General features: G+C 48.2%; 7 protein-coding genes across 8 annotated transcripts; 3 read left to right on the forward strand and 4 right to left on the reverse strand.

Moving 5' to 3' along the window:
* Positions 1-300: 300 nt before the first annotated feature.
* On the forward strand, positions 301-1,392 carry BGLAP (bone gamma-carboxyglutamate protein). Its single transcript, XM_016221513.2, has 4 exons — positions 301-452; positions 679-717; positions 904-973; positions 1,097-1,392. Exons 1-4 carry the CDS (start codon positions 389-391, stop codon positions 1,224-1,226), a joined length of 303 nt encoding a protein of 100 aa, XP_016076999.1. The 5' UTR covers positions 301-388; the 3' UTR covers positions 1,227-1,392.
* A 628-nt stretch (positions 1,393-2,020) lies between these two features.
* Positions 2,021-4,747, reverse strand: PAQR6 (progestin and adipoQ receptor family member 6). The gene is made up of 7 exons (XM_087828235.1): positions 4,662-4,747; positions 4,164-4,292; positions 3,857-4,062; positions 3,604-3,730; positions 3,156-3,252; positions 2,780-2,930; positions 2,021-2,415 (listed from the first exon to the last, which is right to left on the reverse strand). Exons 1-7 carry the CDS (start codon positions 4,745-4,747, stop codon positions 2,141-2,143), a joined length of 1,071 nt encoding a protein of 356 aa, XP_087684361.1. The 3' UTR covers positions 2,021-2,140.
* A 2,054-nt stretch (positions 4,748-6,801) lies between these two features.
* SMG5 (SMG5 nonsense mediated mRNA decay factor) lies at positions 6,802-32,616 on the reverse strand. Of its 2 annotated transcripts, XM_087827976.1 has the most exons (23): positions 32,432-32,616; positions 28,365-28,463; positions 27,718-27,841; positions 27,189-27,345; positions 26,540-26,626; positions 25,393-25,482; positions 23,729-23,818; positions 22,958-23,036; positions 21,615-21,740; positions 21,440-21,508; positions 20,777-20,985; positions 20,011-20,148; positions 19,263-19,856; positions 17,506-17,681; positions 16,333-16,408; positions 15,450-15,625; positions 14,314-14,472; positions 10,836-10,895; positions 10,305-10,464; positions 9,789-9,879; positions 8,896-8,970; positions 8,357-8,495; positions 6,802-8,181 (listed from the first exon to the last, which is right to left on the reverse strand). In XM_087827976.1, exons 1-23 carry the CDS (start codon positions 32,503-32,505, stop codon positions 8,098-8,100), a joined length of 3,132 nt encoding a protein of 1,043 aa, XP_087684102.1. In that variant the 5' UTR covers positions 32,506-32,616; the 3' UTR covers positions 6,802-8,097. The 2 variants fall into 2 exon arrangements, with proteins under 2 accessions (XP_087684102.1, XP_016077055.1); XM_016221569.2 differs by lacking the exon at positions 26,540-26,626.
* A 2,185-nt stretch (positions 32,617-34,801) lies between these two features.
* TMEM79 (transmembrane protein 79) lies at positions 34,802-40,447 on the forward strand. Its single transcript, XM_016221633.2, has 3 exons — positions 34,802-35,741; positions 36,023-36,236; positions 39,517-40,447. Exons 1-3 carry the CDS (start codon positions 34,991-34,993, stop codon positions 39,722-39,724), a joined length of 1,173 nt encoding a protein of 390 aa, XP_016077119.2. The 5' UTR covers positions 34,802-34,990; the 3' UTR covers positions 39,725-40,447.
* A 578-nt stretch (positions 40,448-41,025) lies between these two features.
* GLMP (glycosylated lysosomal membrane protein) lies at positions 41,026-43,721 on the reverse strand. The gene is made up of 6 exons (XM_016221632.2): positions 43,581-43,721; positions 42,879-43,136; positions 42,482-42,682; positions 42,139-42,357; positions 41,390-41,646; positions 41,026-41,284 (listed from the first exon to the last, which is right to left on the reverse strand). The coding sequence occupies exons 1-6, from the start codon at positions 43,695-43,697 to the stop codon at positions 41,119-41,121; spliced, it is 1,218 nt and encodes a 405-aa protein (XP_016077118.2). The 5' UTR covers positions 43,698-43,721; the 3' UTR covers positions 41,026-41,118.
* Positions 43,722-47,764: 4,043 nt separating this feature from the next.
* CCT3 (chaperonin containing TCP1 subunit 3) lies at positions 47,765-62,011 on the reverse strand. The gene is made up of 14 exons (XM_016221598.2): positions 61,906-62,011; positions 59,466-59,527; positions 58,707-58,757; positions 58,553-58,615; positions 57,480-57,576; positions 54,902-55,019; positions 54,222-54,408; positions 53,369-53,518; positions 52,039-52,171; positions 51,745-51,826; positions 50,306-50,486; positions 49,264-49,509; positions 48,854-48,985; positions 47,765-48,090 (listed from the first exon to the last, which is right to left on the reverse strand). The coding sequence occupies exons 1-14, from the start codon at positions 61,934-61,936 to the stop codon at positions 47,986-47,988; spliced, it is 1,638 nt and encodes a 545-aa protein (XP_016077084.2). The 5' UTR covers positions 61,937-62,011; the 3' UTR covers positions 47,765-47,985.
* TSACC (TSSK6 activating cochaperone) lies at positions 61,935-67,088 on the forward strand. Its single transcript, XM_087828175.1, is given in 3 exon segments — positions 61,935-61,978; positions 65,672-65,814; positions 66,871-67,088. Coding segments are annotated over 3 exon segments (405 nt in total).
* Positions 67,089-68,106: the final 1,018 nt, after the last annotated feature.

Below are 68,106 nucleotides of genomic sequence, written 5' to 3' on the forward strand. Positions count from 1 at the left end.
TCTGGCCTGTTCAGTTGGTGCTCAAACAGGATGAGGTTGGGTCTCCAAGAGAGTAGAGGCTGGGGGACCCGGGGTGGCCCCCTTAGGGAAGAGTTGGGGGCATCCAGAGGCTGGCAGTCTCAGATTACTACCCACCCTCCTCCTTCACTCCCAGGGGCCTGCCCAGGCTCCAACCACAATATCCTTTGGGGTTTGGCCTATAGATCTGGAGCGGATGACTCCCAAATAGCCCTGGCAGAGTCCCCTGTGACCCGACCGCACCAGGACCAGGCGCCCCCACCCTGGCCTCCAGGGCACAGCCCGGAGACTATAAATGGTGCTTGGAGGCTGGTGGAAACAGGCCAGCTGAGTCCCAGCAACAGACCCAACGCAGCGTCTGAGACACACCATGAGGCCCCTCGTGCTCCTCACCCTACTGGCCCTGGCTGCACTCTGCCTCGCTGGCCAGACAGGTGAGTGTCCCCAACTCTGCCCCAGCCAATGAGGAGGGGAGCACTCACTTCTCATCCCTCCACTGGCAGTTCCTTTGGCTGGATAATCACCCCCCTGCAGGCTCAATCCATTTGCCCCCAGGTCTGTCCTTGTGGAAGGAGAAGTGAAGAGCATGCTGCCAGAGAGGCAGGGGAGGAGGGGGGCCTACGGGTTAGCAGAAGTAAACCAGGCTCCTTTCCTTTGCAGATGCAAAGCCCAGTGGTGCAGAGTCTAACAGAGGTGCAGGTAGGAGACAGGCCTGATGGGGGCTTTCTGCCATATCACCCAGCTGCCCAGCACTCCCTCACCCTGGTCCCCTCAGTCCCATTCCCCCCTCCTGCTGGCTCCTGTCTGGCTATCAGGAAGGCCAGCCTACTCCCCACCTTATCCTCCCAAACTCAGCAACCTGACCTCTGCCCCTCTGCTCCACAGCCTTCATGTCCAAGCAAGAGGGCAGTGAGGTGGTGAAGAGACTCCGGCGCTACCTGGGTCCCGGGCTGGGGTGAGATAAAAGGTGCTGGGAGGCCAGGGAGGGCCACTGGTGAGGACTCCAGAGTCCCATGTGCAGTAGGAGGGGAGGGGAGCAGTTTGCATGGAGGCTGATGCCACTGTGTTGGGCTCTCAGAGCCCCAGCCCCCTACCCAGATCCCCTGGAGCCCAAGAGGGAAGTGTGTGAGCTCAACCCGGATTGCGACGAGCTGGCTGACCACATTGGCTTCCAGGAGGCCTACTCACGCTTCTACGGCACAGTCTAGAGCTTGCAGCCCTGCTAGCCTGCTGGCGGCTCCCTGCTCTGGCTCCTTTCTAGGACCCCCTGCGCTGACCTCCCTGCCCTACAAGTGTGGGGTCACTATCTGCCCAGCTGCTCCAGAATAAACTCCAAAAAAGGAATTGGTGGGTTCTGACTCTTTGTCAGGGGGGTACTGGGAGGATGGGGAGAGGCAAAGAGATTTTACCTTCAGTACCAAAAAGTGCTTCCCAAAGTCTGTTGATTTTTTTATTTGTACCACTTCATTCCAGAAGCATTAGAGGTGGCTTTCTAAAGTCCAACTAGGGCTCCCTCTCTAGCCCAGCACCCTCCCCCCCACCCCAACCCACTGCACCATCCATAACACACTCAAGTAGACCCAGACCCTAAAGACCTGGACATCTTGAGTACATGACTGTGACCAGGACAGGCTCCTCACTATAGGCAAAAAGCTGCCAGCAGACGGTACTGCCTGGTTTGGGGGTTGGTGGAGCAAGAGTGGGCCTCCCAGCCTGGTTAACAAGCATTCAGGGCAGGCCTAGGTTAGTCATGTTAGTTCTTCCTTGGGCTGAGCATAGACTTCCAGGAGCACCAGAAATGGGACCAGATGAAAGGGCCCCAACACCTACCCTTCCCAGCCTCTGCCTGGGGGGGTGCGCTCCAGCCTGGACACACACACCTCCCTTCTCAGACCCTCAACACTTCCCCAGTCCCATCAAGAGCATCCTCACTGACCCTCCTGCTCTCTGCCAGCCCCACCAGCTCCTCTCCTGTCCTCTACCTTTTCTCCTCTGCACTCTCAGTCACTTCTGGTTTCAGGCTCGGATGTGCCCCCCACCTTTTCAGGTCTGGGTCTGGGCTCCTCCCCAGCACCAAGGCCTGGCGTTTGCCTCCTTCCAGGGCAGGCTCAGAGATGGGGCCTCACTGTTGTTTGGTGTTAGTACCCTCCTCCAGCAGGCCACTCTGCAGCAGGGGGCATGTACTGGGGGCCCGAAATAGGGAGGCTGTGAAGGCAGCAATGATGAGCAGGTTCCCGGCCACTGCCAAGCCTAGTGTGGCCACTATGCCCACCAGGCCCAGAGGCAGGTCCTGTGTGGCCAGCCAGGCTTTGCGAGATTCCATATCGGCTAGCACCGCCTCCAGCTGGAAGTGGGTGCCCAGCACTGCACAGATGTGGAATAGCTGGTGGCTGTGGCCTGTGGGGAGGGTGGGCAGGTCAGGGCACATACCCCATTCCCAGGCTGCCCCAACTCACCCTCTGACCCATGGCAAGTCACCCCATCCTCTAGGCCTGCTACTGTCCTAAAATTAGGAATAAGAAAATCTGATTCTAAGAATTATTGGAAGGAGTGAATGAGCTGATATGCATAAAACAATGCTTTAGCATACATGCTACCAGTTTTGCTGTTATCTGAGAAGTGGGGGGTGGGCCAAGACTCTGAAGACCCTCCACTGACCCTGTCTTCTGGTTGTAATACGCCATTTACTCAGTTCAATCTCTGTGCTCTGGGAAGCTGTCTTCCCTTGCCCTTTCCTGGGCCAGGCCGGGCCTGCTCTCACCGATGTAGTCAAATCGTCCTGGTGCCAGCCGCTCAGGCAGGTGAGAGGCGAAGAGAAAACCAGTGAGCAGTGCGCACAAGAGGTGGTAGCCATGGTTGGTGCTCAGTGCCTCCTGCCCACAGCTGTGGCCCCTACCCCAGCACAGTCCCAGCTGGGAAAGGAAAAGCAGGGCTGAGCGGGAGGGGCTTGGGAAGTGGGCCCAGGTGTGTCTGGAATCTAATGGGTGGGGGGAGGGGACACAGCCAGGCTGGGTGCTGGGCCTGGGGGGTGGGCAGCAGGGCCAAGGTGAGGGATTGAGGGGGCAGGGCTTGAAGTGGCACTATGAGGGTCAGGACAGGAAAATAGGGGCCAGGCCAGGGGCCCCAGGCACCCTTACCCGATAGAAGAGTGGGAGGTTGTCAAACAGGAAGGGGTAGGCAAAGGCGCCTGTACGGAGGATCTTACTGAGTCCAGGGCTTTCCAGCTCAGGGAACCTGGGAGGCAGGAGGGAAAGGCTGATCACCATCCTGGTGCTAGGGTGGGGGTCAGAAGAAGGCAGGAGGCCTCTGACCAAGATAGACTGTCATTGTAGCTTAGTGACACATGACCCCTCTGTAAATGACCACGATCTGTGAAATGGGGATAAAGACGTTTTAGGTGGCTGGGAGAATTAAAGGAAACAGTGCAGGTTTGGTGCTAGCGCACAGGCTCTGGCACACAGTAAGTCTCAATAAATGGTCCGGGTGCTCTTAATGTTGTTCAAGAGCGATCCCAGGTGTCAGTGTGACTGCGAGCGCCCTGTCCTGTCCCTCTGCCTTCCCCTTCAACACTGGCCAAGAACCCACCGGGAGTAGCAGGAGAGGCCGGTGCACAGGAAAGAATTGAGGGCGGCGGCGGGCACAAAGAGCTGGTGCAGGCGGCTGTGCAGCCAGGAGGCCGGCATGGAGTAGGCGCCGTACGAGAAGGCGCAGCCTGGGGGGCGCAGGGCAGGAGCTGGGGCCGGACGCAGCGCGCCATCCGCCCCCCCTGCCCCTGTGGGCCCCGCCCCGCCCCGCCTCTCCCCCCGCCCCCCCCGCCTCCGCCCCCCGCCGGGCTCACCCAAGCTGTAGAGGCTGAGCGCGCCGTAGTCCAGGAAGTAGCAGATGTGCCGCGCGCGGGGCGACATGGAACTGAAGGTGTGTGCACAGCACGACGCGAAGGGGTAGAGGCAGGTGAGCAGCAGGAAGACGAGCAGCGGCCAGTGGTAGGGCTCCGCCCGGAAGCCCGGGCCCCCGGCGAGCGCCAGCAGGCGCCAGAGGAAATACCTGCGGCGGCACGTGCTCAGGCGGCCGCCGAGCCCCGCCGTCCCGCCCGCCGCCCGCCCGGGGACCCCTCAGAGCGCGAGGCCGGGGACAGCCCGCCTCACCAGGTGGGCAGGAAGTGAGTCCAGATGTTGACAGTCTCGTTGGTCATCTGGAAGGAGCTGAGGACACAGTCCAGGGCCGAGCTGGTGGGGCGGCGGTAGCCAGACATGATGCCGTCTTCCCAGAACACCTGGGGGGGGGGGGCACTATGCTGGATCCTCTCCGTGGGAGAGCTGGGGAAGCAGGACTGAAGAGAATGGGCTGGAGGTCACAGTGGCCCAAAAGCCAAACTAAATCCGACTTCCCTCTTATCACATGTTCCAATACCAGAAAGCAGATGAGAAACAGGAGAGCCAGGGAAAGGGGACAAGATAGGATGGGGGAGTTGGTGGCAGACAGGGCGCCCTGGGGAAGCGGACTCTGAAGGAGCATTCTGGGCCTGTGGTCACAGCCTGTTCCTTAGAGAGCAGAGGAAGAGTCTCGCACTGGAATGGGAGCCTGAGAGTTAGCTTGCAGGAGGAACTTCCTTCATTGCTCAAAGAGAACCTCAGCCCCAGTCCCTAGGGAGTAGGAGTTGGCCAGTGTAGCCCCTCACCCGGGGGACCTGGTGGACTCGGAGGAGTTGGGGTAGCTTGAGACTGAGCATTGCCTGGCACCTCCACGTTGACCTAGAGACAGAGGGTGGGGGGGAGGAAATCAGGTATCTGCTCCCATCCACAGACTCCTTATCACCTGGGTCCAGGCTGGGCCTGGTCACTGAGTCCCAGGGTAGGCTGTGCTCACGTGCGTGTGGATGGTAGCTGGCCTCCCAGCTGCTCCTTCAGGCCAGGGGAGGCTGGCCCAGCTTCCCTGACCCCTCCCCATCCTGGCCTCGGGCATTCACTACCCAACTGGGGGTCTGGTCAGCCTTAACCCAGCACAGAGTGGAGAGGCCTCTCCCCAGCTGGAGTGCTGCCTCCAGCCCTCCAGCTCTCTCAGGAGAAGCCTAACTCATGGAGGTCAGCCCGGAGAGACCCCAAGCCACCCACCACCACCGAAAGCCCTTGGCCCACAGTGTGTAGGCTGAGCATGAGGGTTCTTGGAGAGGCCAGATGCCAGGGCAGGGAATTAGGGAGATGCCTGGCTCTTCTCTGAGGACACTTGTGCCCCTGAGAACAGTTGGGGTCCCTGTCCCTCCTGAGCCCCATGCCCCTCAGCCCCAGACCTGTGCGCTGCCTCCGGGTGGCCGTGGCTCTGCTGCCCCGCCCGCCTCAGACCGCCTCTCCCAGGCACATTCCTTGGCACAAGTGGTGGGGCTGGGCCAGCTAGGCGGGTGGAACCGCCCCAGGAGGAGGGGGAATAGGACACTCCCCCATCTCCCAGGACCAAAACTTTCCAGCAACTCAACAGCCTAGCCCCGCCCCTCTTCCTTCCGCCAGCTTCACTGGTGCACAGTGGGCCTCACACCACCAGTCTGTTCCCCAACAGTTTGGGGGCTCTCTTCCCCTGAGCTGCCTGGGCACAAGATAAACCTGGTCCCTAGTCCCTGCACTCCAGCTGAGCTTTAAGATAGAGGCCGCAAAGGTATCCCTTGCCCAGGAGCAGGATGGGGGTGGTCTGACCCATCCAGAGTGCTGCCCAGTGCCCGGGGGAGGGGTGGGAAAGCAAGATGCTGGCTGGGCTCTAGCTTCCCTCAGGGTTTAGAGGTCTATGTAGACAGAGTCTGTGCTGTAGCCTTGGAGATGAGGGAGGGGGCTGGAGCAGGCCCCAATTCCCCAGAATGGGTGACAGTCCCAGGTGAGCTTCCTTACCCAGAGATTGGCGCTCCTAAGCAGGTGGGTCAGCAAACCTGGGGTGCTCCTGCCAGCCAGGCCAACGGGAGGGAGAGGAGAGTGGCAGGCCAGCAGGCCAGGCCTGGTCAGGGAGTGGGAGACAAAGGGGAGCCAGGGAACAATCCCAGCCTTGTCCAGCCTCCAGGGAGCAGCGCAGGGTGGCCCAACCCCATTAGCAGGCAGCTCACTGGGCCTTCTGCACACAGCCAGCCCCTCCAGCCTGACTCAAACCCACTGAGATCACACTGGCCAGAATAGGCTGGAGGCCTAGCCAGGATGCGGCCAGTGTGATGCAGGCGCCCTCAGACCTGGCTGCGCCACCGTTCCAGTTCTCCTAGGAGTTGAGGGTGGGCTCTGCCATAGGCTGGGCAGAGAATTCCAAATCCTGGCCTTGGGCATCAGAAACCACCTCACTGTGCTTCACTGCCTCTGAGCACCTGGTGCTGGGCGGAGTCCAGAGTAAATGCCTTTAGCAAATGTTGGTTCAACTACGAGGGATTCGCCAGGCTTCCTCCCCAGACACACTTGAGGTGCCAGCCCTTGCAGATGGACAGGGATGAGTTTGGTTTCAAGGCTCATCCCCCTTTCCCCTTGAGGAAGAGTTTCTCTGATTCATAGGACCCAGCTGGAGACAGCAAACCAGCCCCAGGCAGTGCTGTGTCCTTCTAAATACTGTTTTCACCCATCACCCTTACAAAGGCACCAGCTCAGTTCACAGGATCAATGAACTTGACAATGTCACAAAACTATGTCAGGAGCTTTTGCTGGAATTGCCAACTTCTTGCTTCAATGGGTCCACCTTGAAGAAACCTTTCCAAAATGCCACTTTTAGCATGCCATCTCCAACACCCCAATAAACCTGTACAGAAACGCACCAGGAGACAGGGAGTGGGCTTCAGGGGTCTTTATTAAGTGATGCTTTAGTCTCAGTCTGTCAGGGATTGGGAGTGGGGGTGACCCTATTCCCCCCAGGTTGTCCCAAACTTGCTATCTTGGAGGAAGGAGGCAGGAAACCTGCTCTCCTCTGAGAACAGCCTGGGAAGCTGGGCTAGCTCTGGGGTGAGGGACAGCTGAGCTGAGATCCCCCACCCTCCACACCCAGGGGGAGGGGCCAAGGCAATCCTGGCCAAACTCACCCACCCACAGCCCAGCTCTTGCTGCTCCATTCATTGTCCTGAGCTATTCATGATCTCTGCTCCCACAGTCACCTCCACATTCCAAAAGCTAGCCCCATACTCAGCCCCACCAGGCCTTCAGCCCTGGGGAAGGGCGAAGTAGGAAGCCCATCAGGATTAGGGCCCCTGACCGGGCAGCTTCAGGCAGCCTCTCCTTTCTCTAGTCAAGGGGGTGGTGGCCTCAGACTGCACCCCCCTCCTCTTACTGGCATCCCACTCTGTCACAGCACAGCAACCAAGAGCACAAAGCATGGTGACTGTGGGGCTGGTGGGCACAAGACCCCTCACTGGCATATAGGCCAAACTGCCTGCAGCCGTTGGTGAGGCCTGCTCCCTGCCCTGGAAGCTAGACAGAGGGAGACGGAAAGCAGAAGTGGGGCAACTGGGTGTACAGCCCCAGCAGCACGAGGAGGGGATGCGAGCCCGGGTCCTGCTATCAGTGCAGCCAGCCCCTGGCCCCTCTTCTTTAAGAGTCTCCAAAGCTCCAGAGCTGCCCAGCCCACAAGGGGAAATGAGAATGGGTAGTCTTTGAGGAGGGGAAGGGCCTGCAGAAAACCACCCAGATGTCTGGTGTTACCCACTCTTTTCCCAGGGCTGGAGGGTCCAAACTCCTAACCCCAACCAACCCATGTCTTGGGTGAGGAAGGGCCTCTTCTGCCGTCCCTTCCCCTCAGAGGTCCAGGAATCACTCCGATGAAATGCAGATACCCATGCCTGCCACCTGCCTCTAGGGACAGCAGGAGGGTTGAGGCAGGAAGGCTGACTAGGGGCCCACAGGCCTCTCCTGCTCCAAATACTTTCCTCACTTTCCTGACGTCATCTTGGCAACAGGGGGACCCTACCCTCCCAACTGGCTCCTGGGCCCTCCCTCAGCCTGTGTGCAGCTGGGCTTCCTTCCTGAGTGCGTGCGTGAGTCTGTGTGGTGGGGTGACTACAGGTGGTGGTCCTGGCAGCCAGGGAGGGCAGGAGAGATCTGGAGTCAGCCCCACTGCAGGGCTTGGGAGTCAGTCTCAACCAATCTCCTTCCACTGCTTGTAGAAGTCCAGAACATTCTTGATGTCCACACTGGCATGTGCAGCGGCCTGCAGGGCTGCCTGTGGAAGGGGGGAAGAAAGAGATGGGTGAGTCCCTTCCTGAACTATGGAACAAGTCTTTGAGGGTAAGCGGTGATGGAAGAGGGAAAGGGCAACTGCCTGGCAGGTCTGAGGAGGGAGCCTACTCCGGTACCTCGTCCCCATTACAGTCCCCTCACCTCACCCCATAACTCACCTGCATAGGGCCTGAGAGCACGCTGGGGTTGTCCAGTGGAAGGCCTGTGATGATGGTCACCATGCCACCTGGGTCCTCCTCACCTGCCCCCTGGGCTAAAGTCAGCTGTTTGCAGCTGTCCAGGATCTTATAGAGAGTCCTGGTGGGGAGGGGGAAGAGAGGCCAAGCCCCAGCATTAGCACAGCCTGAACCCCAGGATTTCCAGGGCACAGGGGAAGCTAGGGGCAGGGAAGGCACCAGCAGGAAGCAAGAGCAACCAGGCAGCCAAGACAGCAGGTTCTGGAAGCTAGTACTGGGGGATGTGCTACGGGGAGCAGGCAAAGGCTCACTGAGGACACCAAGCCTAAGCATTTCAAGGCCCCAGGGACTTGGGTGCTGAAGCAACGTCTTCCTTCAAGGTAGACTTGCAGAAGGCCCCAGGCTGGTCCTGCCACCCGTGTCAGAATTCCTTGGCCCTGAACTGCTCCCCTGGGGAGTGGCACAGATGAACAAGGCAGGCAGGCTATCTGAGGCTCTAGGGGTGGGGGCTGAAACTTTACCAGGCATCTGCATCCTGTCTCTTTAATTTATGTCGCTCAAAGCTCTTCCCCGCCTCTTTCTGGCAGCGAATGTACCTACAAAGGACACAGGAGAGTGGAGGTTGGGGGCAGAAGAGTAAGGGCGCCTCACACAAAGCAGACCATTGTGGCTCAGGGGCCCAGTTCTACAGGAGCAGGGAGGGGGCACATCTCTCCCATCACAGGTCTGTTGGGAGCCATTTCGAAGTTTCCTGGCGTTTGGCTCGCTTTTCCTCCTGATAACATCAATTCCTCGGTTCCTCCCAGGGGGAGGAGCCGGGAGGGGAGAAGCAGCAGATGCTTTTCAAGTCAGGGCTTCTGGAGACAAGGTCCAAACAAATAGGCTTTGTGCAGCTTCCTGGCAGATGTGGGGGCGGGGGGGGGAGGAGGGAGGTATGGGGTGTCAGCTAGCAGGGAGGCCAGAAGGAAAGGCCTGTGGGGCTAAGCACCTACATGCTACGGGTGGCTTCAATGGGAGGTGGGAAGCCACAGGCAGCCCCAAGGAAAGCACTCCCACCCTAGCAAACCTGATCACCAGTCCCAAACCTAAAGCAGGAAAAACTCTTACCAAGGTGCCCATAGCTGGAAGCTGGGGTTTGCCCCCCTCTCCCCGAGATGCTGATCTCATGTTTGCCCCAGAGGCAAATGGACAGCAGGTCAGCGCTCCCTGCAGGGCTCCTGGCTCCTCCCATCACCCTCTATTTCAGCACCTAAGACCTTGACTTATTATGTCTTTGGTTTCCCTCTCCAGCGGTGAGTAAACTGAGAGTAGGGACTGTAAGCGTGTGTCTTATCCACAGGTAAGAGTAAAACACAAACACCTGTCTGGGAGACAGACATGGGGCTCAGCACAGGTCTAGCAGGCCTGCACTCACCTGTTTCCTTTTTTAAACTCTGCCTCTAGGTATCGGATCCCATCCCGGGCCCCTGGGTGTTCCTTCTTCAGCAAATCCAGGCCATCAATCACTAGTGGGCAAGAGGGGGAGGGGAAGGACAAAAGAGATGAAGTCAGAGCACTGTGACATGGGGCTCTCTGCAGGAAGTCTGAGCTCCTCCAGCACACACTGCAGGAAAAGAAGGGACAGTGGCTCTGACAGGGCTCCTGAAGTCCTTTCAAAGTATGACCTGCTGCCACTCATGTACTTGGCAATTTACCAAGTGCTTTCATTTAGATATTCTCATCTGTTTCTCCCAACCACCTTGTGAGACAGGGTTTAACAGATTATCATGCCCGTTTCACAGATGAAATGACTGAGGTTCAGAGGTAGTAGGACTTGACGAAGGCCACTGTGTATAAACTGGGCTCCAAAAAAGGGTCTCTCAATTGCAAGCCCAGAGTTAGTTTCTTTTAGCCACACTTCATCTGTCCTCCCACCTCCCAATATGCTCACCTGTCCTTGGAATGATGACAATGAAGCGTCCACTTGTGGCCAGCTGGCGGATGATGGGGAGGTGGTGGCAGAGGGCCTGGGTGTCAGGGACAAGGTAGGGTGACATTGCTGACTGGGCCTTGGGCTGCTGTAGGCTCCCTTCCAGCTGAGAGACCTCGAGCTGGTGAGAGAAGGCAGAATGAGTGGAGCTGTATGGGTTCCACAGCCTGGGCAGGGGAAAACTACTCAAAGGGGCTCTTATGGGGACTCCTTTGCCCCAGGGACAGGGGACTCCTCCTACAATGGCCTTGAAGGAAAAATAGAAACAGGGTTAAAGTAAAGAAAAAGAGACAGAAGTGAAGGCAGCAAGAGGAGTCAAGACTCTGAAGAATGGGCCCTGAGAGGGCAACCTAGGAGGCCAGGAGGTGGTAATCCGGGCAGAGGGACGGCCACAGGGGAACAGGGTGCAGCTGGAGGGGTGAGGATCTGCCGATGGCTTTAGGCAATAACCAGATCAAGAGTAGGAGGAGCACCCCGGCTCTGGTTTCCTACCTGAAGGCGTAGCTGGGCCATGTCTCTCATTAGCCTGTTCCGCCGAGCTTCTTCCTGTGCCTACGAGGGGAAAAAACAAGTGCTAAGAGCCAAGTGCTAGGCTTGCGACAAGGAGTTGGGGCAACATTCCTTTCTCCAGCAATCAAGACCAAGAATTCTGGGGCCTGAAGTAGGTATGTCCTCATACAGTCAGCTCTCTATTGATCCCATTAAGTGAAAAGAAGAGAAGCCTGGGAGAAAAACATTCTTCACTCTTCCAACACCCAGGAGGGATGGAGCAGACAGTGGGCATCGTCATCCCACAGGACCCCTGTACCTTGGGGTCTGAGCTCTGCCCCTCTGTTCTTCTCAACGCATTCTCCCTCCCAGGGGATACCATCCATGCCCCCTCATGCCCGCCTTCAATCACCATCCATTTGCCCATTCCTTTTAAAGCTGCAGCTTCAGCCCAGACCTACCACCCTGACCCACATATCCAACTGCCTACTTGGCAGCCCCACCCATTCCTCAAAACCTGCTCTTCTTCCTCTAGTGCTCCCCAACTTGGGAAATAAACCAAGTCAGAAAGCTGAGTTGGGTGTGGCTTTTCCTTCTCTCTCAGCCCCAACAGTTACTGGCTTCCCAGTTCTGTCGATTGTACCTTCTAGAAATCATTCAAATCCTTCTGCATCCCTCCATCTCCACTGCACAATCATAGTCTAAGCCAGCACCTCTGACCTTGACTATTATAACCACCTCCTTGCTGGTCTCTGCCTCTAACCCAATCCATTTTTCCTGCCTGTAACCAAGGCATCTTCCAAAAACCATCTGATATTCCATCACGGCCCTGACTAAAGTCCTTTGATGGTTTTCCTGTCTTCTGGGTGAAGTCCAAATTCCTTAACATGGTCTAAAAGATGAGGCTTTAGATGGGAACTTATCCTAAAAGATATGGGGAGCCTGAAGGCCCTGTGATGAATCAAGTGGCGTCTTCAGAGTGGTGCTTTAAAATATTTGAGTCTGGCCCAGCCTGGCGTGGCTCAGCAGAACCTAGGATCCAGGAGATTACAGTCTGATTCCCGGTCAGGGCACATGCCCACAATGGGCTCAATCCCTAGTCGGGGGTGTGCAGGAGGCACCTGATCAATGACTCTCTCATCATTGATGTTTCTCTCTCTCTCTCTCTCTTCGAAATCAATAAAAGATACATTTAAACAAACAAACAAATAAATACAAAATAAAATAAAATATGAGTCTGGAATGTATCATCTCATTCTGATCATAAGCGGACACCAGACAGAGCCAACTGAGGGACACTCTACAAAGTAACTGACCAATACTTTTCTGCAGTGTGAGAGTCATGACAGACAAGGAGAGACTGAGGAACTGTCACAGACTGGAGGAGACTAAGGAGACATAACCAAATGTAATGTGGGATCCTGGAAGAAAAAATAGACATTAGTGGAAAAACTAGTAAAATCTAAATAAAGTCTACAGTTAATAGTATGTACCATTCTTTACCTTCTTAGTTTTGATAATTACACTACAGTCATGCAAGATCCATCCCCACTCCCACCCCCCCCACAGAGTCCTGCACAACAAAGAGTGGCCCGGCCCAAAATGCCAAGAGGAAACACTAGTAGAGGAAGGAAAGAAGACCAGAGCCTAACTAGCCACTTTCTTACAGGCCCTGTCAGCAGACTGGTAAGGAAGTGGAGCACTGTAGACAAACTTCCCCTCCTCTCACCAGAGAAATCAAGTCCAGGAATCTTACTTTTAGGCTAAAATTGGAGTTGTGAAACCCATGTTCCAGAGACGGAAATGGGGGCAGTTGGGTAAGTAGTATGCCCCAGAGAACCAGCACAGGTAACTGGGGATCCACCTGGACCCGGGAAGAGCAGAGGTACATGAATCCCAGGCTCTGCTACCGGTAATTGGTCAAGCAGTTCAGAGATGTGGGCTGACTTGCTCATCAGGGGAAAACCAAGGTCCCAAAAGGAAAAGAGAGGTCCCTAAACCAGATAGATGCTGGAGCCACAAGAAAGTAGGAGCAGCGGCTTCTGGTGCCTACCTGGCCTGCAAAAAAGCTGAGCACCAAAGCAGCTTAGAACAAGACAATTTCAGACTAATTCCAGAGTCCTGGGGCTTCCTCACCTATAAAATGAGGACCCAGCACCCACCTCACAGGACTGCTGCAAGGGTTAAATGAGATATCACATGCAAATCAGGCTTTGCACATAAAAAGCTCTCGAGAAACAACAGGAGATGGCATGGTAATGATGACCACACTGCTGCTGCTAGGGAATACACCCTTGGGTGCAAACCTGTGACAGGCAGAGCAGGAGGCAGCCTCAGCAGGCATGTGGCCCACATCCAGCTTGGCCTGTGGTGTCTAATGCCACATGAGAGGGGCTCTCAGGTACTCCCTGCCCCCCAGGATGAGTCTTCAAGAATTTCAGGCTAAAGGAAATGCCTGCAAAAACTTTAACATTTTTTGAAACTGTGTAATTTCCCCACAGTTATTTTTGTAACCCCCCGGTGTCTTCCCCTATGGAACAGTAATAAAAGCCTTAACACAAAGGGTTTGTTTTTAACAAAATGTCCTTGCTTTTGAAACAGCAAGGAGTCTCTGGGGAGCCTGTACCCCTTCCCAGACAAGCAGACCATCTGCAGGAAGGGGGTTCTTAGAGAAGTAGGTAGGGAAGAACATAGGGGAGGGAACTGCCGAGCCCGTGGGCCATGCCTCCTACGCCACACCACTATCCCAAATGTACTGGTGCCACTTAGCTCAGGGAGGACAACACACCCAGGGCTGTGCAGGCCCCATCATGGAACCAGACTGTTCACAAAGTATCAGCCTCACAAGAGAAAGGTCTGTCTTGTTCAGGGCTGTAACCCTAGTGCCCAGAATACCAATGGCTCTGACACAGAGCAGACTCTCAATAAACATTCATGGAATGAATTACTGAATGGAAAAGAGGTAACAGGCTACTTCCTCCTGTTTGGGATCTCTGTGGGATGGGTTCAAGTCTGGAATGGGAGGGTTCCTGCACGGTGTCTGATACCAAGATCCCTCTATTCCCTTCCATTCCTCAGTCTTCATCCCTCTGAAAGGGAAGGGAAAGGAGCATTTGCTGCGATAGTGTGCAAGGTACCTTACAGGTACTATCACTCTGTCATCACAACAACCCCCTAAAGTTGATTCTACTGTTCCCTGACTCATTCAATTCACAGACAAGGAGGTGACACAGAAGGCCCCCAACCCCCAGGCAGTCTGGATACTGGTCCAGTCCATGCTGCCTCTGCTCAAAGCAACTCTCATTCCTGTCCATCAGCCCATCCCTTAGTTCCCTCCCCTGCCTCCTCTTTCCCTAGGCTCGGTTCCCCAACCCCATGTGCCACAGTCTTCAGTCAAGGGCTACCAGTCTGAGGCTCTTACCATGACTTCTCAGTGAGCCCAATGGGAGCCGAATGGGCCTGGAGCGGGGGGCTGACTCACCATGCGGAACTGGGCCTGGGCCTGCTGCAGCAGGCTCTCCTGCTCAGATTGGGCAGTGCTGACGAAGATGCCGACCTCTGAGCTGAACTGCAGGATGCTGCCTTGTAGGCGGGCGACGAAGTGGCCAAAGCTACGGATGCAGCAGATTCGCACGACCGTCTGTGAGGAGACATGGGAGCCCAGCCCAGCTGAGCAGGGCTGCCCACAAGAGCTCCTGCCCTCCTGCCTCCCTACTGTGCCAAGACCTCAGCAACAAGTGCTCCTTGGAAAGGCTCATGATCTGTGGGGTGGGGGAAAGAGGAGCACCAGAGCCCAAAGCCTCTAGCTGCCAGAGAAGGAGTACCCAAGAAGGGCAAGGAGACTTGCAGGAACAAAGTCAGAACTCGGGCTGAGGAGGGCCGGGGGCACTGGTTGGGAGTGAGGAGATCTGGCTCCTAATGCCATCCCTCTTCCTCCAAGTTTCAGTTCCTCAGGTGTAAAATGAGGGGACTGAAATAGATCAACATTTCCAACTTATTTTTTTTTTGTCAACAGGACCCTTCTTCTGCATCGAACAAAAATCTTACTTAGAACCCTAAAATATAAACAGACTAAAGCCAAGCTGCTCTGGAGAGAGTGGGAGCAACCAAAAGGTGTGTGTGTTGGGGTTAGGGTGCGGGGAGGAAGCCTGGGAGAGTTGTCTGCTTGGCTTCCCTCTGCTGCCCCCAGATGGCCCATGTGGTGACACAGATTCAAGGGTGAAAGTCACCGGACTAAGTGGACTGCACATGCCCTTCTAGCTCTCTCTGTTTGATGTTCGGCTCAGAGGATTGGCCCACAGTAGAATGAGACTGATAAAAGATTTCAAAGCCCCAGTAATTCACTTGTTCTGTGCTCTACAAAAGACGGATAAAGGGATGGAAGGCTTGTTCTACAACAGAAGACACTACCAGCAGAAGACCTGTGCAAGGACATCCTGCCAAGAAGGAAAGGCATCTCAAACGGCTCCCTGAATAAAGGACTCACAGCCTGCAACCCCCAGGACACTCTCCCTGCCTAGATGGGAGGGATGCTTGCCTGCCCCTCCAACTCTGAGCCCCTGCTTTGCTGCTGTGTCTGATTAACAGATCTTGTGGCCTAAGAAATGATGTCCTCACCTCCTCTAAGGTGCTGAGCAGGGGCCGGTCCGTGTCAAAGTTAAAGCGTCTGTGGGCAGCCCGGAGGGGAGGCAGGTTTCGAAGTGCCATGTCTTCTGGGAGCAGCAGGCTAGAGGGGAAGTCAGGCAGTTCACAACTTTCAAGAAGATCTTGGACCTCGGGACACAGGGCCAGGCCTGGGGAGAAAGAGGACACATGAGACTACTTGTCCTGTGGGAGCCCCCAGGCAGAGGGACACTGCCTTGTCCTATGGCAATTCCCAGGCTAATAAGATAGGACATACCCCTGGGAAAGAATTAAGGGGAGAGATAGAAGGAAAGGAAAGAGAGAGAAATACATGAGGCTGTCAGGCAGAGCTCTAGAAGCCCAAAGCTGGAAGGGTTGGAGGGACAGAGCAGGTGGGGAGAACCAGGATACCTCAGATTAAGGCTCCCTGACCACAGGGCAATTATATTAGGATGAAATGAGAGGAGAGGCTCCAATGGAAGGAGAGGTGGAGATTGCCAGTTGGAAGATGGTAGGAAGGAATAAGCCAGGCAGATGAACTCTGGAGGTCAAGGTCGATTCTCAATGACCAAGGCACAAGTATGACACCAGTGCCTGGGGCTAGCCTGCAGGCTCCCCTCACTCTGCTCTTGCCCTCTACTGCCATCCCCGGGGAGTATACTCCCTGGCAGACCAAGCCACCTGCCCACAGTAGGGCAGTGTTGGGGTGAGAAACCAGAGAGGCCAAGACCACAATGACTGCTATGTGTAAGGGAGGCTTGGCAGTGAATCCCATTAACCTGTTTACCCCAAGGGCCAGGTTACCAGGAAGGGGGATGGGTTTCATGGGGCCAATGAGGGAGAGGGGCAAGGAGAGCAGTGCCAGGGACTCACTCACCAGACTCTTGGAGTTCGCCAGCAGCTGGCAACAGATTCAGCAACACAGAGAGGCGGTTCCACAGACTTTGAGAACTCTGGGGAGAGAAGGCAGAAGAGGCCCTCAGCCAGGGCAGTGTGGGGGGGTGGCAGCGAGCAAGAAAAGCACTGCACTGGAGAGGCCTGAGGGCTGTGGTCACAAGCCTAGAGGGATTTGACAGACAATGAAGAGAGGCCAAGGGGGGCCTGTGGAGGACTTGGAAACCAGGAACTGGTCCTGTGAGGAATGAAGGGGGGCACGGAGCCTTGCTGAACTTCACCAGCAGCTGAAGGCTTCACGAAAAAAAAAAGGCATGAGACCAGAAGGACTTTCTGGCTCTTGGTGGTGGGAAAAGCCAGAGCATTGGAGGAAGCTTCTCCCATCTAACATCCCCTCACCATGCCCACTGGGACATAGCTCAGGGATGTGACCCCACATCTCTGTCTTACCACACCTTCCTCCATGACAAACAGTGACTAAGTAACTAAGCTGTCATCAGACAGAAGCACACACCCAAGGGTGTGCTGCGCCCTGACCACTGTCTCACCTAGGGCAACCTGCAGGGAGAAGGGACCTCCACACAGGGCAGGTGTGTCAGTAGGGTAAAGTAACATCAAATAAAAGACTCCAGGTACTAGAGGCTCTTGTCAAGATTGAGATTCTGAACCCGAGAAGAAGGCCACCACTGCCCCCGCCAGCCTCCAAGCCAGTCCCTGACATCATTCGCTCTGGCTGCAGGATTATGCCCTAAGCTGTTCCCCCTACTACAAGCACCTTCTCAACCCTTGTATGAAAATCCCACCATTCCCTAGGTCCTATCTCTTCTGTCACTACTCAGTATGCTCTCCTTTCTCAAGACTCTCTGAACAAATACTCTCGTCAACATTAATCCTAATAACAGGCACCACATCTGGCATTGGAGATACAAAGCAGACTAAGCAGCTCTCTCACTTTTCCATCCACACAATTTGTATTCCAGGTCACAGGCTCCTCCAGGGCAAAGGTCAGGTCCATAGAACGTGTAAGAGCCCAGCAGAGAAGGAATGCTTGGCAACAATTCTTACCAGACCACTGGATGGGATTCCTAGGCCCCATCCTGACTGACGCCCTCCCCCAATGTCCTGAGGCCTGAAAAAGGGCAGTGGAGTGACACACCTGTGCACACACAATGATGAGGTCGGAGTTGGTCCGAAGCCAGTCCAGGAAGACTTTCACAGCAGGAAGCAGGCCTTCAACCATCAGGACTTGAAGCTTCTCCTGGATGCTGCGCTCATTCCGACAGGAGTGCCCACTGGACTCACTCCCCTCTGACTCAGAGCCCTCCTCAGAGGCTGGGGGGGAGGGGGTGTGAAGAAAACTGGGATGACTAATAGGTACATGACAAAAGGTTTTAGCTTAGGGGGGAGAGGGGGAGACCTTGCCTGGACTCTTTCAAAGAATTTTGACATGAAAGATAGGGAATTCACTTATAGACTCCTGCCTAATTTTTCAAGACCCAATAACTATTTTATTTTTTTTAGAGGAAGAGAGAGAGAGAGAGAGAGAGGGAGGGAGGGAGGGAGGGAGGGAGGGAGGGAGGGAGGGAGGGAGGGAGGGAGGGAGAGAAACATCAATGTGAGAGCATATCAATCAGCTGCCTCCTGCACACCCCCTATTGGGGATCGAGCCCACAACCCAGGTATATGCTCTGACAGGGAGTCAAACCAGGAATCACACCAGCAACCTTTCTGTGCACAGGACAACACCCAACCAACTAAGCCACACTGGCCAGGGTGGGGTCCATTAACTTAACTGCTTGCTTTTAAACCAAGAGCCTGGTGCCTTTTAAAATATTTTTTCTGACTCAAGCTAATCTGAGTCTGGTCTACAGCTCTACTCAAACAGGATTTATGAAGTGCCTACTCTGAGCTAGAAGGCAGGGCAGACAGAAAGAAGCTGCAGGGAGGGAGAACAGGGGCACAGAATTAAAATAACTACTTCTAGCTCTTACATCTTCAACTCTGTAGGTCAGAACACTGAGCAGGTCACTCCACCTCTGAGCATGTTTCCTCATTTCTCTTATTCATTCAATATGTACTAAGTCCCACTCATGTGCCAGGTACTGTGTTAGGTACTGAGAATAAAACATAGACTATCCTGCCCTCAAGAGACTCACAGACTAGTGGAGAGACAGACAAGTCAATAGATAATTTCACCTGAGTGAGAAAGGGCTGAAAGTTGCAGAAATGCAGAGGCTACAGGAGCCCACAGGAAGAAAATCTAACCTAACTTTGGAATCCCAGATCATATAACTTTTAATCTAAAATCTATATAGCAAGTAAAAATTAGTGACAATCTCAGGACAAGAGAGGAAAAATATGCTCTAGACCAAGAGAACACCATGCACAGCAACTTGGAGGTAAAGCATTTAAATGAAGGATGGTAACTATTCCACCACCAGATTGCTATAAAAGTTAAATAAGACAATACCCGAAAGAAGTCCAGCTTAGTGCTTGGCATAGAGTAGACAGTAACCTCAAGTAGTGCCCACTACTGCTGCTGATTAGATGCTCCCTCTGCAGGGAAGATCCCCAGAAGGTAAGTCTCTAACCTGCCCTGGTGGGTGCTGATTTTTCTAACTTCCAGGAACCCTGGCAGGACCTGGGATGGCGCCAGGGGAAGAAATCATAGCTGAACTTGTCATGTGGAGAGGCAAACCCCAAACCCACAGGGCAGGGTGAAGGGAGAAAGAAATAAAACTACGAAGTAGGCTGGGAGCTGGGAATGAGGAAGTGAGGAGAGGGGGTTCTCAGGAAAACACCTGGCTATGCAGAGGACCAAAGGTAAGGCAGCAAAGGTGGGGGTGAGTGCTCATGGCATGGGGGCGCAGACATGGTATGGAAGAGCAGAATGATGAACAGTGGACCAAATACCTGGCTCTGAGGGCTTATCCACATCCCCATTGACACAGGGCCTGTGGCTGGCCACGGTGTGGGGTTCGGTGGTGGGCTGGAGGAGCAGGTTGCTGAAGGTGGGGGCCAGTCGGAAGCAGCGCTTGGTCTGGAACATCTGGGTGGACATGGCTTGTAGATTGCTGGCAATGCTAGCCTCACTGGGGCCCAGAGGGCCATTGAGGGACTCAGGAGCCTCTGACCTGGCCTGAGGGGGTTCCAGGGCCGGGGACCGTGTCCCCTCCTCATCCTCCATGTCTTCCAGGTCTGATCGGGACTCTTGGCTGTTCATTTCTGAGTCTGTCTCAGCATCAAAGGCTGTTCCCCCACCTTCAAGACTCTTGTCGGAGCCACTGTCCGAGCCCTCACTGGCCCGGGCTGAGTCACGGCTTGAGTCAGACTCAAAGCCTTCACTCAGGTCACTGTCATCACCAGCTTTGGGCAGGTGGCGGTGGCGGCGGCGGCGGAGGCAGGAGAGGCGGGAGAACTTCCGGTTCTTTCTGACCTCGCCCACTTGAGGTGCTATGGGGGGAGGCTCCTCCTCCTTCTCCAAGGGTTCCTTGGACTCTGGTTCATCTGTGGAAAGAGGTCGGTCAGGTGGGGCCTAGGGACAAACTGGAGGCTGAAAGCTGGAAGGTGCCCTTGGGCAACACCACCCCGCCAAGCCTGTGTTCTGCTTCCTCAATCTGCACGCTCACATTTCCAGCCACACCCTCTGCCATGCCTGTACCTGTGCCATCACTCTGGAACGCCGGGACAGGATTTTCACCCTCTTCCAGCTCAGCCTGCAGCCGTATGTTGACATGATTGACGAGGTGAGAGAAGAGAGCCAGGGTAAAGGCAATGGCTGCACTGTACTGCTTGGATCCTAAAGCCAAGAAAGTCAGGCATTAGGGGCCCAGGGCCCTGAGGAGGAGGAGGAACCATTAATTCCAACCCCGTATCACCTACTCTCAATCCAAGGATCTACCTACCTCTCAAAGCTTCTTCTAAGGTAAAAAAAATTTCTCAGGTCTCTGCACTATTATCCTGTCATCTAAAATGTGCCAGCTCACCCAGCGCTTCCTCACATAAGTGTCTCCTCATCCCATCCCCTCCTCCCTGGCTTTGACGCCTTCACACAGGCTTCTCCCCAAACACCTTTACATCCAGCCCTGCCTCTCCTTTCCTTCCTTCCAACCTTGTTCTATATACAACTCTGCCAGGGAAGTTTGCAGAACTGACCCTGGTGTCCGCCTGGGTCCTGGCCGGGGGGGGGGGGGAGTGTTTGTGGAAGGGAGTGAGGAGGAGGGGAAGGGAATATGCTGCTGCCTTGTTCATTCATCAGGAGGTCCTTTAGGGTAAGGCGCCTTGTCCCTTACTCTCCCACAGACAAGCAGTGACACAGTAGTGAAGGGGCAGCTTGTGGAAGGAAGTTTACAAAGAAGAAGCTGCAGAAAAGGGTAGCAAGGATACCAGAAGCCAGTGGGGGAGAAAAGAGAGACCCCAGAAGTTACCTGCTCTCTTCAAGCTGTGCACACCCATAAGGCATATGATGACCATTTGAAAGATCAGAAGGTCCGGGAGGAAAGCATATCCACTCTCATACTCCTCCTCATCCTCACTGGCCAGACTGAGGTTGGGTGAGGAGGGGAGGTAGAAGAGACAGAGGTTGAAGTCCTCCAGGACTGACTGGCAAAGCGACGTCAGCTCGGAGTCCACAGAGCTACGGAAAGGGCAGGAATAATAGGGGAGGTTAGTGATGGAGGCTGGAGCAGGTAAAAAGAGTTGGGAACGGAGTCAAAGACTAAGGAGTCCTTCAGGGAACGCTTCAGAGCAGAGCAGGGGAACTTGGTGCTGGGCTGATCTCTAAAGCAGACAAAATAACATGTGAAGGACAGGCACAAAGTAGAAGGGATGTGAGAGGGCTTCCATTCAGCTGCTCCTTCAACATCTAGTAAGAGCCCATTCTGTGCCAGAGGAAGAGCTGCCCAGAGAACGGGCACAGAACTCTTGGGCAAAACAGTGAGGGATGCCGAGAAAAGGCTAACTGGCTAGAGCATATCCACCTGAGAAGCAGAGTTCAGCAGCCTACTCCCCCCTCAAGCATCCTCTGTAAGGAGCTGCCACAGAGACGGGCTCACAGGACACAGTTCTTGCTTATCCTCCCTTCCACTCACCTGCTTTTGGGCTGCAGGAGGCTTTGCAGATACATAAAGTTTACCAGCAACCTCTTAATGTCTTTACATCTGAAATGAGAGGAGCCCAGGGTAAATGGTGAATGGCTCCAGAGTCCTTATCGTGCTACAGCACCAAATGTAGAAAGAGCGCCTCCTTCCCACAGGCCTCACTCACCGCTTCTTGCTGGGAGAGAGTTTCCGAGTCTCACACTTCTTCAGCTGGTGGTACATTTTGGCTGCCTTGTCATACAGCCTCTTGAGGTTCCCATAGGCCCCCTCAAAGGACACTTCTGATTGGATGCTGAAGGAGACACAGAGGCAAGCTACTGAGTGTTGGCAGGGACACAGGAGGTAGGGGGTAGGGAGAGAACATCACTCTGCCAGGGCTTTCCTAAACAATGTTTCTAGTAAATACAGGCAGCCTCCCTTTCCATATACACTCAGAGTAAAAGCTATTTCTCCTGATAACACACACACACACACATACACACTTCCAGATTAATCAGAGTAAAGATGATGTCTACACATCCTCTATATCTAAAAATGAGACAATCCTATTCTATGTTACAAACTTAACTTAGTTACCATCCCTGAAATACATTATCCTTAGTCTGTTTTAAAGCACAGGCACTTAACAGATAGCATTTAGCAAGTATTTACTATGTGCAAGGATATTTACATACAACATTTCAGCTGAGCCTCATAACGCTCATTCAAATGCAAATATATACTGAGCATCAAACTATTGTCAGATACTGTACCCTAATACTGTCCATATGTACAAATGAGGAAATAAAACTAATAATATTGTACCTCAACTGTAATTAAAAATAAAAAATTATTTTTAAGTCCTGGCTGGTGTGGCTTAGTGTTTAGAGCACTGGCCCAAGCATGGAAGGGTCATGGGTTAGATTCCCAGATCAAGGGCACATGCCTGGGTTGCAAGTTTAATACTCAGCCCTGGTCCAGGCACATATGGGAGGCAACCAATTGATGTCTCTCTCACATCAATGCTTCTCTTTCTCTCTCTCCTTCCTCCCCTTTCCCTCTCTCTAAAAAACAATGTTAAAAATATCCTTGGGTGAGGATTACATTTTTAAAAATTATTTTTAAAAATGTTATCATAAGAGCTGTGTCAGATCAGGAGAAACTGGTCCCCCACACTATCATCACTGTCATCTCAAAACACTACAACTCTATAATTCTGAGGTTCTTGCCCGAGGCTACTTTGGTAAAATTTCATCAACTCTGTCAAATGTATTTCCTTCTTCAAGACAGCAGTCCTACATTTTGCATAATATAGTGGACAGCTATTTTAGCTGCCCTGTATCTACAAATTCAGGTGGCTATGTAAAAAGCAGCAGGACTGTGCCAGGGTGCCTCGACAGGAGGAATCCTTCAATCTTAGCATTCCCCCAATTCAGCCAGAGCTAGAGAAGGGAGAAGGAAAGAGAGAAAACAAAGCAGGAATGGCATGGACAAGAAAACAGGGCTGGGGAAACAGTGGCAAATACTCACCAGCGCAGGTAGCAATACATGGCTTCCACATTATAGTACTTGCTGCCTGCAAGGGTGCCCAGCTGGTTGAAGGGCATTCCTGGGGAGAGAGAAAAGTCACACAGCCTGTAGCCACAACATTCACCCAAAGTTGCCAGGCCCAACCAAAGCTAAGATTAGAGAACTCAGGGGGGGAAGAGTTGGGTCTGCAGGTGTCCAGGTGATGAGCAGCTTAATCTTATTCCTCCAGGGGATTATTGATTATAGACTGTCTTCCCATTAGCCTATTCCTGCCTGGCAGGCCAAGGATTTCAGCATTAATGGGTGTCATTCCTTCAGCGGTAGCTGTGACTCTTCCAAGGTTGACAGAACTCCATGGAGTCCTCTCCCCTCACCCAACTCAGTTTCTCACCTCTGATCTCTCCTTCCTCCAATCCCCATTTCTCCCTGTAATGGAGACTAACCCCTTCTTTCACTGTGTCTCCCATGGGGCAGATGAAGTAGTCTCCTCTTTCTACACAGACCTCAGGGAAAGGAAAGCCATCTTCTCTCTTCCTTCTCTCCTGCCTCCCTCCTTCTTAGTTCAAGACTTTTCCATTTCTCTTCCCCTTCTACCATCTTCTGAGTTCACATTACAAGGGGGAAAATGCATAACCAAGGTGAAGTACAAAAGAACTTAAGAGTGAGAGAAGGACCCAGGGGAAAGTGAGCATGGCCTACCTGCCATCTCAACATTGTCTTCCTCCTGGAAAATGATGCTGGGTTGAGGGGCCCAAGCAAGGGTCCACTTACCAATCTGGGGAGCTACTGACAGGGCTTGGTAGTAAAATCTCTCAGCTAGCAGTTCGGTGTCTACGCCAGCTAATTCATTCTGATATCGTGCTGCAGAGAGACAGGAGGGAAGAGAAACGCATTGATTCCATATTTCAGAAAAACCTCCCTCATCTGGGAGCCCACTTTGAGGAGTTGTAATAAGAGCCTGGGAGGAAGACACCTGAACTAGGAGGCCGGCTACTTGAATCTTTCTCTCTTTTTAATTTACTGATTTGAGAGGGGGAGGAAGGGAGGGAGGAATGGAGGGACGGAGGGAGGGGGAGAGAGACATTTGTAGTTCTACTCATTTATGCATTCATTGGTTGTCTTTTATGTGCCCTGACTGGAGACCAAAGCCACAACCTTGGTGTATCAGGACAACGCTCTAACCAATTGAGCTACCCGACCAGGGCTCTCTGGCACAATCTTTTTTTTTAAAAAAAATTGATATTAGAGAAAGGGAGAGGGGGCGAGAAAGAGAGAAAAACATCAATCAGTTGCCCCTGGTAAGCACCCCAACCAGGGACCAAACCCTCAACCTGGGCATGTGCCCCAACCCAGAGTCCCACAGGTGACCCTTCAGTGCAACAGGATGATGCTCTCTCAACTGAGCCACACCAGCCAGGGCTCCTTGGCACAGTCTAAATGTGCATGTCTATGGGCAAACTGTTCAACTCTATCCTCCTCACTGCTAAGTTCAAAATGTAAAGACAATTTAGTGTTTGTAAAGTAAACAGGCCTTTTTTAAAATTTTTATTTAAAAATATATATTTTTATTGATTTCAGAGAGAGGGAGAGGGAGAGAGACAGAAACATCAATGATGAGTCACTGATTGGCTGCCTCCTGCACACCCCTGCTGGGGATCGAGCCCTCAACCTGGGCAAGTGCCCTGACCGGGAATCGAACCTTGATTTCCTGCATCATAGGTCAATGCTCAACCTCTGAGCACCAGCCAGGCATAAACAGGCCTTTTTGATGATCTCTTCCCAATGAAGAGAAGCTGCAGCATACATGATTACTTGGAAAGACCTCTCTTACTTGGTTCTGGAATGCAACCTGCTCAATTCTAGAGAGAAGACATTACTAACGACACTTGGTCAGTCTGACATGAAACAGCTGATTCTGAGGGTTCCAGGGTGGGCTTGGGGCAGGAAGAGGAAGAGGAGACGCTGGTCAACAAAAGATAATGTCCCCAACAGCCACATACCAGCAGCCTAATGAGGACCCTTTGTCTATTAGGACTAGAGACCCAGAAGCCATAAAGAGAGTACTTTTCCATTCTGAGAAACATTTGTCAGGCAAGTAAGTCCTCCCTGAGGCCTGACTTCAATTCCTCTAGGAGTCCATGGAGATTTAAAAAAAAACCAAAGGAGAAATTTAAAACTTCCTAACACTACTGAAACTGAGTTATCACCCTTTCTCAAAGTTCAAAAACATTTTCCTTCTTCCCGTGTTCACTGATCCTCTCCAACTCACAGAAGAGCAGTGAAAAGAAGGGAACATTGTAAACAGACAAAAAGGAGAGTTGTCAGAGCCAAACTACTACTGCTCTCTAATCATGTAAAGGGTGGTACTAACAACTGAAGCAGCCTGAGCCCAGCTTGTAGCCTAAATAGAGAAAATGAAAGGTTTGTATTCTTACACAAATCCCCCAGGTACACTAGACATCGGTGGCATGCCATCTGTGCCCAATCCATCTCCTTCCCTGAAGCAGACACTGGCTTCTTGCATCCTGAGAGAGAAAGAGAAATTTATGAGCCCATCCCTTTTCCCCTACCTACAGGGAAATACCTTTCCTAAGGTGAGAAAGGAACTCAAGAATCCAGGGCTAGTCTTAGAACATTGTCTTACGGGACAGAGAAGACACTCATCCTGGACATAGAGACACAAAGGTTTGCAGGTAAGACTCATTCACGGGACAGGAAGAAACTGGAAGAGAAGGGCTAGGGTCCTCAACCCAGGATAGCTCCCTGGGGGAAGGTTATATAAAAGGTCATCATAGGAAGACTTCTAGAAAGGACAAAGAGGTGAGGCTCAAGTGTCAGGACAGTCATGGGTGCCTTGGATAGGAGATCCCCACATAAAGGCAAAAGGTTTGGGTAAAAAAGGGAAACTTGCCCAGGAAGAATGGAATGTGAATGAGATCAAGGTAAACGCTCCTGGCTTCTGCCTAGGAGAAGAGGACCACAGAGGAGATGGCAGCAGATTGGGAGACAATGTACACCTGCCTTGCCTGAGGATGGTAGTGGCCAGGCTGTCACCACCTTGTAACTTCAGTTCAGAGAGCCTGAGCTCCTTGGGAGGTAGTTTCCCAAGTGCTGGGTACTGGTCTAAGTGTCTCGCATATTAATTCAGCTGAGCTTCACAGCAACCCCACAAGGTGGTTAGTTCTCTTACTTATTCCCACTTTATAGCTAAGGAAATCACAGTCACATAGTGGGTAAGTGACAGAGCCAAGATTCAAAGGGCAGTCTGGCTCCAGAGACCATCCTCTTATCTACTCCACCTTGCAACCACTCTCGTGAGTGTGCAGTTCCCATTCTGAAAAGCCCTTCCTAATGTTATCTACAGAGACATCTCTTAGTCGCCTGAACGGAGAAAATATCAATAAAAAGAAAAACTAAAGTGATGTGGGGAACCAACCTTTTGAAGTAGGGCTCTTAATCTTTTTTAGGCTATAAACCCTCCGGCCATCTGGCGTAAAGCCTATGCATGCTGTCTCAGATGAATGTTGTTTTTAAATGATGGTTTCAAATGCACAAAATACAGCGCTATGCTGTGCTTCTAACCAGAAAATGCTTCCGTATGGAGGCAGGAACACAGTCTCCATCTCTGGCATGCAATGTCTATGTCCTGGTGAGGACAGGGGCGTAGGGCTAGGGGAAAGAAGGGCGTATAGAAAAACCAAGGGAATTGGAGGAGGAGGGAAGGAGCACTACAGGGTGGCCGGACTGAAGAGAAAACTGCTAGAAAAGGCGGTAAACTACAGCTGCTGGTACCTGAGACAGCTGAAAAGGATTTGCATTATGTTGAAAGAATGTCCACAATATCCCCAACATTTCTAAAAATTTCAATACTTTCATCAAACACTGGGAAACAATCTCTGAAATTCAAAGAAACAGTAACAGCCAAATCCAACTGTGAGGAAAAAACAAATTCTATTAATACCATCTTCCAGTGCTAGATCATCCCCTCCCTCCTCCTAACTCTGCCTCAGTCTACAATCCCAGACCAAGAGAGGTCTCTCTTTTTTCTTAAGATCTTCACCCTAATCCATATGCTTCTTTGGATAAATTCAAACTTCATGAACCATTTGTAAGTCTTGCCAAAATGCTTTCTGTCTGGCTGGGTCACAAGCTACATGAACCCTGAGGGATAAGAACAGAGGTGGAGGCATATGAACTTGCTCCGGAAGTCCACCTTGCAGACATCACTAACCTATGAGGGGGTCGGTGACATGAGTCCAGTCGATGCAGCATTGCAGTTCAAGCTGGTAGTGGGACTGGATGTAGAGAAGGAGATGCTGGTAGAAGCCAATACCAGCAACCAGGTGTGTCCGGTAGGCACATTCCAAGGTGCTCCGGCTGTGGATATGCTAGAGATTTGGAAAGAGAAGGGGCTGGCTAAGCAACAAGCTCAGAGTACCACTCCACCCCCATAACCTTTTTCATCTCACTGAGAAAATAAACGTCTCTTCTTAGCTCTGGAACTTTATCCACATCTCCTCTCAATCACAAATTACCCCCACACCCTTACATCTACTTCTCCCTGAGGTCTCCCCATCTGGGATCAGGCTTTCCTCCTTCCCCAATCCTAATTCTATCTAATGCCCTTCCTCATTTTGACATCTCTTCCTTGGCTCCCCCATCTCCAACCATGCTCTGGCCCACATTCCTATCTGTCTCTTCCTTCCTTAGCTTCCCCTCTTTAGACAAATTTCTTCCCAAGACCGAGGATCTTCCCTTACCTTTTTGTTAGTCTTGATAAGCTGGATAACTTCGTAGTATACCTTTCTCCATAGCAGCTCCTCAGCCTTCCTCCCATAGTCCACCGGGTGCAGGAACATAAGCTTGACGCAGAGCTCACGCAGCCTGGAAGGGTGCACAGGAGCATGAGAGAGACTGCCCATTCCTTGGTGAAGGGCACAAGAACTGAGGGCAAGGAGGCATTTGTCAACACCCTACTGACAAATCTCTGCCCCCCAAGAGACATCCAGGTTCAGTCAGTAATACCCAGGACAATAGCAGTGCTAGAAGGCAGTAGGAGCCCCAAAAGATACACAGGAGCAGTAAGAATTTTAATAAGCTTCATTCTCTTTCCCTGCATCCATCTCTCCTTTATTCTCTGCTTTTCTGTCTCCCCCTTTTTTCCTTTCACTGTGCAGTACGGCCAATTCCCCAACTCAAATGCCACTCTATGGCCCCAGTGTATTAGATGTAGAAGCTGAAAACAGAGTGAGGGACCCCATCTCCTCTCTTAGGAGGGCCAGAGACTTCAGAGTCCATTACTGTACCATGAGGAGGACATGAGGTAAGAGATAACATGTGTCTGTGTGACAGGGTTTCAGGAGATAGAGAAACTGTAAGGATCTGTGATTTAGAGTCTCCAGCTTACTTGTTCCTCAGGCTAATGTTCTCTGGTTTGAACACTTCTTGATAAGCGGTTTTGTTGCAAAGGATGAGGTCAAGTCGATGCACAGCCTCCACCACAGCCCTGCAGAGACATACAGGTGAACAGCCCGAGTCATGTGTATCGTCCACCTAGGATGCTAAGGCACTGACCTAGAGGAAAAGCTAAAGAATTAGGGGTGGGGAAATGAGAAGGCTGCAGGTTGGGCTCTGTACAAAACAAGATGAACAGTCTCCATCCTGATACAGCAGCCTGCCCAGGGGATATCTGGAAATGACAAAGACATTTCTGATTGTCACAGCTCAGGGTAGGAGGGACAGGAGTTGCTAGCATCATTTAGTGGGTGTTGCTAGATACCCCATAATACACAGGACAGTCCACCACAATAACTATCCCACCCAAAATGTCAACAGTGTCAAGGAAGAGAAATCCTGTGATATGGAAAGGTAGACCCTCTCCATGGAAAGAGCACAGGTTGTGATCCCAGGCAGAAAATCTAGGGTTTGAACCCAGGCTGTGCCTTACTAATTCTGTAACTTTGGGCAGCAAATTACCTGACTTCTTTAAGCCTCTGTTACCACATCCATAAAAATGGAGAAAATAACAGCAGCTACCTCAGAGAACTGTTGTGAGAACTAAATAAAATAATTTATATACAGTATCGGTACATGGTGGGCATTCAATAAATAATGGAGGAATGAATAAATTATTATGTACGGGCTTACTATCTCTGACACAAAGGAAAGGCATTCCTAGTATAAAATTCTGCTTTGGAATAGTGGGGTATGTAAAAGTAGGGTGGAGGGTTGTCTTAAGGTCTCCTGGATTCTGCTGAAGGAATTATTTAATAAAGAATGTAGGCTCTGGAACCAGACTGCCTGGGTTCAAATCCTGGCTCTAATCCTTACCAGCTATGTGGTCCTGGGCAAAATACCTAACTTCCTTATGTCTCAGTTATCTCATCTATAAAATGGAAATAACATTATCACCTACTTTGTGAGAATTAAATTAGTTAATACAGAAAACATTCATAACAGTGCCTCACACATAGTTGTGTTAGGTAAGTATGAATCCCCATCCTTCTTGATATGAGGCTGAGGAAGAGACTGCAGACACTAACAGAAAAGGCCAAGGAAACTCTATGGATGGCTAAGAAGTATCAGAGGTAGGTGTCATCTCTGGAAGGGTAAAACCCAGAGGATGACAAACAGCAGCTGTGGGAACAGATAAATCAGGCATAGCTCTGGACACAAAAGCAACCAAAACCAAGGAGTGATGATTCCTAAAACCAAGATTGTTTCAGAATACTGAAACATGCTCCTGGGCTGAGGAAAGTGGGCCACAGCAGGTGAGCACCCTGTGGTGGCTCAGGTGATACACCACCAAAAGCTGCCTTTTCCAGGGAAAAGTGATCACCAGAACCCAGATGAATGAGTGGGATGGTAATCAAGGCCTTCTAACAGGCAACCTCGAGAGCTCAGCATTTCTCCAAACACCTTCTGGGCCGCCTAGAGATGGGAGCCAAACCCTTTTAGCCAGCCTGGCCCTTGATGCCAGGGCAGCATCAGGCAACCGTTATTCTACACCAGCTCAGTCCCCAGGGGCAGGGCTTTTAACTTAAGTGCCATAGGCAGATGTAAGGAGTGTATATATGTGTGGGCATTTTTATGGACAGGTTCCAGAGCTCTCCTTAGATTCTCAATCCAAAAAAGGTTAATAACCACTACTCTAACAAGTTCTAATTGCAAATTATAAAACCTGAAAGGACTCAGGACTTTCTTCTCCATTCTCCATCAGACCACAGACTCTTCCACTAAATTGTAATCTCCTTTAGAACAAAATCACAAAAACTGTCCTGTGTCTCATTCACTATTGTAATCCCAGGCCAAACACAGTGTTAAAAAATAAAAACACCCTGACCAGTGTGGCTCACAGTGGTTTAGCGTTGACAAGTGTGAACCAGTAGGTCAGGGTTTGATTCTGGGTCAAGGAACATGCCTGGGTTGTGGGCTCCAATCCCCAGTAGGGGGAGTGCAGGAGGCAGCCAATCAATGATTCTCTCATCATTGATGTTTCTCTCTCCCTCTCCCTTCCTCTCTCTAAAATCAATAAAAAGGGAAAAAAATATTTTAAAAAGTTAATTGGCACCCAGCCGGGCGTGGCTCAGCAATTGAGCATCAACCTAGGATCCAGGAGATCACAGTTCGATTCCTGGTGAGGGCACATGTCTGGGCAGCGGGCTCAATTCCCAGTTGGGGGGTCTGCAGGAGGCAGCCGATCCATGACAACTCTCTCATCATTGATGTTTCTATCTCTCTCTCCGTCTCCCTTCCTCTCTCTGAAATCAATAAAGATACTTTTAAAAAATAATTAAAAATAAAGTTAATTGGCCTAATTAATTAATTGGTGCTTGTATCCCTTCCAGCATCTCTTCTCTAGCTGCCTTTTCTTCTGAGGGGCTTAAAACATTTCAGAAATTCATTTCTGTAAACAGTTACACTATGGGAATGCCCCAAATTTACTAAAGCTCAAAGTGACAATTTCATAGTCTAACAACACATTTATAGTGGGCAGAGAAATCAGACCTTCCTCTTCCACTTCCTTCCACCAATCACCACTGCTGTAATAAAGAATAAAAACAGATCTGCTGCCCACATTTCCACCCTGCTCAAAGCCAAAAACACACAATTATAGGCAGAGATACCCATATGCACACATATAAGCACACATGCCAACACATTAAATCAAATCAGTCAGTCCTGTGAAGGTGCTGACTTGAGAAAGAACTACATTTGAGAATGATTAAAAGGATGACCAGAGCCAATACCAAAAGCTGGAGACAAGGAATCCTGCAAACACTGACAGGCAATGCTGACGATCAGCAGCATGACAAGGCACATGTGCCACCCCCCAGCCAGGACTGCTTGGGGCAGCTCATAGTGGGAGCCCAGGGGTTGCTGGATTGGATCACTTTTCTATTCTGAAAGTAGCCTATACTCCCTCATCTTCTGACTTATAAAGCCAGAGCAGACAGTTTGCCTACTCAAAGGAGGAAAAGACAACATGCTCTTGACTCTTTCACTGTGAAGATGGGGCCAAGGGCTCTGAGGGTAGTCTTCTCATGCAAACAGTTCTGTTCAGTAGAGCCTGAGTCAAATGAAAACTGCACTCCCTACTAGAAAGCAGAAAACCCAACTTGATCTCTATGCTTCACTCTATTTCGATCCAGTTCTACAGCCCATGTTCCAGCTGCCCCACACAAAAAATCCTGGACCCAGGGTGGGAAGAGTTCATACCGGCCTGTTCCCAACAGAGGGCTGAAGATGTTGAGGAGTATGAGTAGCACTGTGGAAATCAGAAACCAAGAATGTAAGCTGCCTGGCCAAAGACTGTAGTCATGAGGTTGGGAGGAAGGCAGGAATCAGGTGCCCCAAAATGGGCTCTCATGACCTAAGAACACTCTGAACTCAAAGTCCTTCATGGCTCTTCCAGTCCAACACAGTATTCCGGCCTTTCTTTTCATTCAGATTCCCCAAAATTAGAGCCATAAGGGGCTTCAGAGAATATCAAATCCAAATCTCTCCTTTTAAGGATGAGGAAGCTCACGCCCAAGGTCACACAGTGAGAGATGGCAAGAGAACCTGGTTCTCTTGATTTCAGTTCAGGGCTCTTCCCAGTAAGTCCTACAGAGTTTTTAGCACCACACTCCTCTGGGTTTTTCTCCATCTCTGACCTCACCCTTTACCTTCCCAACCCCTCCATTCCCACCTTCTTACTCCAAATTCGCAAGGCTGGGTGCCCGCCCCGAGCTCGCCGCGCACCGCGGAGGGGATTCCTCCACGTGTTTCCATCAAACCTCCCACCCACCCAATTCCTTCTTTCAGCTCCAAACCCAGTTGGGGCCCCGCCCCCGCCCCCAGCTCCCTCCAAAACTGCACCTCCTCCTTCGCCCGCACCCCAGCCCCGCACCCGGGACCGCCCGCCCAGAGGCCCCACCCCTCGCTGACCCCTACTTCCCTCCGCAGCTGCACTCACGCCCCGGCCCCTCTCACCGGTAAAGCCGCTTAGTGTGAAGGACTTTTGCTTCGGGTTCGCTGCTCTCCCCTGCGGCAGGGCCTTGGCTCATGGTGCCCGGATCCGGGGATGGTTCCCGGTCACAGGCCCCCGCCGCCCACCGCTACAGCCACAACTGCAGCCTCCGACCGTAGCCGCAGCCACCACCACGGCCGGCCCTGCTCGGCCGCCATCGCTGTGAGGCGGCTGCCCGCGACAGCTCCTCCTCCGCCTGCCAAATCTCGCGATAGCAGCTGCACATTTGCACGCCAGTGACCTACTGCTACCAAATCTCGCGAGACTTGTTTTCCCTCCCGGGAAGTTGCCCGAACTAACTCTGGGCGGTGTAACCTCTTTCAGGCTTCTTCAAGCCCTTAAGAAAAACTTTATTGATAAAGCTATTGGAAAACGGACAGTGGGCCCAGACAGCGGGCTGAAGCTAAGCTGGATGGGGTAGATGGGCTCATGCTGGGAGCTGGGAGCTAGGAACGTGACTTTGCTTTGTCCTACAGTGGTTATTTAGTCCATCATTCTGCTCCTCCCCCTCCCCCCCATTTGAACCAAGTCTCTTTCAGATCGCTGGTTAGAGTGATTCCAAGCCTCCCTTTTTTCCATGGTTTAAACAAAAAAAGTGTACATGACAGTGTTCTTGTAAGAGTGAGGCCTTCCAGAACATGACTCTTGTACAAACGCCTCGGCCCTTCAGCTCTCCCTCCCAAAGATTTCCAGTCCCGCAAACATTTATTGCACACCGCTGTTTTCCAGCAGCAATGCTGGGTTCTGGGGACACAAAAATGAGCAACCCAGACACTCCCTCCCTCACAAAGCTCAAATTACTTTAGAGGTAAGGTCCCACAGGAATGATAAGCCACTCCCTCACGTTTCTGCCCCCCTGGTCCTCCCACTGGAAGTATCACCTTGGATCCCTACTGCTTTCTTTACCTTAAACCTAAGCTAAAAAGCAAAGGATTGGGGGGGAGGGGGAGCTGTGTACACGTTGTAATGGGAAAAAATTCCCCTTCAACCACTATGATCCTGGTTCCAATCACTGACCTTCTTTCTGTTCCTGAAACAGCCTAAGTCTTTCCCATTCATTCATCTTTCACTTTCTATTCCTCTGCCTGGAACATTCATACTCCTCATTTCCCTTCAGGTCTCAGCTCAAATGGCACCTTGGCAAAGAGGTTTTCAGTAATGAAATTGCCTTATTGATTTATTTGCTAGACTTCATTATCTGTTACTCCAATAGAACAAGCTCCTCAAGAGCAGAGACCTTGCCTGTCATCTTTTTCTCTTCCCTATCTGTGCCTAGAATAGTGCCTAGCTAATAATAGGTGCTCAATAAATATTGAATGAATAAGTGCACAAATTCCACCTCTCTTCTGGGTATTCCAACCTCCTCCAAGAACCCTTTGATGCACAAACCCAATGGTCCCCCTCTGTTGCCCCGAGCTCCTGTACATCCCATTTGCCTAGAACACACAATTCTATGCCCAACCGCACCCCCACTTTCAGGAAGGATGACGTCCTCTAATGCTTTTTCTGTCGGCAGGCAGATTCAGCAGAGCAGGGCCTGCCCCTTTAATCTGGGCCCCACCTGCTCTGGTCAGACTGGTTTGGAGACACAGGTAAAGGGAGAGAGAGAAAGGAATACTTGCAGAGCCAGCAGGGAGCTGAACAGCTCCTTCTCGGAAGCTGGGGACCCTCCACGTCTCTCCAGATGGAAAGTAAGAGGGTGTCATGGGTCCAAATGGCAAGGGGTAGGAGGCCCTTGAGGAGGTGAAGGGAGGGGATCAGCCCCATCAAGAAGCAGTCAGACAGGAAGGATGGCAGGGAGAGGAGAAAGACAGGGGAAGAGTCACAGAAAACAGCCATGATTGGACCTAGAAATCAGAATGCACATAGACCCTCCGGAGATGGATGAGGTGTGCTAGTGAGGTGTTTAGAAGTTGCCCAAGTACCCAGACTGGAGACTAAAGACAGGGTGCACTGCTACTGCCAGTTCCTTTGAACATATTTGTCAGTAAATCGCTGGTATTAGTTGCTAGTAGAGTTCCAAGCAGGGATCTGCAGAGAGAAGGGAAGGTTTGAAGGTGAAGGGGCAGCCTCTCTGTCCACAAGGAGATTCTTAGTGGTTAGGAAGCTCTTAACAAAATTCTAGGTACCTCCCATTCCTGCATTAGGGTGGCAATGACCCCAGGGGTTTTGGTGGAGGCCGGTAGAAGGCGTGGGTGGGGACTGGCTAGGCCATAGCTGACAGGGCCTGTGCCCCCTGACTCACCCTTTCCTGCTGGACTGAATTTGATGTCAAAAGGGTTCCTCCATTTTAGCTGCTCACTTCCCTCCTGCCTCCCTCTCTTTCAACACCGTCCTCTGTACAATGTTCTCCCTAAGGTCCCAGGAGGGGCGAAAGCCCATGAGGTCAGCTGCCCTGGAGCATTCCAGTTCTGTCAACCCATCCTAAGGGCCCAGAGGACAGGAGCTTCTGACAGAGCTTTCCTCTGCTAACCTCCACAGTGACATGACCTCAGGGTAGATTCCAGAACTGAGGCCCCAGGATGACAGAACCCGAAACCCTGGTCCTGCTGGAAGTGAAGAGGCCCGAGGCCCCGGAAAAGAGCCCACCCCAGGCCTTGGTCCCCAATGGCAGGCAGCCGGAAGGGGAAGGTGGGGCCGAGTCCCCCGGTGCTGAGTCCTCTAGAGTGGGCTCTTCAGTTGGGTCTCCCACAGCTGAAGAGGGGGCTGAAGACGGTCTAGACAGCACAGTAAGCGAGGCTGCCACCTTGCCCTGGGGGACTGGCCCCCAGCCAGGTGCCCAGTTCCCGGATCCCCCTGGCTGGCGGGACATTGAGCCCGAGCCCCTTGAGTCGGAGCCACTCAGCAAGCTAGAGGAGTTGCCTGAAGATGATGCCAACCTGCTGCCCGAGAAGGCGGCCCGGACCTTCGTGCCCATCGACCCACAGTGCATCGAGCGGCGGCCCCAGGAGGACGTTGTTGTGCGCTGTGAGGCGGCCGAGGGGGAGCGCCGCCGGGCCTTCCTGCCCGCCCGGACCATCCAGCCTGAGCCTTCCGAGTGCAAGTGGGCCGAGGCCGTGGCGCGGCCGCCCGGCCACTCCTGCGGGAGCTGTGGGGGCCACGAGGGGTTAAAGGCCGTGGCCTCGGTGGGAGCCGCTCTCATTCTCTTCCCCTGCCTGCTGTACGGGGCGTACACCTTCCTGCCCTTCGATGCCCCTCGGCTGCCCACCATGAGTTCCCGCCTCGTCTACACGCTGCGCTGCGGAGTCTTCGCCACCTTCCCCATCGTGCTGGGTGAGCCGGGGCCCTGTGAGAAGGAAGGGGGCATCTGGGAGCCGCACTTGAGGTCAGGGCCTGCCTGGCCTGGGGAGCAGGGGTTTCCCTTCACTCAGCCTGGACCCTCAGGGCCTCACACACCCTGCCGCCCTGTGTGCCCGTCCCCTCCCAGGCCCCCGAGTCCCACTGTGGAGAGCCCCTGCCTGTGAGCTGTCCACTACAGACCCTGCCCCTGCCTATGGTTCTACTCTGACCTTGTGTTCTCTACCCCCCCATCCCACCCCTCGCCCCCCGCCCAGGGCTCCTCGTGTACGGGCTGAGCCTGTTGTGCTTTTCTGCCCTGCGGCCCTTTGGGGAGCCGCGGCGGGAGGTGGAGATCCACCGGCAGTACGTGTCCCAGTCGGTCCAGCTCTTCATTCTCTACTTCTTCAACCTGGCTGTGCTTTCCACCTACCTGCCCCAAGATACCCTCAAGCTGCTCCCTCTGCTCACTGGCCTCTTCGCAGTCTCCCGGTGAGTTGGGGCTGGAGGTGGGGCACAAGGCAGGTAATGGTGCTAGAGGGACCCAGGTCTGAATGTCTGGAGAGCCAGGGACAGGAGCTTTCTGGATCCTGCATCAGCCCAAATGTGTGCCCTGGAAAGGTGATGAGTCTACTTTCTCCTTTGCACCTTCCCTCACTTGGCGGCAGGTGATCAGCTCGTGTATCTTCTCACGAGAAGCTGATTTCAGAGACCCTTATACCATCTAGAACTGGAAGGACTTTCAGGTGTCATGTAGACCCAACCTCCCACCCATTGCAGCCACTCCTCTGACACTCTGGCCAAGGAGCCGGTGGCCTCTAGTTGAACCCCCCCTATAACCAAGTACTCAGTCAGTTCTTTATAAGGCAGTCTGTTTCATTTTTCAAAGGTCCCAATTATTACAAAGTTCCTTATGTTGTGCTAGAAATTGCTGCCCTAGCTCTAATCTCAGGAATTACCTAGGACAAATTTCGATATTTGACAACAGCCCTCAATTCCCCCACTCCAACACCCTGCTTCCCTCGTGTTTACTTGCTAAGTGGCTCTGATCCCTATACTGTCATGGGTCCTTCACTCTGGGCAGGAAATTCTCCTGCTTGTCATATGGGGGGGGGGGCCTAGTCAAGGGTATTGTCCTATTCATACAAACCAAGGCCACATTAGTTCTCATGGCAGCCTCATTACTCTCATTTAGAATTTAGTCACCTGAAATCCTACGGGGTGCTTTCATGTGAACTACCGTTAACCCAGAAGGCACCTTTGAATTTCTGAAACCAAATAAATGCAGGTCTTTACATTTTTTTCCCTAATACATTTCCTTTTGTCAGTTTCAATGTATGATTCCAGGTTGCTTTAACTGCTAAAACATTATTCCTATTGAGCTAAAATTTGTCTTCCTGTTACCTCTGATTGTAGCCCAGAGGTCAGCTGTCCCACCAGCCTCCCATGACACAGTCCTGCATTTTCTCCCAGTAGATGTTTCCTAAGATAAATGTTCCCAGTCATGTAACTGTACCTCCCACCTCCTTCTAGGGGGATGCTGGTTTCAGATACAAGTTGGCTTAAGCAGTAAGAACAATCAGGGAGCTAAAGAAGACTCAGTGATTGTCTGGTCCATCTGACCCACTTTTTTTCCCCAATATATCTTTATTGATTTCAGAGAGAGGAAGGGAGAGAGAGAGAGAGAGTTGAAACATCAATGATGAAAGAGCTGTCATTGATCAGCTGCCTCCCGCATACCTGCGACTGGGGATCGAGCCCACAACCTGGGCATGTGCCCAGACAGGAAATCGAACCGAGATCTCCTGGATCCTAGGTTGATGCTCAACCGCTGAGCCACGCCTGGCCAGGCCATCTGACCCATTTTATACAGAGGAAATCACAACAGATTGGGGGAGAAGAGCCACTCAGGTCAGTCAGCAGAAGTGGCATGACTAGAATCCATGTCCCTTCCCCTCCCTCACCTAAGGTCCTTTCTTTTTTACCATGGGCAAGTGACTTAAACTTTTTTTTTTTATCCTCACGTGAGGATATGTTTTTATTGATTTGAGAGAGATAGAAAGGGAGGGGGAGAGAGATAGACAGACATGGATGTGAGAAATATCGATCTGTTTCTTTCCACATGCGCGCCAGCTGGGGATCAAACCCGAAACAAAGGCATATGTCCTGACCAGGAGTCAAACCCACAACCTTTTGGGGTACAGGGCAATGCTCCAACCAACTGAACCACCTGGCCAGGGCCAGTTAAGCATTTTATTTCTTTTTTTCTTTTTCTTTTTAAAATATATCTTTATTGATTTCAGAGAGAGGAAAGGAGAGGGAGAGAGAGGTAGAAACATCAATGATGAGAGAGTCATTGATCGGCTGCAGCCCACAACCCGGGCATGTGCCCTGACCGGGAATCGAACCCTGATCGCCTGGATCCTAGGTCGATGCTTAACCGCTGAGCCATACCCGGCTGGGCAAGCATTTTTATCTCAGTTTCATCACCCATTTCATCTATAAAATGGAGTTGTTGTGAGGATTAAATGAGTTAATTCATATAGAGTATGTAGAACAGCCTGGTACTTGGTAAGGGTTTGCTAAATGTGAACTTTTATTATTATAACATGTTGCCTCCTGGTGCAGTAGAGAAGCAGCGGTTACTCTTCCTTCTGTTTAACAGGTAAAAACATAAAGGCACGTCAACTTTATAAGTTGTCCTTTATATATTAAGAGGAAGCTGTTTCCCCCATGGAGGGATACATATTTTTAGTAGATCTTCCAAAAGAACTTTGGTTGTAGCTTACCCCTCCCTCTGTGCTTCAGGCCCTCCGGAAGCTGCCTTCCTTATTCTCCTTTTCCTCTGCCTCTCTGACATGGCAGGAGAAGGGGTAATGAACAGGCATGGGTTCAAATCAGTTTTACTATTTCCCAGATATGTGACCTTGACCTTGGACCAGTCTTACTTAATCTCTTTGGAATCTTAGTTTCTTCATCTGCAAAAGGGGAGATAAATACAATGGAATGTACTACAGTTAGAAAAGAATGAGGAAACTGTTTATATACTGATAAAAATAATCTCCAAAGTATAATAAAATGGGGGAAAAAATCAATGTGCAGAACAGTCTAAATACTACGCTACCAAACTTCAAAAGGGGATGGGGAGGAAAACATAAATCTTTTTGCTCATATATACATAAAAAAATCACTGTTGCATAAGAAACCATAATATAGGATGCCTATGGTGGGAGTAGAGTAAAGGTGGGGAGGTGAGAGAAGAGAACAAATAGGGTAGCTGGGGCCCAGCTAGGGTCCAGGAGATCAAGGTTCAATTGCGGGCTCAATGCCCAGTGAGGGCCATCCAGGAGGCAGCCGATCAATGATGACTCTCATCATTGATGTTTCTATCTCTCTCTCCCCCTCTCCCTTCCCCTCTTTGAAATCAATAAAAGATATATATATATATATAAAATAGGGTGGCTGGGGATCAGTAGAGGAAGACATTTTACTATATGCATTGGTACCTTTGAATTTTGAACCATGTGACTGTATGTTACCTACTCAAAAATTTTAATTAAAATTTGAAAAGTAAAAAATAAAAGAGGGAAGGAAATAATAAAGTCACCTCATAGCGATGTGGGGAAGTCTAAATTAAATAGTGCCCCTAGCAGTGTGCCTGGCACATAGTACATAAACATTTACTGTCTTTAGAAGTATCAGTTGTATCCACCAACCCCCATCTCCTTGAGTTAGCTACCCTGGGGTAGCCTGACCTTTTCTCACCCTGCAGGTTGATATATTGGCTGACCTTTGCCGTGGGCCGCTCCTTCCGAGGCTTTGGCTACGGCTTGACATTCCTGCCCCTGCTGTCCATGCTAGTGTGGAACCTCTATTACATGTTCCTGGTGGAGCCTGAGCGCATGTTCACTGCCACCGAGAGCCGCCTGGACTACCCCGACTACGCCCGCTCAGACTACAGGCCCCGCCCCTGGGGCTGAGCTGCTCTATCCTCTTGCCCCCAGCCTGGGTACCTCGGTGAGATGTACCCCACTTCTGACCCAACAGGGTCCCATCCAATCGGAGCTTGGGCTGCCCCTCCCACTCCCGCTGTCTCCCAGTCAGGGCTGCCCTTTACCTTCGAAGCCCAGGATAGTTATGAGGGAGGGAGGTAGAGCAGATGTTTTCTTGCAGGGAACGAGGTAGGCAGTCATGTTCTTTAAGGGTGCAGAGGGCATGGGGCCAGGACCAGGAGAAGCATGGTTCCTTCCTGAGCAGCCACCCACCACTGCTGGACTCTGCTGGACTCTCCAGCCTCCTGTGAGGCAGTGGGGCAGAGCCACAGCAAAAACTCTGGCCATTTCTGTGCCAGTTGTCTAAGCCGAGGGCCTCAAGGAGACTGGAAATATTGTTCATGCCTAAAGATAAAGGCTCGGCATCAAATAGGACTTTCACGTTGGGCAAAACTGTCCTGGGGGCCTGGGTTGAGGACCCTCCATGACTGACCCTCACAAGCCCTTTAGCCTCAATCAAGACTATTACAACTGCCCCAGCACAGAGCTGCTGCCTCCTCCCTTCTGACAAATTAGGCCCCTGTAACTTCCCACCTCCAACCTGCCCAGAAGAGAGAAGCGGACAGGGAAACCTGCCTCCCAAGAGGTGTGTGTGTGTGTGTATGTGTGTGTGTACGTCCGTCCATGTTCACGTATGTGGCAGCTGGGGAGTGGTTGGAAGATACAATGGCTGCTGTTAACCCCATGTGAATATGTGTGTGTGGGGTTGGACAGGTATAACAATAAATGACTACTACAGTCTTACTTGGTTCTTTCTTCCTGTTTGTACCCTAGTCTCAAGTGTCCCTTTCTTGTTTGATTCATACTGCACCTGAAACCTCCCTGCTTCACATGATGGAGAATGGCTAGCAGGAACTCTGGTCTCATGTCAAGAGACAGAGCCAGACCTGGGAAATATGGGGCCATTCACAGAAAGCTGCCTTCCACGCACATCTCTTAGCCCTCTCATTCCTTGAACCAAGCCAACAATACTCGCATACAGAGAGACAAGCCCTGTGGAAAAAATAAGTCTATTTCATGCCCGCAAGGCAGCAACCAGTCAGAAAGCCTTTCATTTCGGCCTCTGAATCCCATCCAAGAAATGAGGGCTGGAGGGGTAGGGAGGCTCCAAGGGCACCCTCCCTCTAGCAGTAACTCTTGTCCCGGTCCCTCTCCAAAGTATGAAGGAAGCCCCACCTGGTGGTTCCCAGGAGTTGAGGTTCTGCAGAAAAGCAAGATGGGAGAAAGGAGTAACTGGATGGGAACATTGACCCTCAAACTCGCAGAGGTTTCAGGCACAGCATGGCAGGTCCAGTAATGTCGTTCCATCTGGAGAGTGAGCCTCAATTCATGGACTGGTACTCTGAGTACCTCTTGGGGCCCAGCAACAGAAACAGGCCTCCTGCCAGCAGCATGAACACTGGAGCACCCAGGGCCACCGCCATGATGCCTAGGACTAGTGGGGACAAGGCATCCACAGGAGGGGTACCCACACCAAGGAGCATCGACCTAGAGCAAGCAGAGTGAGAAAGAGAGGTAACCACACTTAGGACAGAGAAGCCCAGTCCTCCTCTACTTCAACCTCTCAAACCCTTGGCCCACAACCCGACTCACCAGCTGAGGTAGTGTTGGTCCCAGTAGCCAGGGCCTGTAGAAGCCCCAAATGTCAGATTGAAGGCACAGAAGTTGTTCTGGGACCCAAAGAAGGCTCGGACAATGGGTGACTGGGGGAGAAGGTATGCCAAGGTGGGATGAAGAGGGGAAGCTTGGCAGGGAAGGGCTGATTCTCGGCTCCCCTGCTTCTGGGAGAAAGCCACTGGTCGCCACTGCACAAAGCCTGATGGGAGAGAGCCCCAGAGCAGCTGGTCCAACTGTGGAGAAAGGCAGACAATGCAGGGTGAGGAGAACCAACCTGTGCCTGACCCTTCTGTTACCCCCACGCTTTCTCAGACTTCATCTGTCACTAGTCGTCCTGAGACCTAGGCCTGGTTCTAGAACTCACAGGCTGTTTGCACTGGGACTTCAATATTTCCTCTGTAGAGAGGGGAGCTGGATTGGATGCACACTAGGTGCTTTTCCACCCTGGCTCTTTGCACGTCTGCACTTAGCTCCCTCCTCTGGGTCCCTAGGCCCTTGCACATCCTACTTGCCAGAGCACTGAGTCACACTGCACTGTCTTCTGCCTTCCTTCTGTCTTCTGCTGAAGGCAGAGACTGGGCCAAACTTATTAGCATGGTGCCCAGCACTTAAAGGAGTTGAATAAAGTGTTGCTAAATAGTAAATGGTTGAATGATTGTCTGAGGTACTAATTGGGGTTCCATCTACATTCCCCCACTTATCTGTCTCTCTGCTGCAAACCTGACCTGGAAGACGGCAGGTGCATATTCATCGTCGATGGAGTGCTGCTCCTGCATTGAGGGGCAGTCAGGGCCCTGGCTCAAGGTGGCTACCTCCAGCCCAAAAAGGGAGCGGTTTCCTCGGGGAGAGGCCCCAACCAGGGCCACCTCTAGCTGGCAGGTGTCCATCGTGTGCAGGAGGCGAGGTGGTTGGGCTGGTCGGCCGGATCTGGAGAAGGCCTGCACCTAGGATGGAGGAGGCATGGGGGGGCGTGGGAAGCAAATGGATGCCTGTACTTGAAGGCCACCCCCATCATTAACTCCCACCCTCATAAACCAGCCTTTTGAGTCCTGATTCCCATACTCTTACCCTGAAGGCCAGGCTGCCATTGGCAAAAGCCCCAGTGGCATCATGACTGGGGTGGCCTCGAAATGTGGCACTCAGGGTGGCAGGATCCAGTGAGTCAGTGATGTTGTTCCAGGAGAACTCACCCAAGGAGTATGGGGGATACGGTTTTCCTGGAGGCTTTGCTGCCGCATCAGATGTGTTGGTACAGTCAAACTCGAACAGCTGGTGGGTGGGGTGGGATGGGACTGGGCTTGCCTGAGTCCAGTTTTCTCCTGAATCACCGCCGCCCCCACCACTCACTAGATCCCAGGCCCAGGCTCTTATACCTGACTCTACTTCACCCACCCAGTATTCAGTTTCTTTTTCTAACTTGATGAACCCTCTCCTCTTTCTCTTGGTTCTCCCCCAACCTCCTCACCCTGGTAAAGACAAGGGCAGAAGAAAACTGGATGCTGTCCTTGGGGAGCACCATCAGGCCCCCATTAGGCTCAGGAGACAGCAAACGGCTCCAGTTGACACTCAGGACGCTGTGGGGGGTATTGGTAGCCACCAGCAGTACTGCTGGAGGCCCGAGGCTGCTCCACACATAGTGCAACGTGGAATTGGTGCCCACTGCCCGGATATGCAGCAGGTTCTGGGGGGTGCCCATTGAGTCATGGATGACCTCCAGAGATACCTGGAACATGGAGTAGGGGTAGGTCAAGAGAACGGGATTAGGGAAAGACACAAGACAAAGGAGAAGCTTGGAGGTAGAGTCAGGGGACTTGGGCAATGCCGGGGACAGGGTGGGGCCTAGACAAGAGTTTGTGTGGGAGCTAAGGGAATCTTGGTGTAAGAGCAGAGGTGGAGTGAAGAGCCAGAACTGCCCTGACCCTGGTTAAAAGATCAAGGCATAGAGCTAAGAGGAGGAAAAAAAAATTAACATTGCGTGGACCTGTGTCACTCAGGGCTAAGTCAGGAAGCCCTCATACTCGCCCGGCCCCACGGCTGCCCCCGCCCCCAAGTTGAATAATTCTTCTTTATGCAAGACCCCTCCACCCTCCACTCCCCGGTTGGCCTAGATTCCAACCGCCCTTCAAGGGTAGCATTTCCTGAAACCTCTACTGCTCTAGCCCCTCACCTGGCGGGTCTCCTCCCCCAGCAGGCCAAATGGAACTGCAAACAGAAGACTCAGGAGGAGAATGGGGCTGGGGGCACAGCGCCCCCAACCCCAGCGGGGTTCCTCACAGCTGCACATGCAGCCCAGCTTCGGACTGCGGAAGAGACACCTGAGTCATGTGACTTACAGACTCAGCTGATCTCTTTTAAAGGGAGGAGCCATCACACCAGTTCTTAAAGAGACCGCCTCACTTAACCCAGCTTTAGGCTTGAGTGAGAATAGTCAGAATGGTTAGAGATTTGTCATCCCTGGCTGGGCTGGCAAGAAAGACGTCCCAGACTAGATAGATAGGTAGACATATTCCCGACTCTCCTACCCAGCTGGTCCCACTGAACAGTTAGTTACCTCTAAGTGGGCATGATGTCTAGATTCAAGATCCAAATGGGATCCCCCAAAATAACTCTGGTAGGGAAGGCGCAGAGAGGAACTTGAAGGAATTCTGTGGGGGAGATAGCACACTCTAGAAGTTTCTTTTTGTCGTTATTATTTATTGATCCCCCAGGTGGAAATGAAGAAAAAAGATAACTGAACATAGGATATGAGAACAAAACGTTGTCATGTCTGGCTGAATGAATGCACTTTGCGTTGTACTTGGGTGCTGTTGTTCTTTTTTCTTAATCCTAAAGTTATTTTCACTAATAAATGCATATGGCACAAAATTCTCGAGGTACCGAGGGTATCACCCCTATTCCCTAGCAACTTGGTTCCTTTCCTGAAACCACCATTACCAGTTTGTGTCCGTCCCAAGATATTCTATGCATACTCAAAATATGTAATACATGTTATATACATATCTGTAAAATACCATAAAATGGCATCCACTGTTCTCAGTTTGCTTTTTCACTTGTACATTGAACACTGTTCTGTATCGGTGCACATGAACAGTCTCACTTTCCAATGTAAGCATTTCATTGCGGAGGGATGTTCCATGGTATATTTAGCCAGAACCTTCAGTTCCAATATTTCGCTATGGCAAACAATGCTGAAAGGAATGTCCCTGTACACACAGCATTTCATATATATTAGTGCTTTTTTAATGTTAAAAAAATTGATTTGAGAGAAACATCAATTTATTCCACTTATTTATGCATTCATCGGATGATTTTTGTACGTGCCCTAATAGGAAATCAAACCCACAACCTTGGCATTTTGGGATGATGCTCTAACCAACTGAGCTACTCGGCCAGGGCCACATTTCATATATATTTGTAACCAAGTCCATAGGATAAATACCCAGGAGCGGAACTGCCGGGTCAAACTGCCCCATGAGACATCAATTGCTGCTCATACCACGTGTAGAAGGCCCATTTCCCCACACCCTTGCAAGTGTTTATCACACTTAATTTGCATTTTCCTAAAAATAAGGTTAAGCATCTCATATTTTACAGTAACTTGTTTTTCTGGAGCTATTTACACGTCTTGCATATATATATATATGTATATATATATATATGATTTTTTAAAAAAATTTATTTTTAGAGAGAGAGGGAGAGGAAGAAGTGGGAGCAGAACATCAATTGGCTGCCTCCTGCATGCCCCCTCCTGGGGATCGAGCCCACAACCCAGGCATGTGCACTAACCAGGAATCGAAGTAGTAACTTTTTGGTGCATGGGATGATGCCCAACTAAACCACACAGGCCAGGCCAGGGCTAGGCCCTATCTTGTTCTTTTTAAAAAAAATATGTCTTTATTGATTTGAGAGAGAGGAAGGGAGGAGGAGAGATAGAAACATCAATGATGAATCATTGACTGGTTGCTTCTTGCACAGCCCTCACTGGGGATCAAGCCTGCAACCTGGGCATGAGCCCTGGCTGGGAATCAAACCAGGATCTCTTGGATCCTAGGTCAATGCTCAACCGCTGAGCCACGCCTGCCAGACACCATGCAGATTTTTAAAATGCAGTTGCATTTATTATGTTTCCCCACTCTAATGTTATTTTTAAATCATGTTTTCTTCTAGAACTCTCTTATGGCTTCACTTTCATGTATTTAAATCTTTCAGATGCCTGGGACTAATTTTGCTATAATGAATAAAGTAGGGATCCAATTTCATTTTCCCCCCCAGGTAACTAAGATGAACTTGTGTCCTCAAAAGTTTTAATCTTGGGGGGGGGGAATAGTAGTACTTGTATCCTCTGAGGTAGGTATCAACTCTAGGACCCAGTAAGGAAGAATAAAAACAAGCCTAGGGTCTAGTAGTCAGGAATTCAAATCTCCACACAATCCAAAAGATACTGCTTTTATGGGGGGGAATAGAATTTGGCTGAATCTAGGAGTGTGACAGTAGGAAGAACCACAAGCAAAATCAGAGATGGCAAAATTTAATCACTATGTTAAATTTAGGTTTTGGAAAGCACAAAGGAGCTTTTTGACAGCCAGGCTGAAAAGTACAGGTTGATCTAACATACCAGAAGTGATTTCCATAGGTTTAGGAGATATTGTAGGTGCTTAAAAGGAAGATTACTGTGTATAATTATCTAAGTGTTTAACCATTAAGAATTGAAACCAGAATAAACCTAGAGGAGTAAAGGGACAAGTGGAAGGAAAAGAATCCACACAGTGTGACTAGCTTCCTCCCTCTAGAATTTCTCAGGTCTTACGAGCAATATTTCTTCAAGATCTTTTTTACTTATTTGAGAATTAATCTAAGATCTTAAAACTCTTGAGGGAACTATTAACACCACAAGAGGCAGGGATTTCAACAAAAGGTTAGGTAGGCTAGAAGAAGAAAGTCTAAGTGAGGACTTAATTTTTTTAAATTCTCACTGGAGGATATTTTTTCCCACTGCTTTTCAGAAAGAATAGATGGGAAAGAGAAAGAGGGAAACATCAATGTGACACAGACACAATGATTCGTTGCCTCCTGCATGAACCCCAACTGGGGCCGGCAATCAAGCCTGCACCCAAGGTGCCCTCTCACAAGCCATTTTCCACCTTACACCTCAATCCAGCCAGCTGTAATCAGATGGCTTCTACAGCCATATTGCCTACCTAGAAAGTCTAGGTCTGCCACTCACCAGCTTTGTGACCCTTGGACAACCTTCTTTATCCATGCTTTAGATTCCCCATCATAATATGGAGAATACTGCCTATCTATCCTATAGCGTCTGTGTGAGGATTATATATGCAAAGTGACTAGGACATGCCTATTACATAGTAGACATGATTATTCTATCTAGTATTCAACTTAACACAACTAAGTCCTGAGGTCAGGAAGGAGATAAAGGCTGATTGTATGAATTCTAAGGCCAAAGGGTGGAAGGCCCAATAGCCAAGAGGAAGGACATTGAAGAAACCAAAGGCTAGGCCCAGGGCCACTACTCAAGTTTTTTCCTTGATAAAAACAAAGCACAGTCCTGGCCAGTCTGGCTCAGTTGGTTGGGCATCGTTCCATGCACCGAAAGGTTGCCAGTTCAATTCCTGGTCAGGGCACATGTCCAGGTTGCAGGTTTGATCCCTGGTAGGGGGCCTGCAGGAGGCAGCTGTTAAGACGTTTTGCTCTCACATCAATGTTTCTCTCCCACTCTCCCTCTCTCTCAAAAACCAATTTTTAAAATCTTAAAAACAAAACACAAAAAACAAAGCACAAAATGAGTTTTAAATTCTTTTGTTTCTGCTAGCAGGGAGGGCAGAGTCGTCCTACCGTGACAAAGCATGCCCTGACAATGAGCCAACAGGTCGAAATATAGATTAGAATCAGTAAGAATATTGGGAGAAGGCAGAAAAAAAGAATTCCAGGTTAAGATGGGAAAGATTCTGAAAGCTACAGGTTACAATATGAAAAACAGACGCTCTACATGCTTTAGGACACATGCCTGAGCCCTAGAATGAACTGGGTGTTGCTCTACATACAACCACAGATGAGGAACATTCATGGTTCAGACAGGTTCCTCCTGTTCTTTGGGTGGTGAATGCAAAGTGATGCTTCTTTAAACTTTACAGTATCATCCTTTGAACTTCAAGTCTTTCCAACCAGCATCTACTGAGAAGCCTGAAGAATATCCCTTCAACAGGCAAATAAAAACACTTAACGACCCTATTCCCATCTCCCTTCCTCCCCAATAAGGTGTTCTGCCTCTTCCCTCTTTGCCCGGAGGCAGAGATATGACCCAAGGTTGAAAAACACATAACAACCATCTCAAATGACTTAGATTTAATCATCGGAAGCAAACTAAATGGAAAGCTTACAATAGAGAAGAATTACATGTCAGTGCCTTTTGCAAACTGAGCTGGGATAGAAAGGGACTGGGGCTGCCCCTCAACCTGATCCTTTCCAAACAAAGACATCCACAGTGTCCCCGGCGGTCTGGCTCAGGGAAGGGAGAGACTGTTGGCTCTGTGTGTTGAGGTCGTCTTGCCCACCACTCACTCCTGGCCAGCATCAGGAGCCCCACCTTGCCGGCCCTGGTCATCGCCCTTCTTTTTGTGGCCTGAGACGATGTCATCAATCCGAAGCAGCAGAACTGCAGTCTAGGAGAAAAACCACAGCCCCAAAAAGATCAGCAGAGAAAGACATTTGTTTTCTTTTAGACACTATCACCTAGCTCCTCCTACACAATTACCATTTTATCTGAAAGCTACCTTTTCAGAGTTTTGAATGTAAAATGCAGTTCTTCCTAAGCTAGGAATGCAGCTTGTGATGTTACCTTGCTTTTTTGTTGTTGTTAATCCTTATTCGAGGATATTTTTTCCATTGATATTTGTTTTTGTTTATTATAGTGGAGTATGAATATATTTCTTTACTAGGACTCTCACAAGACTGACACATTAGCAGTCTTTCTGATGTGATAAAGAATATATACACCTGACCCACACTGTAACAGGTTTCCACTGATTTTTAGAGTGGAAGGAAAGGAGGGTTGGGGGTAGGGAGAGAAGGAGAGAGAGGGAAAGGGAGAGACACATCGATGTGAGAGAAGACACATTGACTGGTTGCCTCCCACACAGGAATAGAACCTGCAACCCAGGTATGTGCCCTTGACAGGGAATCAAACCTGTGATCCTTTGGTGCATGGGCCAATGCTCTAACCACTGAGACACAGTGGCCAGGGGACCTCGCTACTTATATGAGCTAAAGCTTAGTAGGAGAATGGAATTCCTCGGGAGATTTTTGGGGGAATACTCTGCCTTCCATACCCCACATACCCCACTGCCACTTCAAGATGGGATCGAACACAATGGTTTCCGGTTACCTAGGAATAAATGGTATAGCATATGCCTTAGGGTGCCTCACCTCCACTGCTGTCTTATATGTTTGCAGTTTCACAGCCAATGGCTCCCAGATGCCCAGTTCTTTCATGTCCACCAAAGTACCTGTCTCACCATTTACACCCCAGGTCTCACAGTTTTCCTGGGTATGCTTGGCCTATAGTTGGAAAAAGCATAAACAGTTAGAGAGAAAAACACTGGGAATAAATAAGCTAACAGGGAACATTAGATATAAAACTAAACCAAAAACACTGGATTGGTAAGGAAGGGATAAGAGGAAATGGCAATAACAACAAACAAGGCAAAATTTAGAAGCAGAGGTATTAAGGAAATAAGCTATAAAGAACTTGGATAGACAGATGTCAACCATCCCCTTAAGCCAAAACAGCTTTCTCTACCCCATCAAGAGAATAAATAGCATGGAAGGGAACTCACCCGAAGGGAGGTAAGTAGACGAATCGTGCTGGCACCACAGTTCTGGATAAGCGTACGAGGAATGACCTCTAAGGCTTGGGCAACAGCCCTGTATGGCCATTGCTCCACGCCAGTCATGGCCTTGGATTTTTCTGTCAAGGCATGGGCCACAGCCATCTCACAGGCCCCACCCCCTGGCACCAGCTGAGGGTCCAGGAGAACGTTACGGCACACCTGCATGGCATCCTGGAGGTTGCGTTCTACTTCCTTGGGAAAGCAAACAGATAGCATGAAGCAAAAGTTTGATGACTCAGGGACAAACCAGAGGCACCAAAGGACTTCCTGACTGCCAAGTTCAGTAAACCACCATGAAGGGCAACTAAGAGAGATCCTTGGAGTCCCTACTGTGCAAGGCAGATGCTATTTATCTTGGACAAACACAGTAACTACAACTGCAAAATGACTGGAGTGGGGAAGGAGATGTAACTCTGTGAAGTTAGGCTTCTTACTAGCTATGTTCCTTTGGGTAAGTTACTTAACCTCACTGAGGGAAAAAAAATAATAATATTTATGCCCTGGCTGGTGTGGCTCAGTGGCTAGGGCATCGGCCCACGCACCGAAGGGTTGTAGGTTTGAGCCCCAGCCCTGGTCGGGGCATGTGGGGGAGGCAACCAATTGATGTGTCTCTCTCACATCGATGTTTCTCTCTCTCCCTCCCACTCTCACTCTCTCTAAAAAGCAGTGGGAAAAATATCCTCGGGTGAGGATTAACAAAAGAAAAGAAAGTAACAGTTATAAAAATTTCAACTTAAAAAATAGGAAAGCAGTGGTTGCCAGAGGCTGGGGAATAATGAGTCACTGTTCAATGGATATTGTCTCAATTTTGCAAGATGTGAACCAGCAAAAGTTATGGAGATCTGTTTTACAAGAATGTGAACATACTTAAAAAATACAACAGATATGTTTGGCTACAGATCAAAATTAAATAGCTATACATGGACAACAGGGTGATTTTAAGCCCTCTGAGAAACTTAAGATATTCAGTCTTCCAAGGGTGACTCACCGAGAGAATCTCTTTGCTGGCCCCCCGAAGGAGAATGGTACAGGCCTTGGGGTCTTTACACTCAGTGATAAATGTGAAGTACTCATCTCCAATTTTCTTGATTTCCAACAGGCCTGCTCCTGTCCCAACATCATCCTCTCTCAGTTCCTCTGGTCGGCTGACTATCCGGGCCCCACAGGCTCTATTGATTAGATGGGGGAGAAGGAGGAACTAGATGATTTCAGATACTTTTACTCATTCCCCTAGTCCCTAGGGTCTGTGGCTGGGGATATGGGCAAAAGTAGATCGCTAGAAACAATGCTACCTAACTAAAGGGGTCTTGGCTACCTCATGAAATAGATTTTCAAACCTCTATAGGAGCAGTTTCCTTAAACTAATATGGCTTTATAAATAAAAGTGTGGCCAGGTTAGCATGGCTCAGTGGTTGAGCATCGACCTATGATCCAGATCATAGTTCGATTCCCAATCAGGGCACATGCCCCGGTTGCAGGCTCGATCCCCAGTAGGGAGTGTGCAGGAGGCAGCGGATCAATGACTCTCTCATCATTGATGTTTCTCTCTCTCTACCTCTCTCTAAAATCAATAAAGACATATTTTTTTAAAAATTAAAATAAATAAAAGTGTGCACACCTAAGGCAACTACTATAACCAGATATCGTTTGGACAAATGAGTTCTTACACACATCTAACATGTACATGCCACATAATGGCCATTTCTAGGTAGGATTCATTTTGTACCACCCAGTTAGATTTCAAGGCCAATAATAGGACTCTACTAAAGACGATACAAAAGCAAGCAAGGAGGATGGTGAATAAGTACATAAGTATATGTTTGACCCAATTTTAATAAATGTAGGTCCCCACTCATGGGCATGTAGATAAGAATCGACTAAGTATGTGCACATATTCCCAGAGTCATTTCAGAGCAAGCTGAAATACAAAATTTGATTTGGATCTATGATATATTCTGTGATGTTGGGGCAGGCTTATCTTTTTTTCTTTCTTATAAATTAGCATTAAAAATTATTGGTATCTGAGCACAGACATCAGTGCAGAAGTAGTGAGTGCAATCTAAAGTTGCATTAACAGCCGCTGAGGACCAATCAAGGAAACTGATGGTTCTGCTATATTTTGAGCTAATTAAAAACAGGGTACTCTGTAATGGACCCCTACCAAGGTAGCAATCACACACGTCTAAGTATAAGCTGGTCACTACTGGTAAGGAGCACTATAGAAGAGACTCATGCAGTAGACAGTTGTTGAACCAGATAAAGGATTTTGGAAAACAGCAGACAGCTAAACCCAGGTACTCCCACCTATAATTGATTTGGCTGACTATATTCTATATTAGACCTTTTCAGGTAAGATGACAGCATTATGAAGCTACAAAATAGAAATGAATGGAAAGGAAGAACCTTATTTTTACCTGGCCTACTCACCTGGCAATGCGATTATTGTCTGTCTTCCGAACTCTGCGGATGGCTGTGATATTGGCCCTCATGAGGTAGTGCTGAGCTAAATCTGCAAACCCAAGAGCAGAGATGTCAAGCTCAAAACCAGAACTCCTGGGTTCTGAACTGGTTTTATTCTTAAATCCTCAATGTACCCTAACCATCATGTTTAATTCTATGCCAATATAGGGTGTGTGTGCGTGTGTGTGTGTGTGGGGGGGGGTGTGATCACCCACCCTCTTCTACATCAACAGTAGGCTAAAAAAACGAATTGAGTCCTACCTGAGATGCCCTTTTCAGTGATGACCACATCAGGCTTCATATGAATAATGTCCTCACAGAGCTGTTGAATGTATTCTTCTTCCATTTGGAGGATTCGGGTGAAGTCTTCCTCTCGTGTGATCTCAATGTCAGTCTGTGTGGTGAAGAAAAGTCAATCTGATTTAAAAATCTTGGCCAAATGAGTTCTTACACACATCTAAATGTACGTGCCACATAATGGTCATTTCTAGATAGAATTCATTCTGTACTACCCAGTTAGATTTCAAGGCCAATAATAGGACTCTACTAAAGATAATGCAAAGGCAAGCAAAGAGGATGGTGAATAAGAACATAAGTATATCTCTGACCCAATTTTAATAAACGTAGGACTAATGTCTTATTTGTCCCTCTTTCCCCCCACTCATGGGCATATAGATAGTCAACAAAGTATATGCCCATGACATTTCAGAGTAAGCTGAAGTATAAAATTCTATTTGGATCTACGATACATTCTGTGATGTTGGGGCAGACTTATCTTTATAATTAGCATTAAAAATTATTGGTATCTAAGCACAGGCATCAGTGCACAAGTAGTGAGTGCAATCTAAAGTTGCATTAACAGCAGCTAAGGATCAATCAGGGTCATTCCAGCTACTATGCTCCCTCCACCCACCTCTCTCAAGTATCACAGAATAATGTTAAAGCCATAACCTGATACTTCTATAAGCTAAACTGCTCTAGCGATCCTTCATTTAAATATAAAGCAAATAAAATCCAAAGACATAAGGCAATTAGTGGAGAGTGTGGCCTAATGTCTCTGACCACTCAGTTCAATGCTACCTCTATCCTGTCAGTGTGCACAGTAATTCTGGGTCTGAACTCTTCCATCAATGAACTGATTCTTATTTGAAATCCTTGTTTAATAACCTCCAACTACGTTGTTTTCTACAAGAGCAATGGAGCCTTATGAGCCTCCTGCCCTCTTGTATTTCTTCTTTAGTACTTGAAAACTAAATTAATTCCTATTCTATGTTCCACTGATGCATTAGGAAAGGTGGCATGGTAGTGTGGATATGAGGCCAAACACAGCTGGATTCAAATCCTGATTTGGCCAGTATCGGCTACATTCCTCAATCAATTAATCCAACTTCTCTGAGCTTTAGATTCCTCATCTGTAAAATGGAAGTCAATACCAACCGTTTTATAGGGTTGTGGTAAGAATCAGAAATTACATGTAAAGGTCAGTAATTGACACGTAGTAGGTATGTAATAAACGTACCTTTATTCCCCCAGTACATATTAATAGTCAGGTTCTTAGATCAACTTTAAGGAATAGAACCAGGAACCTTACCTGGCTTTCTCCTTTCTTGTATTCCAGGGAAGAATCCAGCAGCACAATGCGAGGGTTCTTGATATAGCGCCGCATTCGTGGATGGGTCACATCTTTGTTAATCATGACTCCACGTAAGACACACGAGTCTTCAATAATACCCCCAGGTATCTGAGCAAAAGATCCACTTTAATCCACAACCAGGACGAGACACTTTTTCAACTCTCTTCCCAAAAGCTCATCTTTCCCAAAGGACCACTATTTTGGGTTTCTAAAGTATCTTTCTTTCATGAACCTCAAAAACAAATACTGTCATAATCACATTTTTCCCCCCTCTAGGACGCACATCAATCTTGGACTACGACACCTAATATGAAGATCAGTTGAGATTCACAGATACTCAAAGACTGACAAAGATTTAATAAAGGGGCTCAGATCTCTTCTACTTCCTGAAAGATATTCCAACAGAATTTTAGGCTTGGGGCTCCATCTACTGGTCACAAGATCTTAATGCTACTTTTTGACCTTAAATTAGTAGGTAGACAAAGCATTCTGGGGTTTATTAACAGTGTATATTGTAGAGCCCTTCTTTATGTCCTGATTAAGTGTATACAAATGCACAAACATGTGAAAACCAATAAACCTTTCCCTAGCCCCTATAAACCTTGTACTGAGACAGCAGTGAAGGTAATAGAATTATTTTATGAATACTCCCTCTCCCCCCCAAGTTTTAGTTTTTCAGGCAGCAAATATTCTTCTTCCTAGTTCTAACTATAGAGGTATCTTGCTCTGATTTAAAGCTATTTCCTCCACAAGTGGGATGACTCATGCTAGTAAACAATTTGTCTCCAAAGTACTAATTCGAAGGGTTTACCTTTTCTACCCTTGCATATTTCTTGATGTCAATCTCCTTCCGACCATTCTCCTCAAACTGCACAGTTTTGACAGCATCCAGGGCAATGTTGCAAGCCAAAGAGGACCACCGACTGATTGCTTTGGTAGTAATGGAGCTGTTGATAATGTTCAGCATCATATCTCGGTTATTGGTGTCGACCGGAGTACTGGAGAAAAGAAAAACAGGTAATATGGTCAACAAGGGCCTTGGATATTTATGAAAGTCCCTCATCTACATCTCAGTAACTATAATAATGGGCCAATAGGCAGAATCAGGAGTATCTGTTCCTTTGTAAGAAAGTGAAAGTGACATCAAGAAATCCTGTCCATCCCTTTGCCTTTTCAGCAAGATTACAACTAACCCATCCCTGGAAGGTGTATCAAATCCCCAAGTAATCTGTTCCCTCCTCTGACAACTCTTCCACTCTTACATATAGACCTTACAGTAAAATACTTTGTTCTTCACCTTCTGCTTCAACCAAATAAAAATTCTAGAACTTTTAGAACTTGGGTCAAGACATGTTTGGTCCTTGAAACCTGACCCCTAGCAAATTCTGAGAGTTCCTCTTATTAATCAGCACTGGCCCTGGCTGGTATGGCAGATCATTCTCTCAGGACTCCCATATTTGATACTACCTGTTTTTGGTCCTTTCCCAATACCTGATTTTCTTAAGGGTGCTGATCATGTCATCCAATGCCTTTCGGTAAGCACTGATCACCACTGTTGGGTGCATCTGCTGCTCTAGGAAGTGCTCAGCCACAGAGAGCATCTCCCCTGCTGAAAAAGGATACAAACACCATAACGTTTTAAAAAGTACCTGAATATAAAGGCAACTTCATTATGCTTCTAGAGATATCTTACCTTTCTTCCTAAAATAGACAGGCCATTTGGCTGTTAATACTACCCCAAATTTTACACTTTGTACAAGATAATTCAGAAAGAAAATACCTTTATCATACATATTTTAAATGATCAAAGATTGATCCTAGGATTTACTTATTCTCTTCATATAACTAAATATGTTACCCATTTTCTAAACAAAAGGAAAACATTTTTCCAAAGACTCTAAAACAGAAAGAAAAATACATAACAAAAAATTGACTTCCTATCTCAACACCTAGGATGAAAACTGCTAATACTAAAAATAAAAACAAAACACAAAAACCTTACACCTGGAAGAATACCTAAAAAAAATGTACAAAATTTACCCTCTGGAAGAGGAATTATTGGTAAAATGTCCCTTTCTTTTAATGTGTCTTTACTTTGTAATAGAAACACAAAATAATACATAAACACACAAGCTTGTTTCTAAAAAAAAAAAAAATTTCACAAAAGAAATGTAAATATTTTTGGTCAAAAAGCCCTTTTCACAAATTGCTTATACTACCTGCCCACAGGCACTAGTTTTTAAAACTTACACAAATGTGCCAAAGTTCGTATGTATACTCCTTGTTATATGCTCCAATTTTTGAATTCAATACTTTATAACTAATTCCTAAGTGACCACCATGTATACTGAAAGATAATAAAATATTTAACAAGATGTTCAAATAAGTTAACTTATTAGAGCCATGGCCAGTGTTTCTCAGTGGTTAGAGCGTTGGTCTGCTCACCCAAGGGTTGTGGGTTTGATTCCCAGTCAAGGGCACATACTTGGGTTGTAGGTTCAATCCCTGGCCTGTCGGGGTATGTGCAGGAGGCAACCAAACCAACCAATGTCTCTCACACATTGATGTTTCTCTCCCCCGCCCCCAAGAAATCAATGGAAAAATATTCTTGGGTTAGGATTAACAAAACAAAATAATAATAATAATAATAATAATAATAATAATAATAATAAAGATGTGATTAGTTGGTGGTGAAGTAAATTTCCCACTTAACTCACCATTCTCAAAATGCAGTACAAAGGCATTCTAGAAATAATTTAAAATGTCCCCCCCTTTAAAAGTTTATATAATAATTTTGTTGTAAGAACTCTTATTTTTCAGGGATGTAGGCCAACGCTATAAATTGGCATCTCTAATATATAGTTCTTTTCTCATTTCCTAACATTGTTGCTGCAATCAGATTTTGAAAAATGAATGCTTCTGGCCCTGGCCAGTGTGGCTAAGTTGGCTGGAGTATCATCTGGTAAACCAAATAGTGGCAGGTTCAATTCCCAGTCAGGGTATATACCCAGGTTTTGGGTTTGATCCCCAGTCAGGGCATATGCAGGAGGCAGCCTGTTGATGTTTCTCTCTCACGTCGATGTTCCTCTCTGTGTGTCTCTCTCTCTCCAAAAATCAATTAGAAATATTTAAATATGTTATAAAAATTTCACCAACTTAAAATTTATACAATAAGTAAAAGCAATACGCCAAGTCTTCAGAAGTGATCCCTTAAGAAGTGGAAAGATTAGTCATTAAAAGTTGAACAATCAAGATTCATTTTCAAGATTCCATATTTGTCAATTTGACTACTCACTAAAATTTGTAACACCGAAATAGATATTTACATCACTTTAATGGTCACTCACAGACATGTGCAGAGATGAAAAATGTGAGTCACCCAATGAATTCATTCCCAGGTGAGGCTGAATAAGACAACATTCTGCCTTGTTTTAGCTCTCACTGTAAACAAGTATCTTTTATGTGATATATTTAGTACCATGTTTTTCACATTTTTGTGCATTTTGTTGGTGAATTCAGTTTAGAATGGCCCCCAAGCAGAGCACTAAAATGCTATTTAGGTTTTAAATGCAAGAAGGCTGTGATGTGTCTTATAAAAAAAAATATTAGCTTTGTTTAGGCATGAGCTATAATGCTATTGACCTTGAGTTCAATGTTAATAAGTCAACATTAGATAAAATGTCTTTAAAACAAAACAAGAAACACATAAAATAAGGTATATATTTATCAGCTGAATGTCTCGCAGGAATCTAATCCCTTACCTCCCCCAGGAGTGATGGTTTAGTATTCACTAATTCAGTTTGTGGTGACTTTATAGAATACAACTTACTGTGACTGATGAGAATTGACTGTATTTTACTCAACCAGATTTACACAGCTCATCCTATACTACTGACGAATATTTTATACTCAGCTGGAGAGAATACATAATTAGCCATCAAGTTATTTAAATATATGTAATTAGATTGGTAACAATTTATTTCTTAAAATATGACACAGACATTATTCCTGGCAAAAATCTTCCCATTTCAATCCAATTTTCCTAACCAATCTTCCATTCTCCTCTTACCAAGAATAATTACTGATGTGGTCCCATCCCCAACCTCTTCATCCTGTGTCCGGCTAATTTCAATCATGGACTTGGCTGCTGGATGCTGAACTTGAATCTGAAAAGAAAAATGTAGACTGCCAGTAGAAACAACACTACTCAAAGACTTTTTAATCCATTCTGCTTGACCCTAACTCTTTTTTAAAAAATATATAGATTTCAGAGAGAGGAAGGGAGAGGAGAGAGAGATAGAAACATCAATGATGAGAGTTGTCATTGATTGGCTGCCTCCTGCACGCCCCCCAACTGGGGATTGAGCCTGCAACCTGGGCATGTGCCCTGACCAGGATTTGAACTGCAATCTCCTGGATCCAAGGTGGATGCTCAACTGCTGAGCTATGCCAGGCCGGGCTTGGCCCTAACTCTTAAGCTTCTTGCTTCCATACTTCCTCCCCTTTCCTTTGTTGTACCATAGTGTGAAATATTAAAAATGGTCCCTCAAATATCTAAGTAAACCACCTTTCTAACTTCCTTTCTTTTTAGGCAAAAATGTATTATGCTAACTGAACTACTAAAGTTTTTTGAGAACAGTATCTTTTAGCTTATTTACTGGGAGCACCACTGTTGTGGTTGAATTATGTCCTCCAAAAGGACATGTGGAAGCTCTACCCTCTGGAAACTGTAAATGTGACTATATTTGGAAATAGGGTCATTGCAAATATAAACAAGATGAGGTCATAGGAATATTAGTGTAGGCTCTAAATCCAACCATTGGTGTCCTTATAATGAGAGACACAGAAGGATGTCATATGACAACTAAGGAGGAGACTGAGTTTACAAACCAAGGAATGTGGTCAACCATCAGAAGCTACAAAAGGAAAGAAGGATTCTTCCCTAGAGCCTTCAGAAGGAGCATGACACCTTGATTTCAGATTTCTAGCCTCTAGGCTATGAAAGAGTAAGTTTCTATTACTTAAAGCCTCACAGTTTGTGTTAATTTGTTCAGGCAGCCCTAAGAAAACTAATCATCTACATATATCTTTATGGATATTTTATCATATCAAATTGTTAGAAAGCATAATGAAAAGTCATACCTCTCGAAGAATGGCATTGCCATCATTAGTCATCACGATGCCTCCCATTGGGTCTAAAAGCATCTAGGACAAAAGCAGAAGTTATATTTCAGTGTTCCAGATAACAGAAAGGGAAAATCTGTAGTCGAAGAGTTTCAATAAGAAATAAGCCTACCTTCATCATGGACTTGGGTCCCAAACATGTTCGGATGATATCTGCAATAGTCTATTGGGAAGAAAATAAAAAATATGTAAGCACAAATCAGAGGATGATGTGAGTGTGTATGCTCAGAAAAGGGGCATCAGTGACCCACAGAGTCAGTGTTTTAGCAACATCCCATCTAAAGTAGGGTTGGCAGCCTTTTAAATATAGTATGCCTATGGCTAGATTCTAGACCTTGTTTTTCCCTTTTGGGAATGCTTTCAGGGTAGATATAGAAAGAAATGACTTTTCACAAGAAAAAAGAAGACATGCTTTCCACAGCTTTAGTTTTCCAGTAGTCCACATAAATGGAAATCCATGTCTTAGTATTTCTTTCCATAATAGTGGCCTCCACACCATACTAAATCAGATTTAGGGCTATTTCATTCAAAAGATATTAAATACCTATTTGGGATCTACAGTGGCACTAAGAATACAAAAGTGAATTAATACAGCCCTTCCCCTCAAGTAACTTATTCCAGTATTGGAGACAAACACATATAGAATATAAAACAATATACAGCAATGGAATTATGCGTAAGTTAACATGAGAAAACTATTAGGCCTAATTCAGAATGGGAGGGCTTCCTTCTCCCTACCTCCATCAAGGAACTGTCCTGAAGGAAGGGAAGTCAATTTTTCCTCTGCCTAATTGCAAACAGATACAGAATAATAGGGAAGGCAGCTGGAGGAAAAACTACTACACTTTAAATAACTTCAAAGATATGCTACCTTGGCGGCATTGATGTTTCCAGATTGAACTTTTCTTCCAGATTCACGCTTTGTGTTCTGGCCTAGAATAGGTAAAAACAAAAGACAACAGCCCAGGATTGTCCCATTGTATGTAAGCTATTTATTCCCCAACCTTTGAAAATAAAAACACACAGGTTTCATGGGTGCATATGTAGATTAAAGTTTACAGAAATTGTATATTTTAAGCCCTGGCCGGGTAGCTCAGGTGCTTAGAACGTGGTCCTGATATATCAAAGATCCCCAGTCAGGGAACACACAAGAATCAACCAATGAATGAATGAATAAGTGGAATAATAATGTTTTTCTCTCTCTCTCTCCCTTCCTCTCTCTCTAAAATCAATAAATTTAAAAATATATATTTTTAAACTGTACTTCAACCCCTGGTATACTAAGAAACAACCCATAGACCCTCAACTTTGGAATCATGGTCATCACTTTCCCTCTAACCAAACATTCATGTATTTACAGCAAGGATTCATAACCTAAGATCCATGAATGGGCCCCAGTAGGAAAGTGAAATCCCTGTGATTATATGAGAATATGGGAGATACTGCATTTTTGTCTGGAAAAAGGATCTATAGCTATCATTGAATTCTCAAAGGGCTAGTGAGCCTAAAAAAATACCAATCACTGCCCAGCCAGGCGTGGCTCAGCGGTTGAGCATTGACCTAGGATCCAGGCGATCGGGGTTCAATTCCCGGTCAGGGCACATACCCGGTTGCGGGCTTGACCAATGACCCTCTCATCATCGATGTTTCCATCTCTCTCTCCCTCTCCTTTCCTCTCTCTGAAATCAATAAAGATATATTACTTGATCAATGACCCTCTCATCATCGATGTTTCTATCTCTCTCTCCCTCTCCTTTCCTCTCTGTGAAATCAATAAAGATATATTAAAAAAAAAAAAACACCAAAAAAAACAATCACTGCTTTATGTAAAAAGAGTTTGGGGGTTCATACTTTCCTACTTGGATAAGGAGAATCACATTCCTGACAGTTATTGATAGTGCCTCCCCACTGTGCTGTGGAATGAGAATACACTCTTTTAAAGTGTCCCAGTTTGCAAGATACAGTCACTCAATGCTTGGATATAAGAAGAATGCCTCAGTAACCCATTCACTATCAGTTAAGAGCTGTGTACATATTTTAATAGGGAGCCAAATCAGTTATAGTCACTAATGCCAGGGATTAATGCAGACCCGAAAAGGCCTTCACAATGCAGCACCACTCACCCCAGGGCCCTCTCAGTGGAGACAATCCAGTGGTTATAACCAAACCAACATACCCTCGTTTCCCTCCTCTCCCCAAATTATACATTCCCTACAATTTAAACCTGTAAAAATTTCAATCCAGTCCCATCAAATCTAAACGTTCACAATTCTCAGGACTTAGATTCCCATTTCAGGCAGTAGTAGTAAGTAAAATCCTGCGTGAACCCTTCTTATGGATTCATCAGAAAGGTTTTTCTCTGGGTTAAGTGAAGTTTTTTCTGAAAACAGTTATTTCCCAGGTATAGAGAAAATGGATAAAATCTCTGAACGGCATTCAGTATACAGAAGATGGCAAGCAAGGGAAAATGGCTAGTTGGCCATCTCAGATGGTCTTGCAGATGTCACACAGAAGTTACACACAGAATGGAAACACACCGGGGGAAGACAATGAAGGAGGTACTTATTAGTCATAATGAAATTTGGGATGTTCCCAAAGGGTAAAGAGAACCAGCCAAGAAATTTGGGAAAACTCGAGTTGGTTAATGGGAACGATTACAACGCAGGGGACACTGAGGGAGTAATTACATCTCATCTCAGACAGACGAGAGGGAAGCAGAGTTACTTCAGGAACAGGGAGGGAGGGATTGCTGAGCGGAAATTCAAGAGGGCTGTTACTGAAAAATGACCAAAGATACCACTTGCTATTTGCCAGGCACTCTTTTAAGCAGTGCACCTATTTATTCATTTGATCCTCGCGATCCTACGGGGAAATGCTGTTAACCCCAATAATAAAGACGGAAACACTTAAGCAATATGGCCGTGGCCACACCGGCTACCAAGGGATGGACCACGGCAATAAAGCTAGGCCAAACTAAAAACACCATTATTCATTTACATACACACTGGAAATCACGTAAGGAAGAGTGCAGGGGAGGGGGGGGGTGAAGAACGAAGGCCGAGCGGGAAGGATCCCGGGGCGAGTAGCCGTAAAGACAAGGAGCTGGGCGAGGGGAAGGGCAGTTTGCGTTTGGGATGACGGGACTGGGTTAAGGGATGACAGGAAAGCGGGAGAAGGGGCATCCCAAATGAGAAGGATGACTGGAAGGCACAGTAGCCGGACAGCGGCGGGACTGGACTGTGGCAACCCTGAAAAGTGTGGCCCGAGAGGGGAAGAAGCGGGGTTTCTTCCCCGGCTTCCCCAAAACTCACTGAGCACGAGCACGGGACGATGGCCCATCATGGCGGCGCGATGTGGAGCCCGGTACCCGGAGCCGAAGAAACAGTCAGAAGCTTCTGGAGAGGGAACCTGAGAGAAGACCAGAAAACGTTGCCTTCTCAGGGCTTACACCTAAAATGCTACTCTCCGGGTCACCACCAATCACCGCACCCACCTCATTGACCGACACGAAAATAGGCCAATTGACATCCTTAGCCCCGCCTCCTAGCTAGAACGGCAGGGGAAGCTAGGTAGAGAGAGCGCGATGATGGTAGCGGAGAGCCCTGGCGCTTGCGCAATAAGGTGGCCGCTCCCGTCCGCGTGCGGCGCGAACGTCGGCGCAAGCGCCAAGGCTCCGGCACTCGGCCTGCACGCCACTGCGCATGTATTTCAACTACAGGGTGGGTGCTGGGGTGGAGGCTTTCAATAAAGTACGCAGGTAGGTCAGTGGACTGGCTTGCGTCTCAGTTTCTCTCGGGCCGCAAAAGTCGAGAAAGGCGTGACAGTTTCCACAACCTTTCCAGCCTTTGCAACGTGAAGGAATCAAGGGGTGGGACTTCAGTAGCCCTTGAGGGAAGACCTCCCTGGTTGGCTGCGGGGGGTGATGGTAGTTGCAGTTCTCCGGCTGGGGTAGGCGGTAACCAGCTTTTCCTGTGGGCACCCTGGGAGTTGTGGTTTATTTCCTCTGCACTCGTTGCTGTGCGTGGACCTTACCCTTCTTAGGCAAATGTTTTATACCGAGGCTGTGAGTGGTGCCAGAGGGTGATGGCTTACTGGCCCCCCGAATTATTCAAAATATTTTCTCAAGTTCCCTGTAGGGCTTTGAGGTTTTCTTTCTCCATGATCATTGCCTTCCCTACCCTCTTCATCCACTCAACTGCTGGTCCGTTGGAGATGGCTGGAGCCAGAGCTTTTAGATTCCTTATACGAAAGGAAAAGGCCTGATACTACAGAAGCTAAACGTGGACAGAACGCAGAGTAATTGCCCGTTCGTAGGAGACTGTTAAGGTTTGGGTTTAGTTTGTGTGTGTGTGTGTGTGTGTTTTCCAGAAAAAAACGGAAGCAATAATAATGGAAACAGCTGTTTTTCAAACTAGTGAAGGGACCATAAGAGCACAAACAATTCAGGAATCACTTATATTTGGCCATGAAATAGAAGCGCACACCCTTTCACACTTTTTCCTCCCCAAATTGGAACAGCCTGAGATCTGCTAGAGAGAACTTATGAAATTGTCAATAGTAAAATAATAGCCCAGGTTGTTGATCATGTAATCCTATGATTCTTTCCCAGGCACCACACCCGTTGGTGTTCAGATGGAGCAACATACTAGTCATCCTACTAACAGAAAAGGTGTGTGTTGGAGGCCCTGCTTCCCTTTCCTTAAAAGCCAGACCTTAATTGCTCAGCATTTGGGAAATTGATTCTAGTTGTATGTATGTTTTTTTCCTGTTACTTGATTAGTTGGAAAGTATTTTTCTTTCTTCTGCATTTCCCATTAAATGGGAACGTTACTGTATTCCCAGTGCCTAGGACTGGATCTGTTAGATAATAAATGCTCAATAAATATATGTCAAATGAATATAATATTTCTCCTTTGTATCTCCTCTTAATACTTTGAACAAGATTTTGTACAGGGATCCCAGAACACATAGTGTTGACTGGAATGAACACTCAGTTTGAGTAGGACAGTACCACTGGTGGCCAGGGAAATGCTTGAGGCCATCTGACTATCCACTTAACTGTGTGGAGCAGATTACTTCAGCTGAGAGGCCTACTATGTCATAGTATGGGCATCAATGAACTAGCTCTTTTCGCAGAGTTTATAGGCTTGGATTTGATTCCATCACTGCCACATACTAATGGTGGAATCTTGAGCAGATTTCCTAACTTAAGTTTTTTCAAATAAAATGTGGATAAAGCTACCTACTTCAGAGGGTTATTGCGAAAAACATATAAGATAATATATGTAGCCCGGCTGGCATGGCTCAGTGGTTGAGCATCAACCCATGAACCAGGAGGTCACAGTTTGGACTCCGGTCAAGGCACATGCCTGGGTTGCCCGCTTGTCCCCAGTAGGAGGCGTGCAGGGGCAGGCGATCAATGACTCTCTCATCACAGATGTTTCTATCTCTCCCTCTCCCTTCCTCTCTCTGAAATCAATAAAAGCATATTTTTTTAAAAAAGATAAGGTATGTAAAGCACCCTTTGGAATTTTCTGCCACCTTTTGCTGCACAGAATAAGAAGAAGAGCTGCAAAAACCAGGGCCTCGGGGACTGAAACTGGGGATTCAGTGCCTGTAGGTATCTGTCTATCCATCTCTCTCTGTGTCTTCAATCTTTTGCTTGTATCTGCTTACCGTGACATGTTGGCCAAATTCAATAGCTTTCATTGGCCCCAACTTTACATCTTCCCAGCATAGCAAATCAGAAGAAAGCAAGATTCTGTGACATAGAGAATGACTCTGGCCCAACTTGCCTCATGTGCCCCTTGGATCAATCACAGTTGCCAAGGGGGACAGGATATCATAACTAGTTCACATGCCCTTTCCTGTTGGGGAGAAGGACCTGATGCAGTCCCCCTAGTATGGCCTGAAATCTAGGGAAAGAACAGTATCCTAGAGGAAGAGTTGCTAGGTAGACAAAAATAACATATGTCTTCTATAGGACTCGTCGTCTTCCTACAAATCAGTTTTTCCTTCTACTTTAACTATTTTTGCCCAAGGTTATCTCTTTTCCCACATAAGTATTTCTTCCAATGTCCAACTCATTTTAATGCCTGTAGATTAACTGAAATACAATTTTAATCATATTTCCTAATCCTAAAAGGTCCGATGGCTTTCCATTGTGTTCAAGAGAAAGCCTAAAGGGCCTTCTGTGACCCATCTTGCCTTCCCACTCTCCCTAACCCTAATTCTGGCCAGTTTCCCAGAGCTCATCATTCCAGCAATATTCTTGCTCCCTTGCCTTTGCTCTTGCTCTCCTTTTTTCTCTCACTTAAAATATCTTTTCCACTCATCAAAAGCTTCCTGTTTTCAAAGTTTAATAAATATACTCCACCTGCCTGGAGTCATCTCTAACTATTGTACTCATATTGATCTCTTCCCCCTTTTCAAAAACATTCCTTTTTACATTTACTCACATATTTCATATAACTGAAAGATAAAAGGCCTAATTTTCATACCAGAGTGTCAGACTCATTGTTTATGTCCTTGTGTTGTTATATCACCATTTCCTCAGCATCTGATTTGTTTTCCTAACTAGATATTAATAAGAACTTGTAAACGGTAAGCAAATTAGATTTTAGTTCACCCCATCCCTGCTTGGTTTCTCTTAGGCCCACTATGGTTTCTTTTTGGTGTGTCTTATAGATCTTTCCTTGAAGCTATTCAGGACCACGGCCTCAGTATCTGCATTCATAGACCAGCTGCAGGGATCTAATTAGAAAGGCCAGCCCCTAGCTGGTTTTGCTCAGTGGTTAGAGCGTCCGCCCCGCACTGAAGGGTCCCGGGTCCGATTCCCGGTCAAGGCATGTCCCTGGGTTGCAGGTTGGATCCCTGGCCCCAGTTGCAGTGCATGTGGGAGGCAGCCAATCGATGTGTCTCTCTCACATCAATGTTTTTTTTTCTCTCTTCCTTCCTCCCTTCCACTCTCTCTAAAAATCACTAGAAAAAATATCCTTGGGGGAGGATTAATAAAAAAATAATAATAATAAAGTTTAATTAAAAAGACCATCCCTTGTTCGAATGAGCTCTGATAAGTGCCTCTGCTTTTGTTTTAGCCAAAGAGGGAGGTAATGCTGTGCTTCTTTATCGAGCCAAACCCTCCCCCAGCTTTATTAATCTTCAAGCAAGTTCCCCACCACCTACTTTCCTGAACATCCAGGCAACAAAGCTGCCCTCAGGTAAGGATGCAGGGAGGGTTTCCCAAATAGACTCAGCTCGGGTGGGGGTGGGGGTGGGGAAGCAGTGAATGGAGGAGGTGGCCTGAGCTTTCTCCTAATGTCCTAGTGCCAACTCTGGGTCAAGGCACCTTTAGATTTTTTATTGGTAGCTTATTGATTATTCAGTTCAACTGACTTCATTTTCTTCCTGATCTGATTGTGTTATTTTCTTGCTTATTAGCACCTTTATTAGACTAAGCAGGAGACTGAAATGAAAATTTTATTGCTTGCTAGTAATGTTTGTTTGAAGGTAGCCAGGGAAGGAAATAGTAACTATTAGCTCAGTTTCTTTGAATTTCAGTTATTCATCGTCCCCTGGAGAAATTGGTGAGTATTTACCATACCTGTGGGGTGCCTAACAGGGCACTAGACAGTCATGATCCCTGTTTTTGAGGACCTCAGAGTTTAACAAAAAACACAATAACAATAGATAATAACTACCAAGGTTTAAGAGAAGCTGGCTGCGTATAATGTAGTTGAAACATTAGGAAGAAAATGGACTGATGCAGCAAGATTGGTTGAAGTTAGATAACAAGAAGAACTTCAAGTCTCTACTAATGAGACACTATGTCAGGCAAGAGAAGAAGGCTGAGGCTCACTGAGTTCTTGAAAGGGAAGTTAGGCCTCACTTCCAGATCACTTCATTCACTCACTAGGCACTCTTCTAGGTGCTGGGGATACAGCAATGAACATATCAGACAAAAATCCCTACCTTCCAGGAGCTTACATTCTAGAAGGGGGGCTTAGACAATAAAATAAGTAATTACAAAATATGCCATATGATCATGAATACTATGGGGTAAATAACACAAGGGAAAAGGTAATAAATTCCAGTGATTGGTTTCAAATTAAAATTGAATTGGCAGGTAGGCCTCACTGAGAAGGTAACAGCTGAGCAAAAGTGTGTTTGGGTTGATTTGTGCCTAGAAAGATTAGGGAGGATCATCTTCTTGGAGCCCTTCTCACAATGACAAAATCTCTTTTGTCTCCTTTTTACCTCCATTGCTCTTCCTTCAGGAGCTGACCACAAGCCCAAGGAATGCCCAGGACTCCTAGAATGTATTTATGCCAATCTCCAGCTTCAGACACAACTTGCCCAACAACAGATGGATATTTTGGAAAATTTACAAGCATCTATGACACAACTGGCTCCTGGGAAGAAAAGCAAGAACTCTTTTCTCCCAGCCTTAAATCGCAATCTGTTGTTAAATCACCTGCCTTAATTCAGTAAATGAATTGTGAAACAAAGTTATTGTGTATGTTTTTCCCCTCTGTCTTCCAAGTATACCTCGGTGGAATTTGGGCATATACAAGGTGTGTCAAAAGTAGGCTTATAGTTGTATGTGAAACAGAGTTTATTTTTGTATTATTATTTATTAATTCTTGTATTACTGTCCATACGAACAACTAAACCTACTTTTGACCCACCCTGTATATTCTACATATGGTTGGTTAGTTCACAAGTTCATAATAAGTGCTCATAGAGTGCTAGAAGGCTCTTCTTGTCCCTAACCCTGAGCCTGACTTCTACAGCTTTCTGTAGGCCTTTAGTAAACTAATTCCACTGTGACAACAGGGACCAATTGTGCCCCCATCTCTGAGAATAAGACCTCCATTCTCCAGGTGAAACAGCCCCAGTTTTTCTGATACCCTCCTGTGGTTTTCATCTGAACCTGCCTCTCTGTTTATTACCCATCTTAGATATGGCAGGTAACCGTACCAACTGCAGTAGAGTTTGGGAAGGGAATCTGTCAGTTTGGAGGAAGAAACTGGCTGCATGTGGGCAAGGGTCTTCCCATCCCCTGCTGGAGAAGAGGTTTGGCAGCTAGAGGTGGTGTGTGTGTCTCTGGAATTTCCTTGACCACAGGTGAGTTCCTCAGGAATGGGAGGTTAAAGGTTGATAAGTCAAAAGGTCTTAAGATCTAGGCTATTCTTACTAAATGCTATTCTTGCTAACTGGCAGAATGTAGCACAGTATTTTGCAGACCAGCTGTAAACAGGAACTCAAGGGATAAATGTAGCCAAGTGCAAAGAAGAAATCAAAGGATAAATGACCAAATAGTGTATATAAGCAATGGTTAAGCCCCCCTTCCCAGAGACAGAGCTTTGGATATGAAATTCTCTGTCCCTTTTACTTGCTACAAACAGAACAACATTGCACCAACCACATCTCCTTTGGATAGAGCACCCCAAGGGGTGAACCTCTTGAGTTTGGTAACAGACACTCCAGGCTGCTCATGAAAGAACAAGGGA

This window comes from Miniopterus natalensis, chromosome 19 (genome assembly GCF_054644295.1).
Source record: "Miniopterus natalensis isolate mMinNat1 chromosome 19, mMinNat1.hap1, whole genome shotgun sequence".
In the NCBI taxonomy this organism is placed as follows: domain Eukaryota; kingdom Metazoa; phylum Chordata; class Mammalia; order Chiroptera; family Miniopteridae; genus Miniopterus; species Miniopterus natalensis.

Bases quoted from the DNA above. Each gene is read 5' to 3' on its own strand.
- BGLAP (XM_016221513.2), top strand. From the start codon at position 389: ATGAGGCCCCTCGTGCTCCTCACCCTACTGGCCCTGGCTGCACTCTGC. The intron at 453-678 runs GTGAGTGTCCCC...TTTCCTTTGCAG, and splicing joins CTGCCTCGCTGGCCAGACAG to ATGCAAAGCCCAGTGGTGCA. The intron at 718-903 runs GTAGGAGACAGG...TCTGCTCCACAG, and splicing joins AGAGTCTAACAGAGGTGCAG to CCTTCATGTCCAAGCAAGAG.
- PAQR6 (XM_087828235.1), bottom strand. From the start codon at position 4,747: ATGCTCAGTCTCAAGCTACCCCAACTCCTCCGAGTCCACCAGGTCCCC. The intron at 3,253-3,603 runs GTGGGTTCTTGG...CCTGCCTCCCAG, and splicing joins GGCCTCTCCTGCTACTCCCG to GTTCCCTGAGCTGGAAAGCC. The intron at 2,416-2,779 runs GTGAGAGCAGGC...CCCTCCCCACAG, and splicing joins AGGACGATTTGACTACATCG to GCCACAGCCACCAGCTATTC.
- SMG5 (XM_087827976.1), bottom strand. From the start codon at position 32,505: ATGAGCCAAGGCCCTGCCGCAGGGGAGAGCAGCGAACCCGAAGCAAAA. The intron at 28,464-32,431 runs GTGAGAGGGGCC...ATGTCTCTGCAG, and splicing joins CACACTAAGCGGCTTTACCG to GGCTGTGGTGGAGGCTGTGC. The intron at 8,182-8,356 runs GTGAGTTATGGG...CCCCTTCCACAG, and splicing joins TGCTCTCAGGCCCTATGCAG to GCAGCCCTGCAGGCCGCTGC.
- TMEM79 (XM_016221633.2), top strand. From the start codon at position 34,991: ATGACAGAACCCGAAACCCTGGTCCTGCTGGAAGTGAAGAGGCCCGAG. The intron at 35,742-36,022 runs GTGAGCCGGGGC...CCCCCCGCCCAG, and splicing joins CACCTTCCCCATCGTGCTGG to GGCTCCTCGTGTACGGGCTG. The intron at 36,237-39,516 runs GTGAGTTGGGGC...CTCACCCTGCAG, and splicing joins GGCCTCTTCGCAGTCTCCCG to GTTGATATATTGGCTGACCT.
- GLMP (XM_016221632.2), bottom strand. From the start codon at position 43,697: ATGTGCAGCTGTGAGGAACCCCGCTGGGGTTGGGGGCGCTGTGCCCCC. The intron at 42,683-42,878 runs GTGAGGAGGTTG...CCCACCCACCAG, and splicing joins CTGCCCTTGTCTTTACCAGG to CTGTTCGAGTTTGACTGTAC. The intron at 41,285-41,389 runs GTGAGTCGGGTT...TGCTTGCTCTAG, and splicing joins GACCAACACTACCTCAGCTG to GTCGATGCTCCTTGGTGTGG.
- CCT3 (XM_016221598.2), bottom strand. From the start codon at position 61,936: ATGATGGGCCATCGTCCCGTGCTCGTGCTCA. The intron at 58,758-59,465 runs GTAGCATATCTT...TCTTCCCAATAG, and splicing joins GAAACATCAATGCCGCCAAG to ACTATTGCAGATATCATCCG. The intron at 51,827-52,038 runs GTAGGACTCAAT...TTGGGTTTGCAG, and splicing joins CACTGAAAAGGGCATCTCAG to ATTTAGCTCAGCACTACCTC.